The following is a 72,089-nucleotide window of genomic DNA, read 5'->3' as shown; positions in this document are numbered from 1 at the left end:
CAACTTTATTATCTTTTTATCTCGTTACTTGCAATACTATAAAGACAAACCTTTGTAGATAGGTAGCAGTAGTTGATGAGAAGTCTGGCATGTCCGTCCTTGCGCATTTATGAATTGGAAAGTGGCCTATATCAGGTCCAACTAGCTCGTTGCTATACCTGTATCGGTCCTCTGATAGTATACCTCGAAGGGTGATGAAGTCCTTGGCTAATTGACTAGCTGGTATCGTCATCAAGTAGTTTTTCTTGAATCTTTTAGGTTCTAAGAAGGTTCAAACATTTAAACGTGACATAGATATCATAATGCAGTAGACTGTTTGAAGAATTGAGTTCTTATAAATTGATTAAATTCGAAAAGATGCTTCTCCCTAAGCCCTCATGGACCATTGAAGACTTAGACCCAGAGGTGCCGTGGTCGAGTGGTTAAGTCGCCGGACTGTCGATCACAAGGACCGCGGTTCGAGACCCACCACGGCACTAATATCCTTTGACAAGACATTGATCTACATTTGCCACACTCAACCCAGGTGATGTAAATGGGTACCTGACAGGAATTCATTCCTTGAAATGCTAGAGCGCCGTAATGGCAGCACAGCTAAAGCCGGAGAAATAATCTCAAAGTTTGGAACCGCTTAGTGATTTTAATAACCGCTTAGTGATTGTAATAAGCGCTTTATACAAACTGAGTATTGTTATTATTATTCGTCAGCGCGTAATTGTCATGACACTGTGAAAGACTGCCAAAAGAGCTGTATAACAATAGGGCTACATTTCAGATTTCAGACCTGCAGTCTATCATACGACCAGCATATAGACCGTTCCATAAACTGTGAAACGGCAATGTTAAAATCTGGCAGGGTGTGTTTATGGATAATAGATAGAGTGCTGCAATATTAACGAGTCCTAAGATAGGCAACGTCCATTGGGCCTTTCAAATACATCCATATAGAATGCCGGTCTCTGATCTAGGTACTAAAAAGTGGTCCAGTAGACGGTACCATATACCATGTACATGACCTGGAAAAGTTGATAAGTACAAGGTTTTTTGTTGATTTGTGTTCTAGATTATCCATGTGTTCAGGCTTCCTGGATTAAGATTAGCAACATTATTACATATTGCACATATATGCTAATTAGGCTAATTATACTACATATACATGGAATATCTTCTCGTGAATTAATGATTAGTCTTTCAAAAGTGATTTACAATGTTGCGTTGCACCATTTTTAGGCTTTATAGATAAACAATGACAATGAAGTCCATATATAGTACATATGCTAATTATGCTATTTAAGACAATTGCATTACTTGTCATAACTGGTGTCATAAATAAATTCCTCGTCATAAAAAACCCTCGAAAAGTCGTATTATCCATTGTTCCAGGCTTCCTGGATTGAGATTTTAGCAACATTATTACATATTGCACATAATTGTGCTAATTAGATGATTATGTTAATATGGCTATTAAAAAAGTTGCCCAAGGTTGCCAAGCTGGCAACCAAGCTGAATTTACTTCAATACCCATCTAGAACACAAATCAACAACAACAACTGTTACAGGACTATTATAGGCAAAGCTGTTATCGTTTGTTATAAGAGGAAGAGATAACAGTTTCCTGAGGCCTTGACATTTAGACTAATGCACTACTTTGCTCATTGATATCATCATCATCCTGCTGTTCTTCTTCTTCTCCTTCGTTTTGTTCTTCATCTTCAACATCATCATCATCATCATTATCATAAGCATCTACATTGTCTTCCTCATCACCATCATCGTCATCATCATCATCACCATCACCATCATCGTCATCATCGTCATCATCTTCATCATCATAATTACCACTATCACCGCCACCACCATCATCACCACCATCATCACCACCATCACCATCATCGTCATCATCTTCATCATCATCACCACTATCACCGCTACCACCACCATCGTCATCATCTTCATCATCATCACCATCACCATCATCGTCATCATCTTCATCATCATAATCACCACTATCACCGCCACCACCATCATCATCACCATCACCATCATCGTCATTATCTTCATCATCATAATCACCACTATCACCGCCACCACCATCATCACCACCATCACCATCATCGTCATCATCATCATCACCATCACCATCATCACCATCATCGTCATCATCTTCATCATCATAATAAAAACTATCACCGCCACCACCATCATCATCACCATCACCATCATCGTCATCATCATCATCGTCATCACCATCATCGTAACAACCACACAGATCGTACGTCTTACCGTTTCCTAACTGCCATATGACACGGTAACCGTGGTTGGCGTTGAAGTCCAGGAGTTCCTTAGCGTTAGTCGGGTCCCATGAATCGCCTTTCCTGACGGCCACGTTCAGAGTAAAGGCAAGGTCTACTCCACACTTCCTGGTAAATTCATTCAAACCCTTCCACTGTTCACCTGGAAAGCATGGAAGGGGGTATTCCCAATCATATTATTTATTGTCACGAGAATTTTTTTCTTCTTCTTCTCCAAACCCCATAATACCCCATACTTATACAATTGACAGCAAATAAATCCATTTAAAGATGGTCTTTGAGAAAAAGCTATGTAAATTTGTAAAAACATGCCCATACAATCAAGCAATGACATTGTTGTGTTGTTGGTTTAGTTTTAAGGCGTGTATCATTCAGTTGTGAATATCTACGCAAAGTGACGAAGTGTCGATCGCTAGCCTTTTTACGAACTCTTGTGACTTTTTATCTCGTATTAAATAGTGTCAGTTCGAGGCGGGAGCTTTCGTTGATTTGCCTCAAGTTTTGCAGAAAAAATGTAGGGTAAGCTGGACCCACCACTTTGTCGATATTAAAGAGGGGTGTATTTTATAGACGTTAATTCGACTTTTCGTAAAAAGGGGGGCAATTTTTCACGACAGTTAGTGACACGATGGAACGAAATAAGCCTCACTATATTCATCCTTTCCTATATGTACTTTAAAGAAACACTACAAACAAACAAACAAAACCGAATAATTTCAAAAGATACCTTAGCTTGGTTATAAAGTCCATGCACCACTTAACCTGGATTTCTATGAGATGTCGCTCTTTTATCACACTGGTTTTTGTCATATTCGCCCAGATTTAAAGAATGTACAGAAAGTTTCCAAAATGAAGAAAAAAACAAGTTTCCATAAAACAGTCTTCAGGTGCATTGGCTTTTAATTACTATAAAACATATCTCATCGCCATAAATACATTTTTTTTTAAATTAACCATGATAAGAAGAGACAACATATTGCTTGATAAAGCGATTGGTGAAAAGTGGAACAACTGGAATTTTGCACACAAATTGAAACAGGAAGGTTTGCAATGATGCATGACGCTAAACATATCAGTGAAATAGCTTAACTATCCTCATCATAAAAATTTGACATGTGTATACTACCCAAATGCCCACCTACTGTCATACCACTTGACGTATAAGATTGCCTGCGATTAGAAGTAGCATTTTTCTCCCGTAAGTTATCTCCTTGTGGATTGGGGCTTTACGAATCGTTGCCTGAGAGATCAAAGGCCATGTATAATCGAGTATAATAAGGTGAAACACATCGTCAACTCAGAGTCATAAGGGCGTTAAACGGCAAGTCTACCCTGATCTTAAGTTGGTCAGTGAAAGTTTGAGCAAAACCGATTAAAAGTAAGAACATTTTTAAATTGTTGAAGGTGCAATCAATCGAACACAGATTGGAAACTTTGTGACGTATCTTGCGAGCTTCCTCCAGTTGCCTTGTACAGACAATTTCATAAAGTTTCATTTTTTCTTTATTTATGACGGAATAGATTTGTCTCATACATGGGTAGTATAAAACACATTTGCAATAATTATAGGGTGAATGTACGATTAAAAATTTCCTTAAGGGAAATGAAATGCATGACGTACGGGAGCGACACATGGGCAATGAAATCACCCAGTGTACAGCGAATGGAGAAAGCTTAGATGAGGATGGTGAGGTGGATGCGCAGGGTATCACTTCACAAGAGAGATAGAAGAATACAGTCCTCCTTCAATCAATGGGATTGATGGGGTGGTACAGGTTATGAGGATGAATAGACTTAGATGGTTTGGACTTGTGGCAAGAAGAGAGGCAACACACTGGCTCCAGAGGGTTCTAAACTTTCCGGTCACCGGAAGAAGACCCCGCGGGAGACCCAGGAAGACTTGGAGGGAAACTATAGAAGAAGATGCCAAAACATCGGGTATCAGTCATATGGATCCCACAGACAGGAAAGCTTGGAAAGCAGCCATTAAGGAAATGAAATGTCCAACCCCTCAAAGTGGGACAAATGGACATTAAACGCTGATGATGAAAATATAGATTTTGTGAAGATCGCAAGATACGTCACCGAGTTGCTAATTTATGTTTCATTGATTGCATCTGATTGCATCTTCCAAAACGCATAAATTTCTTATTTCTCATCGGCTGTTGCTCGAACTTTCACTGACCTGTTACTCTCATTTTCTGCGTCTATTAAAACCAAATGAATATCAAGGTAGGCTTCCCTGTAACTCTTTATAAAGTGATTTTAGTTTATGCTGTTCCCGGCCCCCCCCCCCCCCCCCCCCCCCACTGAGGTTTCGAAATGACCGCATGCGTGTTGCCAAAATGTCCGGTAAAGGGGTACTTTTCGTGCGACAAAGTCCGGCCCGAGAAATGTAAACAAAAGGGGGTGTATTTGACTTTCACCCGGAGATTTCTCTAAACAGGGGGTGTTTTCCTCTCATCTCTTTGTAATTAAAAAAGGGGGTTATAAAATATCTTGAAGTTGAACATAGAAAAATATTGATGAAATCCCGCGATCAGATTTCAGAAATTCCTGCTAGTTTTGAAAGCTTATTCAGGATTGTTTCATTATGAAAAGTAAAATCATTGATTCCCATTCACTCCCGTCCGCGCATATTTTTTTTTACACAACTGTTTAGCCATTTTTGCGAAAAAATTCCAAGAAGTGCTCTGGTGAAAGAGTCTAGGTCGTCAGCGCACTATATAATGTGCAAGCAAAGATGATAGAAGGGGAAAACAAGGATAGTGGAGAGGATATGGAGAAGGAAAAACAAGGAAATACATAAGGAAAGAGAAGAGGATAAGTCAAAGGAAGAACATACAAATAATGTTTGAAGAGCCAAGAGGATCATCATCTAGACTAAGGAAAAACATGGAAATACATAAAGAAGGATTAAGGGATCATCTATCAGATTAAAACAAAGAAATAGATGACGAAGGAGAAAAGGATAGATTGAAGGGGAAACAACGAAATACATAAAACAAAAGAATAGAGGTTAGAATAAAGGAGAACAAAAGAAATACATAACGAAGGAGAACTGGGGGATAGATTGAAGGAAAAACAAAGAAATGTATAACGAAGGAGAAAAAGGATAGATTGAAGAAAAAAAAGAAATTCATGACAAAAGAGAAGAGGATAGATAGAAGGAGAGCACAGAAATATATAATGAAAGAGAAGAGAGGTTAGATTTAACCCGAAATAACGAGTATGTACACATACTACTCCAGCAATCCAACAAAACTGCCAAGGGTAATGCTAGACTCTGTCTCTAGTCGTTTGCACAGTATATTTGACTGAAGTGGCTAAACAGTTGTGAAAAAAGGCGCATATTTTTTTTACACAACTGTTTAGCCACTTCAGTCAAATATACTGTGCAAACGACTAGAGACAGAGTCTAGCATTACCCTTGGCAGTTTTGTTGGATTGCTGGAGTAGTATGCGGGCTTTTCACGGGCTTTTCCTGCCTTGGAGACCCCCCTAAATCCGGAGCACTGCTCAATGTAACCCCCTAAATCCGGAACACTGCTCAATGTACCCCCCCCCCCTAAATCCGGAACACTGCATGATGCCGTTCTGCCTGTCAACAGACGGCACGGAAGTATGGTGGCCCTGAAGGGACATCGCGAATAGACTAAATCGTGAAAAATATGCGATAAAATTCACGATATCGTCAATTTTATCGCATATTTTTCACGAAGAAATTCACGAAATTGACGATTTCGTGAACTTTATCGTGAACTTTTCACGATGAAATTGACGATATCGTGAATTTTATCGTGAAAAGTTCACGATATAAAGTTCACGATATCGTCAATTTTATCGTGTACTCTATCGTGTACTCTATCGTGTACTCTCCTGACGGGCGCTTCGTAAACAAAACCAGCCCTAGCTGGGGGAGACAGAAAGAAGGAAAAAAGGGAAAGGGAAAGAGAAGATAAAAGGAAAGAAAGAATAATAAGAAGAAAAGAGGGAAACGGGGGGGGGGGCGAAGGGCTCTTGCCTCCTCCTCACTCCCCCCCCCCCCTCCCCGCCAAAAAATAAATCAGAGAGAGAGAGAGAAGGGAAAGGGAAAGGGAAAGAGAAGATAAAAGGAAAGAAAGAAGAGGAAGAAGAAGAAAAGAGGAAAACGGGGGAAGGGCGAAGGACTCTTGCCCCCCCCCTCCCCCCCCCCGCCAAAAAATAAATCAGAGAGAGAGAGAGAAGGGAAAGGGAAAGGGAAAGAGAAGATAAAAGGAAAGAAAGAAGAGGAAGAAGAAGAAAAGAGGGAAACGGGGGCAAAGGGCTTTTGCCTCGTCCCCCCGCCCCCGCCAAAAAATAAATAAGAGAGAGAGAGAAGGAAAGGGAAAGAGAAGAAAGAAAGAGAAAAACGAAAAAAAAAAGGGAGAATAGGAAAGAAAGGAAAAGAAAGAAAAGAAAGGAGGCAAGAGCCCTTCGCCCCTGTTTCCCTCTTTTCTTATTCTTTTTCCTCTTCTTTCTTTCCTTTTTATATTTTCTTTCCCTCTCCCTTCTCTTTCCCTTTATGGCGGGAGGGGGAGGGGGAGGTAAGAGCCTTTCGCCCTTCCCCCGTTTCCCTCTTTCCGTCTTCTTCTTCTTTCTTTCCTTTTATATTTTCTTTCCCTTTCCCTTTCCCTTCTCTCTATCTCTCTCTCTCTCTCTCCTATTTATTTGTTGGCGCGGGAGGGGGGGGGAGGAGGCAAGAGCCCCTCTTTTTTTCTTATTCTTCTTCCTTTCCTTTTTTATTCTCTTTCCCTTTCCCTTCTCTCTCTCTCTCTCTCTCTTATTTATTTTTTGGGGCGGGGGATGCAAGAGCCCTTCGCCCCCGTTTCCCTGTTTTCTTCTTCTTCTTCCTCTTCTTTCTTTCCTTTTATCTTCTCTTTCCCTTTCCCTTTCCCTTCTCTCTCTATCTCTTATTTATTTTTTTGGCGGGGGGTGGGGAGGGAGGAGGCAAGAGCCCTTCGCCCTTCCCCCGTTTCCCTCTTTCCTTCTTCCTCTTCTTTCTTTCCTTTTATATTTTCTTTCCCTTTCCCTTTCCCTTCTCTCTCTCCTTATTTATTTTTTGGCGGGTGGGGGGGGGGGGAGTGAGGAGGAGGCAAGAGCCCTTCGTCCCCCCCCCCCCGTTTCCCTCTTTTCTTCTTCTTATTCTTTCTTTCCTTTTATCTTCTCTTTCCCTTTCCCTTTTTTCCTTCTCTCTGTCTCCCCCAGCTAGGGCTGGTTTTGTTTACGAAGCGCCCGTCAGGAGAGTACACGATAGAGTACACGATAGAGTACACGATAAAATTGACGATATCGTGAACTTTATATCGTGAACTTTTCACGATAAAATTCACGATATCGTCAATTTCATCGTGAAAAGTTCACGATAAAGTTCACGATATCGTCAATTTCGTGAATTTCTTCGTGAAAAATATGCGATAAAATTGACGATATCGTGAATTTTATCGCATATTTTTCACGATTTAGTCTATTCGCGATGTCCCTTCAGGGCCACCATACGGAAGCGACTAAGATCTATAATCCCACCTGTGATAAAATGATCCACATCGAACGAGGGGATGGGGATGGCGTTGGTAGAACCATTGACCATGAATAACACCTCGTCTCCCGATCTTCCTCCTACACGTAATACAGCAGGAGAGAGTCCACGCATCAATGTTTGGAGGAGGACCGAGCTGTAACCATGGTAATAATGGACGTCAAGGCCGTGTTCACAAACATAATTATGTAGGAAACATTAAAAAATCTAGATTTTGATTACATTGTAGGCTTATTCAATATTCATTTTTTGTTCAAAACCGGTAATCGCCCTGTGTAACAAGGAAAATTCAGTTCATTCATTATACTGGGGCGGCGATCCAGGGAGCGCGGGGGGGGGGGGGGGGGGGGGCGGACACATTTCCACTCCCCCACGTAATTTTCGAAAATGAAAATTAATATGAGAAAGAAAAATGAAAGATGCTTAACAAAAAAAGGTGAAGGCTAAAATACCCCATTTAGGCTGTGAAATGATACAAAATGGAAAGTTTTCTCGCCCGGTCGTTTCGCTCCCTCGCCATAGCATATCTATACATTTACTTTATCATACGATAGCATATCTGTTAACAGTAGATTCTAAATATACAGAGCTTCGTTTGCTTGAATGCAACGTTTACGCTACAAAACCATAGGGAGGGGGAGGGGAGGGGGAGGGGAGACCGATAAGGGGGCGTATATCCTAAAGAACCTTCTCTCCTCAGTTAAGTCGCGTTCCCGAACCATTGATCTAACACTCTTGAACACCGGTCGTGCATCGTGGATTTTCGGAGACATGACGTCCCCTCCCGAAATATTCAGGGGGGGATTTTGACGAAGAATAAATGTTAAATTTAGATATATATTTATATGGACTTGGTAAATTATTAGTTGCAAGATAGACTTACTTTGGATCAAAAGCCACAGGAGGTGGAAAGGCCACTTCTTTTGCGCTGAAACCGGTAGAGAGGTATCGACGGTCAACCGTGTGCATCACTTTATTAGTTTCGATTGAAACCGAGAACGATAACGTCGTGTTTGAACTGGCTGGTGCGCTGTATCAGTCAATGAAAAAACAAACAAACAGACACAAACTCAGAGGCAGTAGGTCTTATTTCATCTCAAGAGAAAAAACAGGTAAAAACACGTACCTTCATTTGGAGAGGGCCCTCCCCAGAGGGTTGCTCAAGGGGGTGGGGGGGTTGCGATTTTTAAATTTTCGCGGGCAAAAAAATAAATTAGTGCTCACTAATGCGAATTCGATTTTTAACATCAAGAATTACCATAGCTTTACAACAGAAAATCATTTTTGTGATATCAAGAATTAAACGGCTTGCCATTGACACGCATGATCAGTGGACGTTCAACGCCTTTCTCGTCCATCTAAAAGTTCCTAATGAGGGGTGTTGGTCACGAAGGTGAATGTTACAGGCTATGCATGCTGCTGGCATAGCAGACTTTCCATATTGGACCAGGCAAGGACCAGGCAAGGACCAGGCAAGGACCAGGCAAGGCCCGGGCAGTACAGGCCGTGGTAGAGCGGCCTCATCAGCCCTCACCTAATCTTGTCTCATTCTTTTGACATCAACATTAAGTTATAGAAATGATATTGGTTATTGTTTGAAGTGCAAATGCACAGAAAATCATTATCATTTATTTTATGACTGTGAGTACTCAAAAATATTTTGGAACAAGGTCTTAATTTTTCTCAAAAAAAAGAGAGGTATTGTTTGATAATGAAAACATTGAATACAGTGATATACTTGTAGGCAAGCAATGTGATTATATAAATTCAAAATATGTAGTTTTCAAAAATCTATTAATTAATTTAGCTTCTTATGTTTTATATACGCAAAAAAGAAAAGGTAATTTTACAAACATATTTGACATTTATTTAAAGGAAATTTTATGGAGGGCAAATGTTGAAAAGGATCATCTCTGGAAAAAAATGTTGACTATGTTAAACAAAAAAGTATAATTAATTTTGTGATAAAAGTATAATTCATGTGTTTTTCTTTGTAATCGAGATAATTTTGTGTCTCTTATGTACGTATTATTATTCAATTAATAAATGATGGAAAAAAAAAGAAAAATAAATATATATAAAAGATAATGCTGAGGATGAGAGTGTATATCAGACATATCGAAAATAAGGTAAAAAAAATAAGCTATAAAATACAATGGCGTACATCACCATGTAGCCACAACAACAACAATAACGGTGGTAGAATTTCATTACTTACACGAACAAATACATGGCGTACATTTGCATAAAATATCTCTCTGTCACTCATATCACGGGGGGGGGGGGGGGGCACCGTTTTCTCTATTAAATACGCAGAACGTGTAATATATTATTTTTAAAAAGGTCTTCCTTTTACGTACCTGGCCGCCATCCTTCTCTTTTCTCCTTTTTTCTCTTACTTTATTATGCTATTTCGTTGGAGGCACATGTCCCGAGCCTCCTATTGTTATCCATTGCATCTAAGATATATAATTGTTGTATAAAAGGCAATTTAAAGTCTGCATCTTAATCAAGTGCTTTCTGAAAATCTGATAATATTTGTAGAATACCCGGAAGCTTCTGGCGACGCGATAAACATTACAAGGAAACATCCAAACGATACTAAAACCTATAGTTATAGAAATTACGTGTAAGGCGAGCTATACCTACACATTGATAACAAATGTTATTGAAATCTGATATTGCTTTAAGTAAAGTTAATGTCAAAAGTCAAAATGAGCAATGTAACTAATGAGATAAAATAAACGATTATAGTCAACCATAATTATTTTTTAGGCGAAAGCAAAACTCGATTATACGCTATCCATAATCATTTATCATAATAAACCACACTGTGTAATTAGTAAAGGCATCGATTATATTCTTGTATCATTTGTAATTTCTCTATAAACGAGAACTTTGCAACTCTCCAGCATGTTAAAGGTTTGCTAGATAAAAAATCTTGTAAAATGAAAAATGTCTAACTCCATTAAGTAATCTAGTCTCGTTTATATACAGCTTGCTACCAAATAAATATCGTTGGAAATGAGGACTATCAAATTTTCGTAAAACTTCATCAAATTTAAACGACTCATTTCTTGTACCTTGATCCACCCAGGGACTTGTTAGTTGACCTAAGAAACCCGATACAATACTATTTTATTCTGTTACATTCTATGCCATCAATCAACATGAAGAGTATCATTCCAATAGGAGCTAAATCCACTTTGGGTACTTCTGAGTAAATCGCCTTTTTTTATATCTCCACTTTCCCTTTAGTCATGTACCTTAATATTGATATATATGTTAAAGCTTATCTGCCGTAGTTTACAGGAGGGATTAGACTGCCCTGCAAGGTCACTGGACAGGTGGTTATCTCATCAACTCAGCTCTCAGTTAACATAAGAAAAAGAGGATCATGGGGGACCAATGGTCACCGATTAGGCATTGTTTGTTATATAGAGGGCGCAAGTAGTGCAGTGGGCCTTTAAATGTGTCACCCTGGATCAATAATATATGATAAGAAAAAAACTACCAGTTTTTCCTGATTTTTACCAAATTTTTAGATTTTTTTTCTCGTGGATTTAGCTCCTTTTGGAATGAAACATAATATTGTACCTGAATTTTTAAAGATTTTCCCAATAAAGCCCCTTAAATTTATTCAAATAGCAAACCTTTTCCTTTTTAATAATGAAAGAGAAATCACAAATAAAAAAAAACCTTTTGAAAAGAAAGTAAACAACATATCACAGTTTCATTCCAAAAGGAGCTAAATCCATATTTCATTCTAAAAGGAGCTAAATCCACAAAATATGGATTTAGCTCCTTTTGGAATCAAGCTCTTCATATCGACACAATAGACCGGTTCACTAACATATTCAAAGGTATGGATGTTTCTTTCCTGGGGACCTAGTGACGAGGTATTCCAGTAACCTGTTGGTAATGAATGGACTGCAATACTCGGAATCCAGTCTGCATATATATGGAAGCATGCAATTCTATTAAATCTGGGGAAAATTACATACCATTGTCTATTCTAGAATATTAGCTTAGTCTGACATGTCTGACATAGCAACTTATATGTTGCTATTGTTTGTGGCATTGTAACAGGTGGTCAACTTTGGCAAAGTTCATGCCACTTTCTCAAGTTAGCTCATTGATGACTGACAGATGATGTCACAAGGGGAATGAGATCTGGGAGGTTTTTGGAGTGGAGCTGTATAGCAAGTTTGAAAAACAAATATTTCAAAAAATATTTCAAAATCTATGAAACAAATTCAGAAGTTTATATATCAAAATATGAGATGTATGCAGGACTGCACACCAACAGGAATACACTTGTATTTCGATGTCACATGCCCTTTAAGGAAGGGGGCGGTTGGTAAAATGAGTACAACTCGATACTTACTCTTCTCGTTGATTAGAGATGACATTGTTTCCGCCCACCCTGTTGTAGATTGGTTGAGGGTTCACATCATTGTCAATAATAGTATTCACTAACTCTAGGAAATTAGTAGATTTCCCTGTCGAACTGCATAGGAGTCCCAGTCCAAGACACAAGACGCGTACTAAAGCTGCCAGGGGTGCCATGTTGCTCTCACATGGACACAGTCAGTATGAGCAAGGAGTTATAAGGCTTATAAGGCTGAATGATACCGTAATACCAGTTTGGAATTAACAACACCGAGTGCACAAGCACAAAAACTATCTCGAACTACTGACTGTATAGCGGGTCGTTCACGTACACAATGAGGATAATGGTGTAGGTTAGGTAATCTGAAAAGTACTAAAGCTTATCACAAAATTATAGCAGGAGTTTGCCGTAATCCTATACACCTCTTCCTGATGGGGGGGGGGGGGGGGGTGGGGTGGCTGGAGCCCCCCCCCCCACCCCCATCTAAGCGGCGGCCTTACCAATGGCCGTGAACTTTTGCAATTAGCTCGAGAATGCAACTACATCGTTATTTTTTATGTCAATCTCTAATATTTCATTTGATATTATGATAATTATATGGAAATTAAATGTATAAGCATGAGAGCCCTTGCTGTATGCCACGCTACGCCAAACTACACCTGCAGCCGCCGAAAACATGTTCAAGTAATTTTAAATTTCATTTGGTTTAACCTTTACAAATTATAAATTTATGCAGAGAGTTTGAAAAAGTCATGGCACCTAATCTAGCTATAACACGAGGAGGCGGGTATACGGAATACCATCCGAACAAAAATCTCTGACAGGCAAAAAGGGGCTGGTCACCGAGACACCCTGATCCGGCCCTGCTTCAACGTAGGTTTCACGCACTTCTAAATCTTCTCTTTGTCCCAGTATACGATACCTCTTAAATCAAATTATTATTGTATACTCCTAAACCCCCTTTTCTTAGATTAATATAAATCTTTTCAGGTTGGATCGCCGTGTACAATTTTAATGATATGTATTATGATTATGACGTACGGTGTGATGTGGAGATTGCAAAGCTGAAAATATCTCTCATAGAATCAGACCTTGTGTAGGGCAGAGACACACACAGCCACCAACTTAAAGACCCTGTAGGAAGTGAAAATGAAATTATATATCAAAATCGGACGAGTGACAGCCCCGCCCCTCCCCCACTCAGTGTTATTTAGGGTACGCATATGCGTGTTACCAGCTGGCCAAACTAGTTACCCTTTCAGCATAAGTCCGATGTGTAAAGTCAATACAGGTAGACCTTTTTCTTTTGTTACGAGCCGGAGATTTTGGGAACACGCATGCGGTCCCTCCGTTCCCGGAGTGGGGGGGGGGGGGGAGGGTGACAGCTCTCTGAAAACTCAAAATATAAAGCTTTGAAAATCGGGAGTTCTCGACCTAAAACTAGCTATCAAATAGGCCATTTTCGTAATGTAACCAAATTTAATGCATAAGTCTTTGTGAAGTGCCTCAATACAAATTATTTCATTCACCTGATAAGAATAATAGTATTTCAATAGTCAGAATGCAAACTGCATATATCATATGTTGCTAGGTAGGTCAAGCCAAAATGTTTGTCCTACCTGGCAACAAGGTTTGAATGCGCTTTTATGCAATACTGAAAGGGGAAATCTTTTGAATTCCTTTATATTTGTATTCATAATTCATTCAGCTTTCCATTGATAACAAGTTGTATTTTCATCGGATAGGGTCTTTAACATGATCAGGACTGTGTTTTTGTGTTCATCTCACCTGGGAAACAAAATGTAATGGTCTAGCTAGCTTGGCTACGATCAAAATTATGTTGGAATTTTCAGATCTTTGAATTAAGTTTAGTTTGAATACAATTTTGCCCATACGATGAGATACATCTCTGCAATGTCCATAGCGCTTGATAATCATGAAAAGTCCCTATGTATGAGCGCAGCCCTATCATTTATTCTCAGGCGCGGATCCAAGGGTGGGGGGGGGGGCGACGGGCCTAGGCTCCCTCCCTGGCTGGATCAGCCACTGGTTATACTACAGCTGTCACGGGTTTCCGTTTTTCCGTCCCTCTGCCTGCTCTCTTACCGGTGACCTACAGAAAGGTTTCCTGTATAAACTGTGCGATTGTTGATAGTGTACCAGAAACGGAACCTCATTTCCTCTATGAAGGAAGAGGTAGAGAAGAGAAGAGAAGAAAGAGAGAATGAGAGACACAGACAGACAGGCAGAGAAGGAAAGAGAGAGAGAGAGAAGGAAGACAGAAACAAAGACAGAAGTGAGACGGTGATACAGTGAGGTAGAGAGAAAGGAGAGAGAGAGAGAGAGAGAGAGAGAGACGGAAAGAGTGAGAAAGATAGACATAAACAGAGACAGAAGTGTGATTATCATAGTAAGACAGAGAGAGTGGATACACAGAGGGAGAGAGAGAGGTAAAGAGAGAGACAGAAAGAGTGAGAGAGATAGACATACACAGAGACTGAGTGAGGCAGTGAGACGGAGGGAGGGAGAGACGGAGACAGAGATTCAGTTCAGGTATTGCAGGAGCATGAGGTAAGAGACCTCCCCCCCCCCCCCGATCTCTCTCTCTCTCTCTCTCTCTCTCTCTCTCGTTCACTTCTCAGTTTTTCTCTTCCTTTCTCCCCCCCCCCCTCCCCTCTTTCTCTCTCTCTGGCTTTATCTCTTCCACTTCGTCTCGATTCCTTTTGCTTCCTTTCTATTCACATATCCTACCACTCTGTCATTTAAACAAAAAACTGTTAGAGACTTTTCAAAGTCCAGACCGCGTTCCTCATCCGGAACTCGGGGCATGTCACAATACGGACCGCCCTAGACGCGTCATTTTTTTTCTGCGGCACAGATTGGGGCTTTTTGAAAAAAAGAGGTCTTGATTTAACCCTAACCCTAACCCTAAACTTTCCCATAGGCTCAACACGCACCTAACCCCAATCTGTGCCGCCGAAAAAAATAACGCGCTCGGGACAGAGTCCCCAATTTCCTTTTTTGTATATCAAATACGGAATTTGTAAAGTGTCATGGAATTTTAAAAAGATTTTTTTTTAAATCAAGAAAAATTATTTAGCTTTAAAAACGGTGCCAGATCCAGGTGAGAGCCGAATCGGCCGCGCCCTTAAAAATAGGGGGAGGGAGAGCGACAGAAGAAAAAAGGGAGACCTCCCAAAAAAAGGTAAAAGAGAAGAAGAGAGGAAAAGGAGAGAGAGAGAGAGAGAGAGAGAGAGAGAGAGAGAGAGAGAGAGAGAGAGAGAGAAGGAAAAAAGAAGAAATATAATATTGGAAATAACAATCGGTACTCTGAGTAACGGGTCGGCAACGTATTGGATATAGGAAGAAAACCAAAGCCCACCGACGGAAGAAAAATAAGAAAAGAAAGAGAAAATAATGAAAAAAAGAAGAAGATAGAGCTTGGAGAAAAAGGAGAGAGAGGCAGAGACAGAGATACAGACAGAAAAAAGAACATGACGCTATTTACATATACAGATTTAATTTCAGATGAGTTGGCGAAGAGAGGTTATTTCTAAAATGAAATGAAAGGGGCTATGTGACTTTTTAAGAGGAAATACAAATTTCTATCGCTCGTGATGGCCATTTTGAATTTTCTCAATTTTTAAAAATTCAAGAACTTTCTGGGGCTTCACCCTAGAATACCAGCAAAGGTTCTGCCCCTTGACCCATCCGTAAAGATAAAAGTGGTGCCCAAGACAACCTTCGATTGTATATAATTGACTTTAGGAGAGAATGAGTGTTTTTTTTCATGTAGTTTATTGGCTTTCTACCAACCTTAAAATTGAATGGTCAAGCTTTCGTCCACTGCGGACCTTTGCCATGCACCTAATTTCTTGCTTTTTGCTGCCTCGTGATCACTCGAATGAAGATACATGTAGATGACAATTAATAGTTTGTGAAGGATACGTTCTTTTTCATCCAGATGATTTCTTTCATTTTTCTTGACCAGAATTGCGTTTCTAACTCCGGGCATCATCCCATTGATTGGTGCGCGTTGCGTATTCTGCTACTGATGAATGGTATGGATTACTCAATCTGAAGACTTGTTTACGTTCTTTAAAAATAAGACACACTCGAGAACGGCTTGGGGGCTCTGCCCCTGGACCCTACCAAGAAGGGCTAGCGTGTATGCACGATTGCAGTGCGCCTCGCGGTCACGTTGTCCCCCCTCCCCCTTGAAAAATCTTGGATCCGCCGCTTATAAATGTATCTTTATACGCCTTTCCCCTCGATCGCATAAATGAGTTGATAATCTTGTTCTGGGCAACAAGTCGTATGACGTTGGTTTCCCTAGCAATGCATCCAATCTTGAAAGTTTAAAAAAATTCCAATAAATTCCAGGTAATGTCATGTTCTTTTACATGAAACTCTTTGTTCACGAGTGGAAGCACTGGGACCTGTGCCAGTGCTTAATATAGTGCTGATATAATGATAATAATAATGATAAACAAATCATAGGCTCCTACATGGAATATGGTAAGTATCACAGTAAAACAAATTAATTGTAGTAATAATACAACATTTTATTTGATTTTTGCGTTAGTAAATTACTTTTACATTCATTCAAATCGATCGATAAATATATATATTATATCGACAGTCAAATCAAACGCAGCTATTCACTTTTTTCGAAGGTGATCACCGAAAATCTGATTATATCCCAACAAGTTAAAGCCGCTCGAAAGTGTTGGGAGCCTCCAAAATTTGATGGCAGCTTTTCACTTAAATTGTTTCAAAATGTTAAAGAGAACGTCATTTAAGACACATTTCTGCAATAATATTATCATGTCACAGTCCCATCGTTCAGACTAATTATGTCCTCAGCTTTTTGCGTAGTATCACTACTTTAATTGCATGAATTATAGACCTACATACTGTATCTATAAATAATTGCTTGGTTAGACATTACATTTGTACGTTTTAACTATCAGTGTAAATATTGATTGATAATTAACAGAATATTTTCTTATTCACCGCCGAAAATAAATAGTATCTTTCTTTTTCGAATATTCATCTAAATTATTCTCAATTTTCTTCGAATTCTCCTTGTTCTATGAAGCTTACATAGACTGTTCTTGATTCATTTATATTTGTTAGAAAGTTGTCCTTTTTTGTTTACAGATCACTAACATAGTTATATATGCCATATTTATACAGTTCACACACATTGTTATTCTGATAAAGTAAAGATTGTCATGTCATCACGTGGAATGTTATGTAACAGAATAAAAACAAATATCCACATGATAATAATAGCACGAGCACACACGTGTTACACACACACAAAATGATTATATATATATATATAATTGTTCACAAGGTTGTATACAAACTGATTGTCGCACATTTTGTTCTTCGGTCTATTTGGCAAAGAGGCACTGGCATTTTTTTTCTACTCTATTATACTCCCCTTCCCTCTTTAAATTTGCCATAGATGAAAGATACAAATAATTAAAAAGACAGAAAGAGAAAAATAACATTGAAAGACAAAATACATGTATCATTAATATGAATAGGGTGGATTCACATTTAACGGTGCACCCACCGCTACGACTTTCAACCAGTGCAGGACAGCAAAACACTGACCACCGATCGAAATTACCAAAGTATTTCGAACTATGTAAATTCATTCAATGATGTTGATTTTTCTAGCACCAGGGAACATTTGTACACATTGCAGAATAGGCCATCTAATCTCATTTGCTAATAATAACGATTAGAAAAAATACCCCTGGCCAAAACGGTTAAAGGTAAAGACCAGTTATGGTCATGCGATTGCATTGTGAAAGAAACGTTGTCGAATCGATCGGAAAAGGTTGATCATCTAGCATCTAGCATCTGCAAGGTTCTGGAATCATCAAAATGATAAGAAATTTGGCCCATTCTTCGTAAAGTTACAAGCACTATACACAGAAAGATGTATATGGGACTACCCTATATCTCTCAAGGACCATGAGAGAAACAAATTTACCAAATATATGAATTAGTAGGCGGTTTCCCGGCAAATTTTTTATCATCATGTATTAGTCAAAACATATTCTTTCACATGATTGGTAATGAGAGCTTCCATTTCATTTTTTGAAATTGGGGCGTTTCCAATACTGGTCTTTACCTTTAAGTTGGGCCATAAAGTGGCCAACGTGATGCATCGCGTGGAATGGAATAAACACTGGTGCCGCTAGATGGCGCTGTGGATTGTGTGCATTTAGCATATTTGACTACTACAACAAAATCGTCACTTTATGATCTTCATATTTTTGGATACTTTGGCGCCCTCAATGATCATTGTCGGAATTTGCTTTTTCCTTTCTATCTGCAGTAACCTGGCCAAATACACAGAATCAGTTAGACTTTACAACAATTTTGGTGATTATGTTACTTTCATTAAAGGCAGAAGATGACACTCGTATGAACAAAAATACTGCCCTATTCTATCAAAATAAATGATCACTCCAAATAAACGTGTTTTTATGAACTTACAGGCACAAAGACGTGTTGGAGGGGGAACTGAATATCAAAGGGCGCCTTGTTTATCAACAAGGATACATTCTCGGATTAAAAGTGGCAGGTGTACAAATTATTCATTTTTAAGTACATGTATAAAGTAATGAGGCAATATTTTTAGTAAGACACATTGCGGCAATCTCTTATCGGCTACAATTTTTACCATCCTGTAAAATATAATGGTAAATGACAAAACAATCAACATTTTCGGTGGAAAAAAAGATTAATTTGAACAAGAACGAACCCCTCCCCATGTTCGTCTTTTTTTCTGTCTGTCTGTCGGTCTGTCTGGATCAAGAACTATAGCTCAAAATCCCATCCTATTGTCATTAAAAAGACAAATATTCTTATGTGTGTGAAGATTCGTCAGAAGGCACAGTGATTTATTTTGATAGGAGAAATCCCTTTTTAAAATTTAAATCTGAGATAAGACTTTACTTTCATGACTTTATGCACGCAGATCAGGGCGTGCTTGCAATCTACATTTGCTGTCAATTAAAGGGATAGTTGAAACATGATAATTGCACCAACATGATCAAAATATGTAATTTATGCTCATTTTCCTTCAGTTTGGTAATTGCTAGATCAACGATGCGCCATATTGCTATAGCGCATGCGCATATCTGTGCACACGACAGAAAATGCTTAACCTTCGTCCAATACTAAAACCCTGATTTGTTTCAACTAAATCTTGGTGCTTGATACCTGTACAATTTCAACTGGTACGTCACATTTTCAGGAAAATGGCCGCGCCCATGTCATGCTAAAAGGCATAACATCATGTCAAGAACATCTTCATTTATATATCTCTTGTATATTTTCGTAAGGAATATTGTACATCAAAGGTCACGATCTCATTTTCCAGAAAACCTACACTTATTCTTTTGGGTGAGGTTTCCTTTACGCTACCTCAACCTGCCTTCAAAATCTTGTATTCTATACTGTACATCGATGCAATTCACTAAAGCATATCGGCCTCCGCCCAGAAGACTTTTATGGGCATTTACCATGTCTATGATTTGCTATGCATACGACCTGTACATACAATTCCTTAGAATTCAATGTAAGTTTTTCCGTTTCCAGGATCACCATTAAAAGGGATATTTGAGTTCTGTTTTCAGACCGCAAATGCCTTCAAAGTGCATGGTTATTGCTCTTATTCTTATCTATGACATCTCTAGTGACCTTTTATAACCTAAAATTGCTATGAAGGTAATTTTAGACCCCAAAATGTGTGAAATTTAGCCAATACGATCATACTAATTCAGTTCCACTTTCCCAAAAATAAGCTGACCGTTAATTAATGATTTAATTAAAATAACAATACATGAGCCGGCTGGTTGTGCATAATAACCAACACGAAAATGCCAACAAAAAAAGCCAACATCGGCATTGGCTGAAATACGACGTAAAAGGCGCTATTTTGTTTTTTTGCAACAACTTTTTTCAAATTATCTAATATTTGTGTTGGTACACAAGTATTAAAACTTGTTATATTTATGGATATTTCAGCCATCTCTGAACCGATTTTGATCAAACAAAGATGATTTTGTCATTTCAATTGTAAGTTCTTTTAAATTTGACACTCGGTTTTTCATTATCTCACAGAAAAATGTTTTGTGTAGCGCCCTCTGCAACAGAACTCAACTACCCCTTTAAGCTTATTGGAAAAAACAAAACTTATCTAATATTTTCTTTGTTTACATTCTTCGAGGATTATTCAGTACTCACTGTCATAGAAAAACTCTTACATCGACCAAAAATTTACACAAACATGGTATTCCGCTAAATTCTGAAAGACATTTTTTGCATAGATTTTATGTGAATGTTATACACTTTTCATGATTAATATCACGGGTATTATCTGAACGAGTGAACGACCGTGTTAGATTATCCACAGGAAGTTGAAAGATGCATACTCTGTATTCTCATGGACAGTAATACAGGAAGACCAGATAATAATATAGGACAGAAAGTGACCCATTAAAGGTAACCAGAGTGCAGGGTAACCTGAAAGATGCACACTCTGCCCTCCGATGGACAGTAATAAAAATAATAGAGGAAGATCAGGTAAGATTCATCCAGGAAAGTCTCAGGTGAACACTGGGTGACTTTACAGACGTTTCTCAGAGTATGGGATAGCTTGGAAGATGAACGCACTTTCTTTCGGTGGACAGGGATAGAGGAAGACCAGGTAAGAACCACCCAGGATAGTCTCGGGTGAACACATAGATCGTATAGAGGCGACTCTGAGTACAGAATAGCTTGACAGGTAAACATCCTCTACAAGACAGTAGCGGACGAACGCCAGCTGAACATGGGACGGGATGGATTCATTCCTGACTGACTGCAGTCCACCCAGAGCGACTCCAGAGTCTGGATCAGATACTTCTACTCGTTCTTGTGGACCTTCATGTGTCTCGTTAGATTGCCACTCTGCGAAAACCTGAGGAGACATATTTTACATTGGTAGGGTTTTTCCCCACTGTGGATGCGAAGATGTTTCGTCAAGGTGGAGCTATCAGCGAAGGCTTTCCTGCAGTAAGCACACCGGTAGGGGCGCTCTCCAGAATGTGTACGCATGTGCGTAGTGACCGATGAACTCTGCAAAGACAAAGGAAAGTACAGCAACTTTGATTGATGTATTTATTTCTCTTCGGTCTTTTCCCAAATTTATTTTACACACGGATTAAAACATAATAAATAAATAATATGACTGATACTTGATCAGTAACATAAAATAAATGCATTATTAAATATTAATAACTTAAAAGAATCATAAAGAAAGATTGCCATATACTTTATACAGATGATAACATTTAAAGCATTTTCGATTTCATAATTGAATGTAGCGTAAGCTAACAGGTTGATATAATTGTTTATTTTTTAATTTAATTCATGAAGCATAAAACATTCAGTTGATAAGAAATAGATACATGTATACCTTGACAGGTGAACACATGAAGGCTGATAAGAACCGGGAACTTATCCCAAAATCTCAAATGTTAGCATTTTCGAATATGTTTGAATCGAAATGATGAACTGAAGTCTAACTTATGTCCTACTTATGTTTTGTAGCAGACATTCTTTTGAATACACTTAACTTCAAATGTGTATCTCGTTGTAAATAGACGTTCATTACTTCCAAGGGAATGATAATTCGTTCAGTTGTTAACTATCAACCATGAATTAGCTTATCTCACCATGCCAGGCGCGTACGCAGGATTTTTTCAAGGGGGGGGGGGGGGTTTTAACATTTATAAATCGGGCCCAAAATTTCGCAACGACTCAGCCAGCCGCTGAATAAGCGGGGGGGGGGGGGGGTGGGTAAGAGGACACATTTTTTTTTTTTTTGGTCTCGAAATTTGAAAATTTGACATTTTGCTCCGTTGGGGGGGGGGGGGGGTATGGTCAGCTTTTTTAGGTCAACCATGGGAATTTCCTCCCCCCCCCCCCAAAAGGGGGGGGGAGGGTTTTAGGGAAATTTAGGGGGGTTTACACACAAAAAATTACCAAAGGGGGGTTTAACCCCTAACCCCCCCCCCCCCCCCCCCCCCCCCCCCCCCTGTGTACGCGCCTGCACCATGCCACTAAATTCTCTTGATCAAATATACACTTTTCGCGGTTTTGATTACCATATCTTATTACTAGCTGTGATAATAATACATCGGTAAAATATTCTTTTAATTTAAACTATGGAAGGGGACTCCGAGATCTAGATGAAGAAACGAGTCAATATCGTGGACTAAACCCAAACATTGATTATATCAACTAATATATGTGTAGGCTACTAGTCACTGAACATGGAGGCGAACACGTTCAAGAAATCTTAAGGGTGATTTCAATCATCTATATATTGCAATATCTATAGAAAACGTGTTCGGACGATTATGTCATTATCATGGTCGAACATTTCAATAGGTGACATACAGGGCTATTGAAATAGCTCTAGGTAGATTTCTTGAAATGTTAGCGACCGTGTTACTGGTATCAAAGGCCAAGTCCACTCCAAAAATAACTTTCTTTCAATAGAAGCAGAACAATCAGACAAACCAATCAAAAAAAAGTTTGAGCAAAATCGGATAACTGATAAGAAAGTTATGGATTTTTATATTTTTTCATACTTTTTAACAAATTCATAACTTTCTTATTAGTTATCCCATTTTACTCAAATTTCTGTTGCTCTGTTTCTCTTGTTGTTTTGTATCTATTAAAAGCAAATTATTTTTGAAGTGCACTTAGTCTTTAAGTGTGCTATCAACTATACATAGCTGTGTCTCACCTGAGAGAATTGTCGGTTACAGATGAGGCATCTGAATGGTTTTTCACCTGAATGTGTTCTCATATGAGCCGTTAAGTTTGCTGTTTGAGAGAAAGACTTCTGGCAGGTTGGACAGTGATAAGGTTTCTCACCCGAATGGGTTCGCATGTGTGTCTTCAGCGTGCTTGGCCTTGCGTAAGACTTACCGCATATGTTGCATTGGTTACTACCTGCAAATAATATGATTCAAATATAATAGCGGTTAGTGATTGTTATAGGTTATACATGACATACAAAGACTTTCGAAAAATCAAGTTAAAGGTAAAGACCAGTATTGGAAACGCCCCAATTTCAAAAAGTGAAATGGAAGCTCTCATTACCAATCATGTGAAAGAATATGTTTTGACATGATGAAAAAAAATTTGCCGGGAAACCGCCTACTAATTCATATATTTGGTAAATTTGTTTCTCTCATGGTCTGTGAGAGATATAGGGTAGTCCCATATACATATTTCTGTGTATAGTGCTTGTAACTTTACGAAGAATGGGCCAAATTTCTTATCATTTTGATGATTCCAGAATCTTGCAGATGCTAAATGCTAGATGATCAACCTTTTCTGATCGATTCCACAACGTTTCTTTCACAATGCAATCGCATGACCATAACTGGTCTTTACCTTTAAGGTAAACACTATTTCAATATGTTATTGTACATCCCATACTGATCATGTTGGGATTGCGTAATACGTCGTTGTAATGTGCGTTATTTCAATAGAAGATGGGTATGGCTATCACAATTGCCTAAATATTTCGTCTTCGAAATCATTCACGGTATATATTTTGTAGAATAAATAAAGATTTAGATAGTATTTTTGTCATGTTTATGTTATGGCGAAATGTTTTCCTACAAAGAAGGCAATAAACCGGTGGTTCAGGGCCTCGGATAGGCCGAGGGTCTTTGAAACAGAAGTGCTCGGTTCAAATCACTGTCATTGCTCCAGGACATGTAAATGAATCATTAATCATCATATCCCACTATTTAATTCCCTAAAACATTATACCATTCAAATGAATTGCAAGAAAAAAATTAGGGATGGAAGAAAAAAAAAGGAAAAATTACCGCCCCCCCCCCCCCAAAAAAAACACAGAGAAAAGAGAAATGCATCAATGTCACATTACTCGGGTGAATGCAACATGCATTCAGTAATCTATTTCTTCTACTTACTTTTCTTGTGTTCGCTCTTATTTTTGTTGGATCTGACTTGGACCATCCTCCCACAGAAGTAGAGAGGTGGAGGAGGCGGTGGTGGAGGGACGCTGGGCTGTGATGCATGGTGATGGTGGTTTGTGCGCCATGCGGGCGGGGTGGGCGTGTACGGCAGGGAGAAACGGCTCTCATCGGCCGAAGAGCGCAGCTTGGAGGCGTAGTCTTCATAGGTAGCCCCGCCCACTGAAGTAGGCGTGGATGCTGTGGAGACGAAGGGTGAGACTTGTTGATGGTTGGGGTGGACCGTGGGGTGGTTGGTGTGGTGACCGGGACTGTGGGCGGACTGAGATCGTGCAGCCGCTGCCGAGGAAGAGTTGAGGAAGTTCGGCTGATGATGAGGGAGGACATCGGAACATGGAAGGATACCTGATGTACCATTCTATTATGATGTAGGAAGAATGGGGAGATTGAGAGAGAGAGAGAGAGAGAGAGAGAGAGAGCTCATTATTATTATTATTATTTTTTTATATCGTCATGGAATATTTTATCCTTCATATTTTTGTTGTATCAAATGAATTATTGGTGTGCAGTGTCATTGAAATTTCATAGTAAATACAGTCCACACTATAAGGTAAAATCATAGACGATTCATACACAAATCATAAGTGAAACGGAAAGAAGTATTTAAAAAAAATTATTTACAGGAACGGGTATGGTATTTTTCCCGATACATTTCTTACATTATATTCATACTATTTATGTAATCTAACCATATTATAAGCGTTTTGAAAACGAAAAAGTCATACATTATTTGTAAAAGTCAATTTGAAGTTTCAATATTTCAATATATCGCGGATAGTTGGAAGGAGGAACCAGAAATTCAACCATTTTGCACCATCCATTCAAGAAAGAAATACATGCTTAATGCGAGGATTACTGGAGGTGGTAATAAAAAATGAAAACGCTTTAATGAGACTTACCAGAGTGGGAGACTTCTGCCATGAGCCACCATAGCCTTGCTGATCTGAGCCTTGGACACCATAGCCTTCACGCAATAAATCTGATTTAAAACAGCAAGAAAATAATTGAAAATTTAAAAGCCCAAATAATCCTTGAAAAAAAGTTGGGTATGGAACTAAAGAAAAATAATAATGATAGTGATAATAATAACGGCTATTTAATTCTTTAACCAGCGTGGATAGAAATTGTAGAATGTCACGCACTTTAGAGTTTACAGTAGGCCTTCATTTTATATACACTACACGTGTGACTAAAGTCGACTGTAGCAATCCTTTGCTGTTCCTTTTGTCTACCAAAACCAGAAAATGGCATCTTGATTTTCATCACCTCAAAATCGCGTGTTTGGGACTTTCTTTTTAATTCTTTGATTTAGATTTCAACATAATTTTGTATGCAAGAAGTCTCAGGGCATAACACATTTTGAAGGGGGTGGTCGAACGAAAATTTCATTTGGAAGCAAAAACGTCACACAATCTATGAAATTTTCAACCAAAATATATGGATTTTTGAATGTGATTATTTTACCCCACCATTTTATCTTATCCAACCCTCTAGCGTCATCCAGAATATTTATCTTGCTAAATACTGTCTCATAATTTTATGTTCATGATGGTTGAGCATTTGCAACTTCCCTTTTGTCAGGATACGCTATTTTCGTGAAAGAGCTTTTTGGATTTAAAATGCAGTTTTGTCATCTCAATGTTTTGTATTCGTCAAAATGCCAGTTGTTGCGAAAGGGCCTAGTAACTGATCTAGTATCTGGCATACATAAAACAAATCACTTCGTGATTAAAAATGAAGAATTCCGGCTTGTTCTCGTAATAAAATCAAGTAAGTACGATTAAAAAAACATGACTTTTTAGACGTCAAAATGTCGAATTATATATATATATATAGTGGGATATCTTAGACCGAGTCTAGAATAATTTTGATTTTATTAACTTAATGACTAGATTGACTCTGCTCCATATCACAAAGTTAAATTCAATATGATCACGTAACCTATAATTAATGATATTAAAGGCTTACTCAGAGTGGAATAAATAAACAAATTACCAATGCAACTAAAGGAATAATATTTTATGATGATTGATAATGACAACACAGATATGTAAATTGAATAAATCAATTTTCAAAATATATTTTCATCTTGTTTAGTCCTGTCAAGGTAACTCTAAGAATAATATAATAACCATTAAATGGTGTGCGAAATATTTGTCATATATATACATATATATCAAATGCAACCTTGTGGGGAGACTTATTAAGTTTGTACTTTTCTATTACTATTCCATTGTTAAATTACCAATAATTTCAAAATGCAAAACGGTCGATAGCTGAAGCGCATCGTAATTACTTGGACAATTACCAATCCAAAGATAGATCATAAAGAAACTTATCGTGGGCATAAAAGGATAAACAGCATGGACGTTAAAGTTTGCTGTTTACTCGGTATTTTTTCTCTTTTTCATTCTGTAGAAAGCAAAACGGTGACCCCCAGAATCTTTAAATGCTCAGTTGTTATTGGTAACTTTGATTTATCACATGGTGCAATGTGCTCAGTTTCGCGCTTAGTATATACGATACATGTAACATACTTTCACGTAAAAAATTATTCATATCATAAACGTATTTTGTCACTTAGTTTATTTTATGCACTATTATTTGAGAAAAAAGGTCAATAAATGATTCGGAATCTAAATAAGTGTAATCGTAATGTTAAAACAAAAATCTTGTTAATGTAATACAAGTACAGCACTATTTAATGGAGAGAGCTCGGAGTACGAAATCTGTTCGAATTCAATATATGAAAAGTTTAAAGTGCAGTCTAACCTATGAAATAACTTCAATTGTATGAAAGCAGAAAAATAAGAGAAACAGAATGGCGAAAGTTTGAGAATTTATCGGACCGATAAGAAAGTGCGACTTTCAAATTGGCGATTTTGTCACTTGGTAGCCACGGACGACGCTCTCGTTTCTTCAGTGTACAAAAAATAACTTTAATTTCTGTTTTCTCCTTAGAGCTTTCTTTCTTCGTTTATACACAAATATATCATGTAGAGCATATTATCATAGGGCTTCTAACAATAAAAGACTCTCCTGAGTCATGCATTTTGAGAAATTGTCAGTTTAGTAAGTTCGTGTGTTGGAACAAATGGGAGAGTTGTCTGCCAATACATCACCATGTGACATTACCGTTTCGGCTTAGAATGAATTTCTTTCAAACATCATGAACAATAAAAATATGCTAATAAAACATACATTTTTTTATTTTAATGATGTCATGAATATATGCTTATTGATGGTACTTTTGTCTGATTCATTCAGACTATCAGATGTTGGACACCGGCACTCTAATACCAAGTAGAGATGTAATCTTATCTTCTTTTTGAGAGAGAGGGAATCGAATTTTTGCCAGACTACATTTACATTTATAGACCAATATGAATTTATGATTTATTGTGTTAAAAATGTTAATATACTCTTAAAACAATTGCTTGATGACAGAAAGAAATGCAAGAAAATAAATGTTATATTGAAAGGAACTGACGAATACCTGAATAGGGTAGAACAGCTCCGTGATGGCTTGGATTGTCGACTGGTTGAGGGGGTTGATGATGATAGTGATGATGGATGTTGGATACCCCACTCAGAGGATAATCACTAAGCGGTTTCCTTGGTAACATAACAGGTGAATGAAGTGTGGTCATGTGATTCGTCTGAGGTCTCGTGAAATCACTTTCAGGATAAAGTGGAAGGTTTCTATTCGGAAAGAAGAAGATAAATTCACTTTAATAAAGTTCTTCAAACGAGGACAGAGCATACAAACACAAAATATCATTATTTTCAAGACAGTCGGTATATATTATCAATGTAGCAAAGGTATTAACGACAAAAGGTTTATTAGAGACTCAAAGGTCAAAGTTCGTTAAATTAAAACTTGTATGGCTCTATCACAAACAAATCCCTTTAAAAAAAGTTAATGAAGATAAAGTTTGTAATTCGTTCGTAATGTATTGTAATGTTATCTTTTTCTTCAGCTGATATTACAAGCCCTAATATCTTCTAGTTAATTTCGTTTATAAATTAAGCAACCCTTTACGATAATATTTCATTCTTTTTTCATTATTTCGTATCATAAGGTATTGATAATTCAGAATCTTTAATGTCATGTTAGGTATTAGGGCTAGTTGTCGGGCCCCTTATTCATTACAGTCATAATACCTAAGTCAGAAACACAGTTAAGATGAAAACCACACCAATAATGAAAGGGATTTTTAATAATGCATATGTCTGTACACGACGGTCTAAAGTACTTATTTTGTGTACGTTAATATGCTCTACATCAATCCTTTTCATATTTCACTGAGCTGAAGATGATTAAAAATGTGAGAATGACTGAAAAAAGGGTGAAAGGGCTTACATTATTCATGCAAATCAAGCCAACTTTCGTTAAACGGTAGATAATTGGCATAATTTTAAACAGATCATTAAGAATATATAATTATGTAATTAAAGGCAAAGTTGAAAACATCGTCGTCAGCTTCAAAAGTACATAATACAAAGACTGCATCATCACCATGGAATTTTACAAACTTGACATTCGAAATGTTGGAAAATAAAGCCGTTGCACCCTCGTTAGCATGGAAAGTAATCGTGGGAAAGAGAACGATTTTTTTTCTTTAGTTGTACGGGCACCCCAAAACTGTGAGAACCTGTACTTCACTTTGTCATCTATTTGTTTATTCCATTTAATTATTTATTTATTTATGTATTTTATAATTTATATATTTCAATATTCATTGATTTTATTTCTATAATAAATTATTCATTCAATCATTCATCCATTTATTCATCTATTTATTTATTGGCTTAGTTATTTATTAATTTCATTTCATTTTAAGAATAAAGATATTTTGCTTGTCAGAGAAATCTGGAGTACAACGATGCGTCCCCTCCCTTGGTTTATAGCGATTAACGCCCATAGTTTGTTGGTTAGAACTTTTGTATTTCTTTCTTTTCGGAAGAACGCTATAACGTAACAAAATAATATAAATTGATTTTTTAATTGTCTCAATCTTGATGATTCAAAGGTGAAACCTTCTGTGTGTTCAATAGAAATCATGTTATAGAGCAGTTGCATTGGTAGTTAGAAAAGAAGTTATTTGTATCTGAAGGTCTATGTAATCGTGCCCAGTAGCTAGACACTGAAGGTTGATCAACCTTTCATTATTGATATTCTCTCCAGATAGAAAGAATTGCGAAGATAACACCAACATCTCAGGAGTGTCACTGATATCTTGCAATAAATGAGCAGAAATTAAACATTAATCATCACTCCATGAAAAAATAACCACCCGAAAACTAACAATTATGAAAAGAAGGTTAACATCACGTTTCAGAATTGAATTAATTATTGTATCATACCAATATTTCCTTCATTTATTTCTATTTATTGAGTTGATATTCGTTAGGTGCGATATTTAAATATGCCGATGAGCTATCCCGAAAAAATAACAAATATTAAAATACATCACCTATATACTATATGGGTATTGTATTTGAATGTATGATATTTTTTCGGGATAGCTCATTAGATAGAAGATGCAATAACATATACATATAGTGCATATAGTGCAAAAGGAAAGAAGAAATAACCATGGGAGATACGAAAAGTTTGGACTTTGAGCAATAAATGGCAATTGTTTTCAAAACCAGCGTTCTTCAAGCAGGATACCATCGCTACCACCCTACGAGTGAGCGTCTAGCCAAGCCAGCGAAGGACAATTTTAACTTGTTACTTGAGACAACCCTGCGACCAAGGAGAGTTTCGATGTGTCTCCTCTGACGGCCGCTTACTATTAAAAGACCCCTCCATTCGCCAGCTCCTAGTGACGTCTAAACTACCGTCTCTTGTGCAATTTACAGGATCCAAACCTTGCCAGAGGCCCCGATGTCAGGTTATTTTCGATGCCAATATGTAACAGGGACCCAATCCTACCTGGAAGGTCACTGGTAACTTCATTTGCATTACCAAGGGCTGTACCTTCACGATACACAATTATCATCCATTGCACCAAGTGCCCGGATCAACAACTCTATACGTCGATTAGCCGACAGGGTAACCGAACCTCTACGTCCTATCAAGATCAAGACGGCTGGCCTCACCATGGCACAGCACTTGAACAGGATCGCCCACAACACTTAGGGTGCGTTTAATCGACACTTTTTCACCCTAGAATCACGGTTTCTAAAGACGTTTAGTTTAAAACGCAATGCGTTCAAGCGATTTTTTCGTCGGTCGTAAAAATAAACGTGTTTGAAAACACAAACATGAAACGCTGAAAAAGATGCGTTTTGTATCATGATTCAAAAGAATCACGGTCGCTAAAATTCGATTGAACGGACGGAGTTCTCAATCATGATTGTATGACGAAGCCTCTTCCGGTTTGGGAAAAACCGCGCGCCCGCTTTGCATGCAATTTGCGTTCACTATACCATCGTGGCCTGTTCCGTTATGTTATTCCTTGTTTTTCCTTCTATTATTTTCTCTTTCTGTCTTTCCTTATGTTATTCTTTGTTTCTTCCTTCTATTCTTATGTTATTCTTTGTTTTTTTTTCCTTCTATCACCTTTTCTTATGTTATTCTTTGTTTTTATCATTCTATCATTTGCTCTTTCTGTCTTTCCTTATGTTATTCTTTGTTTCTTCCTTCTATCACCTTTTCTTATGTAATTCTTTGTTTTAAGCATTCTATCAATTTCTCTTTCTGTCTTTCCTTATGTTATTCTTTGTTTCTTCCTTCTATCGTCTTCTCTTATGTTATTCTTTGTTTTTATAATTCTATCACTTTCTCTTATGTTATTCTTTGTTTTAATCATTCTGTTACTTTCTCTTTCTATCTTTCCTTATGTTATTCTTTGGTTCTTCCTTCTTTCACCTTCTCTTATGTTATTCTTTGTTTTAATCATTCTATCACTTTCTCTTTCTGTTCTTCCTTATGTCATTCTTTGTTCCTTCCTTTTTTCACATTCTCTTTCTGTCTTTCCTTATGTTATTCTATGTTTCTTCCTTCTATTTTTATGTTATTCGTTGTTTTTTCCTTCTATTACCTTTTCTTTTGTTATTCTTTGTTTCTTCCTTCTATTCTTATCTTATGCTTTGTTTTTTCCTTCTATCACCTTTTATGTAATTCTTTGTTTTTATCATTCTATCATTTGCTCTTTCTGTCTTTACTTATGTTATTCTTTGTTTCTTCCTTCTATACTTATGTTATCCTTTGTTTTTTCCTTCTATCACCTTTTCTTATGTAATTCTTTGTTTTAAGCATTCTATCAATTTCTCTTTCTGTCTTTCCTTATGTTATTCCTTGATTCTTCCTTCTTTCACCTTCTCTTATGTTATTCTTTGTTTTAATCATTCTTTCACTTTCTCTTTCTGTTCTTCCTTATGTCATTCTTTGTTCCTTCCTTTTTTCACATTCTCTTTCTGTCTTTCCTTATGTTATTCTTTGTTTCTTCCTTCTATTTTTATGTTATTCTTTGTTTTTTCCTTCTATTACCTTCTCTTTTGTTATTCTTTGTTTCTTCCTTCTATTCTTATCTTATGCTTTGTTTTTTCCTTCTATCACCTTTTATGTAATTCTTTGTTTTAAGCATTCTATCACTCTCTCTTTCTGTCTTTCCTTATGTTATTCTTCGATTCTTCCTTCTTTCACCTTCTCTTATGTTATTCTTTGTTTTTATAATTCTATCACTTTCTCTTATGTTATTCTTTGTTTTAATCATTTTGTTACTTTCTCTTTCTATCTTTCCTTATGTTATTCCTTGATTCTTCCTTCTTTCACCTTCTCTTATGTTATTCTTTGTTTTAATCATTCTATCACTTTCTCTTTCTGTTCTTCCTTATGTCATTCTTTGTTCCTTCCTTTTTTCACATTCTCTTTCTGTCTTTCCTTATGTTATTCTTTGTTTCTTCCTTCTATTTTTATGTTATTCTTTGTTTTTTCCTTCTATTACCTTCTCTTTTGTTATTCTTTGTTTCTTCCTTCTATTCTTATCTTATGCTTTGTTTTTTCCTTCTATCACCTTTTATGTAATTCTTTGTTTTAAGCATTCTATCACTCTCTCTTTCTGTCTTTCCTTATGTTATTCTTCGATTCTTCCTTCTTTCACCTTCTCTTATGTTATTCTTTGTTTTAATCATTCTATCGACTTTATCTTTCTGTCTTTCCTTATGTTATTCTTTGTTTCTTCCTTCTATCACCTTCTCATTCTTTGTCTTATTATTGCGATCTATGCTCAAAACAGCAGTCGACAGTCGGCCGTAAACAATTCCAGAAAGCGCGCGCCGAAGTTCCTGGGCCATACTGCGCAGTGTGATGCGCAGTGGTTTGGCTCGCAATGAGCTAGAATCAGCGTTGATGAAAAATCGCTTGAACGCAAACCGCAGTGACCTTGCTTTTTGTAACGGCGTTTTGAATTGTGATTCATGTTTGTGATTCTAGCTTCGAAAATTCGATTGAACGCACCCTTAGTGACTTCCAAGTGAGCGTCCTCATGGATGCTTTCCGATCAGATGCGACAAGGAAGGAAAGAGAGGAACGTTCGACTGTCTCCAATCTCTTTGGAAGAAATGTTCCTTTCCATTTATTTCACATCGTACGAATTTTGTCTTTCTTTGTCTTTTTCTCCCTTTCTTTCTATCAGTTCCCTTTTCTCTCTTCTCTTTGTTTCTTCTTTCTTTCTCTTTTTCCCCTTCACTTTTCTATATCACTTTCTCTCTCACTATTCCTCTCTTCTTTCTAACTCGCACTCCTTTTCTTTCGTTTTCTATCTCCTTTCCGCCTATTTCTAGTCCTTTTCTTCGTTTTGTCATATTTTTGTGACAGACATCCTCTTTGATGATATTTGCTCTAAGATTTGATTGGTCAAAAATATATTATATAAGTTTTTTTTAGAGGAGGGAGATGTTAGTTTTACAGTTTAGGTTAAGGATGGAGGTTGGTCCAAGGTCAAGGAGAATAATTCCACTAGTGCTGGAATAATAGCCATGAAGCCTTTTGTCGTCCGATAGTACAGCAATCTTCTTTCTTAATTTCTTTTTTTGACAACTTTAGGATTGCTGTTAGAAACTAATGTTAATTGAAGGACTTACAACTCTTTTTTTTTCTCGCTTTTTCGGGAGGGATGTAGAATATTTTACCCTAATTTGCAATTTAGAAAACCTACAAGTAAGGACACATTTTTGTCCTTGGGGTACATGAGGACTATAGTATATAGTCGACAGTCTTTTCGACAAGTATGATGTGACGCCCCGATCATGCCTAGCTATGAGTATTGGGTTAGGGATGTACCGATGTAAGCAGAACTGTGTACCATATATATTACACTTGTCCGAATTTCTAGAGATTGAAGTTTATGCTGGTTTACATATTCATATTATTCTCTTTTATCCTTCTGCTATAATCGCATTAATTTCTAATTAATGTCCCATATTTTCATATTCAATCCCTTTTAATACGTAAGGCAGACAAAGTATAATATTCCTGGAAATTGTGTGTTTGACAGCAGCAATTGATTGATTAATCCAACCTTTTTTTTCAGGGAGAGAGAGAGAATTTGTTCTTCACTTTGCATGTCGAGCGGGATTTTTATAATAACATAATAACTCCCCAATGACATTTCATAAATAGAGAGGCTTTATTTTCATTCATATATTCAACCGAGACGTGATAATAGAGAATGCAATTATTATTCAGACATCGAAAATGATCTATGATGTTCGGAATTTTTGTCTTTGAATGAGGACAAAAATTTCAATCTCGATCTTATCCCCGCCACAGCTGCTTTTGTTACGAGTGTTTTCACGCTAATAAGGGCCCTGATGATAGTATATTTTTTTCTCCCGTTAATCTATCCACTTTCAGAAAATTGAAAAGATTTTGTTAAGTTCCAATCCACCCCTTTACCTGTACAAGGACTTTTGCGCGAGAATTCTCTTATATTGTCTTTCCTTAACAAATACACAAACGATTCAGAAGCGGCTTGACATGTTTACGAAGAGTTTGCTTCATTTTACGGCTACAAACCAAACATAAAAACAGCCCCAGGCAATAACATTACACACAGCCGACAGTATGTTAGGAGACAGAAAGAGAGAAAGAGAGAGAACACTGATATAATCATTGGAGCAGAGAAAATATTAATTCTTCCGAACAAATCCCTGCCTATTGTGCAAAAACAAATTATTTTGTAGAACAGAAATAGAGAAAAGGGGAGGTGAATGGTGGCAAAGACGAGATGAAAAGAGAAGCGTTAGCGAGCAGAAGAAACAGAATCGGCATTTAAGTTAATTGTATACAGTATATGTCGGCTATTCACTGAGCGAGGTTTGGGAAGGATAAATTATCCCAGATTGCAGCGGGAGGGGTGAAAGGAATGAAATAGAGGGAGTGAGATTTGGGATGAGGGGCATTGATGAGGAATCGGTGGGTGCATTGGTGCCCGAGGCGTGAAGCCCTGTTAAGGAGCTCAGTCCTGGTCTTAATCCTTAAACAATGTATCTACCAGACCCTCCGACTCCAAGCCTTCCTTTGTACCCCCACCGAAAAGGAGATGGGGTAGAGCAAAGCTCAAGGGACTGGTTTTAAACCGACTATCTTGAGCGTCTTCTTCATGTAGATAATCAGAGACAATGGCGGGCTTCTGTTGTTACTTTCTAAGCACTCCGATGAGACTCCGTTATAAGGGTGTCCGCTTCTCCCGCCTTTCAATCTTTATCCGTCCTTACTTTAACCATACTTTAACTTTCTTTCGCCTTGCCTGTCTTTTTCGAAATCCACCAGTCTCCTGCGTACCTCAATTTCCTTTTTGTCTTCACCAACTCCCTGCTTCCTAGACCACTATATTAATAACCCAACACTTTTTTTTTTTACATGTTCCAAATCTCAAAAATACCCATTTCGAATTTACCTAAAACTTGAGATGAAATCTGGGGCGCTCATTGATCTGCAAGAACCCATGAAACTGAAAAACAATCCTGACTTTGAAACCCTTGGAGTGGACTCTCTGGCAGGCTTCGTGTAATCTGTGCCAAAAAGTTGATGTAATTTAGACGGTAAGAGAAAATAAATAAATCAGGGCTTCCTATTACCCCATTCCTATAATATCGGAAGTATCATTAATGTGTTTGATGTGTTTGTTTTTGTACTGCTTCTAATGATTTATCTGTTTAACTCCCTTAAGTGCCATCGAGATGCAATTCATGAAACTGTCTGGAGGAAGTGGTTCCATGACAGGGGGGTAATTTTAAGACTAATGAGTTTCTGTCGGAAAAAATCTTCTTAGATTGGAAATAAATAAATATCATTGAAACATAATGTGTCGGCGGTGATTACAGACCTGATTATTTTATTTCAGACATTTTCAGAACTTAAAAGGATGCATTCCATTCTAATTATAACGAAGGATAAAAAGACAATGAGGCAAAAATGAGGACTATTTTTGTTAAAGAACTAAGAGAACGGGAAAAATCCAGATTCTAAAACCAGGAACCTAAAGATTTGATTTGATTTACATGAGTCCTCTCCACCGTCCTTTTCCATCGATGCTATCACTTCATTCTCCCTCTCCCCCTCCCTCTCCCCCTCCCTCTCTCTCTCTCTTTTCTCCTCTATCTTGATCCAGGCCTATCTTACTATATATATATCTCTCTGTCCATGTCTCTTCTCTTTCTAAATGTCTAAATGAATGTTTTAATAGTGTTTTTCTTCAGAAGGCAGTCATCCACGACTTGCAATCGGCTTAATTGGGATTGTAAGAAATATATTCTAAACATTCTGTTCTGTTTTGATCCATGGTAACTGGTGATACATGAAACGTTTTGGTAAGCAGATGCATATATTATGACGATCATGTTATATAACAATTTCTTCATGGGCATCACAAGGACAATTCCAGTGAAGGGGCGGAGAGCCTGATCACAAAAAAAGGAAATAATGCCACGTTTTCCATTAAGGAATAAGAAATATTACTTTTTTAGTTCCTTCAAGGTTTGAGGGAAGAAAAAAAAATCATCAGGCAAACCGAGATGACTCCTCTGATCTCGGAGCTTATGGCATGGTTACAGCAGTATTAGGAACATTCTGTGCCACAAACTTGCTCATTACAAGAAAATAGAATTTCTTAGCCATAAAAAAAACAATGATATTTTGTATAAATTAAAATAAAAGGTTCTCCTATTTGAAGAATTAAGATATAAAATAGAAACAAATCTGAATACTTGTTAACCGTTTTAATTGATTAATCACTTTTTTGCGAGGAGATATCTCCAATTTACAAAACAGACAAATCTAGATTTTTCATAAAATCTCTCAATAGCTTGAAAATGCGATTATCCTACCTGAAATTCATGAAATTATATTCCCCGTGCAAACATTCAAAGTAAAATATGAGGGATTGTAAAGATGTTGCTTTTACAAGGAACCAAAAGAAAAAGTGAAAAATCTAAATGTTGTAGATCAAAGTAGCGCGACTTCATTGTAACCACTCAACTGTCGTATTTTTGACGGAATTTCCCAACCTATATTGCATTTACTTAAAAAACTAATCGTGCAACTACACATGAGACTACAAACCTACATCATTTTCATAAGGGGGGGGGGGTATACTCTATGTTTAGCAATTAAGATATTTGCGGTGTGCGTTTAAATATGTAAAAATCAATCGTGTTTAAAAGGCGCTTCTGGGCGTGCATATTTTTAGAATTTTTAATCTTAGCGATTTAGCACGAGAATTTATTATACCTTTAAAAGGTTTCTCATTATAGATCACATTACTGCTTTTCTACAAAATCCGGAAAAAACATTTTCGCATTCTTTGAGACCGCTTCAAAGTAAATTGCTAAGCACAGTCTAATAGTCTTACAGGAGTGGCTTACATTGGAGAGCTTAAAATCTCTTTTTGTACAAGGTTTGATGTTGTTTTTTGGGTTCCTTTTAAATCGTTCTTTTTAAAACCATGTCTCAGTTATCATGATTTTGTTGTTGTTATCTTTTAACTAAAGAGGCATTCAAGTATATATGAATCTACTCCTTCTTCGTATTTTAATTGACGACACGTGTGGTATGCATGGTGTCTTTGGATGTGCAATGCTGAAATACTTTCAATCTATCTTTTAATTTGTGTTTTATACTCGTTTAAAAGAGAACTGTTGCTGAGCTAGCGCCATGACCATCCCTGGACGGTGTGTGCGCTCAATAAGTTTACACTATTATTATTATTATTACTTACTTACGATACGCAGTATCAGACGGACATAGGCTAAGGCTATTCGAATTGAGCATATAAGAATTGTATCTGTGGGTAAAGGGTTCACATTAAAGAAAAGATAAGGGAGAGGAATGGAGAGGGGGTATTTTTTTACGCAAAGGAGATGATAGCAACGAGGGTAAGAAAAAAAATAGTAAGGTGGAAAATATAAGAGATGAGAGATTGACATGGATAAATAAATTATCTTGCCCATTTACGTGATATTTTGTAAGATATAGAAGGAAAAAAAAGAAAGGAAACATTTTTCCATCCATGGGAGTGATGGGTCTCTAGAGGGGTAGGGAAATTGTTTGATGACCCATTCCAAATTTTGGTCGCATTAAACAGTCTTTAATTCGTTATTACTGGTGGTCAGCGCTCGATACTTTTTGTTTTCCTTTTATGTGTGTTATTCTGTTCTGTTTCTATTTCTCTCTTTTATTATTCCCCCATCCCCCACCTTCGTCAGTACCAGTTTGCACATATTCACGCCAGACGTTAGGGCCCGCTTAATGAATACCAGCTGTCGGTCCGTCTGACAAAAGTCCAGAATTTGCCGATTTTGTTTTTCGCCAGGTGAAAAATGATCTATTCCTATACATCCCCATGCATACTCCAGATCCGCCTTTTGTTCACTTGCCGGTTGTGAGTTTTTCTTCTGCTGTTTATATGACAAATATTACTTATCAATTAAGTCAATATATATTAAATAAGCCGTTCCACTGATTAATAATTCCATTGGCGGTGTGTTGTTAATCAGACTTAATAATTGTTGAATGCGATTTCTTAACTTTAAATGTTCAGCTTTAAACTTGCTGTAATGTACTATTTTTTTGAGGTTCTTATCCAAATAGAAATGAAATAATGGTGGGATACTTGCATCGGGAAATTTTCGATGTCAAATATATCAGGACCCAAATCGTAACGACATGCGTATTTCATACAATAACGTTAAAATATTTTGTCCAGGCGAACAATCATACATGTACGCAAAATGGGAAATAAAACATCAGTCAGATGACTAGGGCTTCTTTTCTGTCCCCTAAATAAGATGTCATTTTTCCGGGAATTTCATTTCCATTTATAATGATACATTTAGTATAAAAATCGACTCAAGAATGAGACAGAATGAACACAAACGAATACAGGGAAATTGCGATTGCAAGCAATACCGACTTTTGTGAAAACTGCTAGAACTTCAAATACCCATATCTTTCGGGTGATTTCATATTTCAGAGAAAATGAATTCCATTTCTGGCATTGCAAAAGATAGATTTAGAATGAATTAAGGAATCATAAAGAAAGAAACAAAGGAATACAAGGGCATTAAGCAACACCGAGTTCTGTGAAAACCGCTAGTACTTCGAAAGCCACGGAAAGAAATCAATGGTGACCCCAAAACCACAAGGTTTGGACGGTCAAATCTGGACATAACGCTTGACCACGGCACTGGTCAGCAAACAGTAGGTCATAATTCCTATTGCATTTTTTTTTGTTATTGAACTTTTATAACACCACAATAACGCAGTATGCAATGAGTATTGTGGTGATATCTTTTCATATACTATAGGTACATCGGCTTGGCTGAGGTGCTAGATAGACTATGTATTTCAGAAGCTGGTGCTTTCTTTTCACCATGCAGTTAGATTTTGTTTCTTCCACATTTTCTCTTGGTTCATTATCCCCCTTTTTTCATATTGTCCAGATAAGCAACCACCTTCTCTTTACTTCATAAAGCTATAATAAGTCAGATGAGAAGCATTATAAAATAATTTGTACTAGAACTATGAATCTTAATTGGAAGACTTGAGTATATGCTTCTATATGGTCAATGAGAATTATTACGTTTACATTTTCATATGTCTTCAAATCAATATAGAATCATGGCTAATAAACTTGAGTAAAATTACCTTTTTAACCTGATTGCCAAATTTGCATCATAGAGATGTATAAATTATAGATCTTTCATAATCCACTATTATTCCTTTTAAAAACCAACAAAATTAAATATGATAATGATCAGATCTTGATGGGTCGTGTTTAGCTACGACCTGGGCCCCGTCTTACGAAGAGTTACGATTGATCCAAAACAATCGCAAGTCCTCCAATCAATCGCAAGTTTGCAGTCTCCTATCTCTTATGTACATAGTTGCGATTGATATCAATCGCAAATAAGTTGCCATTGATATCAACTCTTTGTAAGACGGGGCCCAGTTCTTACCAAATAATGTTGTCTGCCTATCATCGGTATAAACATTACATTCTTTAATTTTTTTCTCAGGACAGCGGGGGAGTAAACACAAATTAAACTGGTGTCATTCGAAATTCTAAGAACTTGAAGTTTTGTATAAAAAAGATATTATCATTGCTATTTGCCTTTACATGTGCCCCTGAGGGGGGAAGTAAACTGAATATTATTTTAAGTTTAATAATCATAACTTTAATTATCATAAGTGTGTTAAGTTTAGGTAAAATAATGTTCTTTTACCTTGTAGAGTAATCTATACATTATACATGCAAAGTCTCGAAATCATAGAAAATATTTTCATTTTCTTCGGTTTTCATTTCTTTTTTCTTCTTCTCTTTTTGTATCTGTCGTGTTTATATCAAAATATATCTAATCTAGACAGGTCTATATATAAGCATGATATTTGTCACTCAATATAGATATTAAAAAGCCCCAAAGATCACTAAACCGTGTTAAGCTCTTTCATGACACGCTCTATTATGTATCATTCTACGTAATAAATCAAATTTTATAAAATGCATATTTTTAATGATTTGAATAGTAAACAAATTATTGCACCCGCATAGATCATTCATAGTTATGTAGTTCTCGTAGAGTATGACACTGTATAATTTGGATGTAATTACCATGTTAGGTTTATTTATGTAAGGTTTACTCCTCTGTAGATTTTGTTCTCATATCTGCCAATACAATACAGCATGTTTTTTTTCTTCATATAATAAACTAACATTTTGAAAAGCGAAATCTTCAACACTCAATCTCCTTCGAAAATATTGCCTCAAAAAACAAAATTCAACAAAATTCGGAAAGTTATGGAGTACTCTCAAATTATCATTATCATTACTCTTTCTATCTTGGACGCAATCCCTTCTCTCCCTCCCCTCCTCTCTCTCTCTCACTTTCTCTCTCTCTCTCTCTCTCTGTCTGTCTGTCTCAATCTCTCTCTCCTTTTCTATGTATGGCATACCGCAATAATTGCACCCTAGTCACGCCTCTGACTATTTTCTATGCGCCTCTGGTCAACTCATCTATCTCTGTCAGGGAAATTAGCTGATCATTAGTCATTCCCGTCTCTCTGTACAAGATACTTCAAGATTCACTTCAGACTTTGAGTTCATTTTATACTTCTGATTTTACAATTTGTCTACGTAATACATATTTCAAGTCGCCCATTCCCTCTCTCTCCCTTGCCAAACACACCCATACACACACCCACACTTTCTCTTCCGCTGTAATATATAAGCTGTCTTTCTCGAAACCCTCAATTAATAGCATCCCAATCAGCATCCCTCTTGCTTACCTCAAAGCATATACATCTTTCTGACCATCAGAGTTATATATTTAAAAAAATAAAGACCACGTATAGGTTTTAATTTAATGAAATAGTTGAAAGTGACCGTGTCTTCGTTTCAATATCTACGCTAACCTACCAATCACAATCTCTCTCTCTCTCTCTAACTCTCTTTTCTCCCTCCTTCCCTCTCATTAACACCCTTGCTACAAAACTCACAACCCTATAAATACCAATTGTTCAATGGCTTCTGTTTTTACACAGCTTCATCTACTCTCTAATCAGTTGTCATTCTAAACACACCCTGCAAATAGAAACCCTATACCTGTATTTCAGCAAACTACACCTACACATAATGCATAGAGCAAATACAAATTTAAGGGGAACTGTGAGACAGTTTGTCCCCATTTCAAAGTTTACCCCTCGAATCCGGTCTGAAAAAATAAATGATTCAGGTAAAAACTGACTGGCTTGAAATTATAACTCATTTTAAACATGATTTTCCTCCTACTTATTCTACTGTACTACTTTACAATGCTCTAACTCAGACTAGACTTCTTTTTAACAATATACACATATAGAATAAACGCATTTTGAAAGCAGAAAATTACTCAAAATGTGTTAAGTAATACAATAAATTCATAACATTTTGAATATAATTTCTAAATATAACATTTCCCATGTTAACAGAACTCACTAGGCGCCTGGAAATCACTTGGTCCTTTAAGTGCAATTATTATTATGCTGAAATGAAAAGTATTACGTTCCCTTGTTAGAAATGCGTTAGAAAGTAAAAGTTGTCTAACTATTGCAGTGTGCTAAAGACTTTAAAAAAAATTATGAATTATGTATTTTACGACACTCTTGTTTGTCAATTCGCCTAATTTCTACAATCTAGCGTTATCAAGCAATGAAAATTATATGAATAACATTTTATCAGCTGAATTTATAAAGACATGCACTTTTTCCATTTTCTTTTTGATAATAGAACGGCAGCACCATCAGCATAGTAAGTCGTATCTCTTTCCCTGACATTGCAACGCTTAGATTTACATGTTTTCGATGAAATCATCAAACACAAGTGGTCCAACCATTCTCATAAAACAAAAATTACATGATATTACAATATCAATGTCTGGTGATCCCATGATAATAATAAGTACGATTTCGTTGAGACAATTTACATGATTTGGTACCTGACAAAACACAACTTCAAGCGAAGAGCATTTGACACATTTGATCGACAATAATTCAAAAGTTAATTTCTGACCAAAGTGATCTCTTTGCTTTGTTAACTGGTACGGAATTATCAAGGCGTAAATTACATTTGTAGATATTTTTTTTTTCTCAGCTCAAGCGGTTTTTCTTCACTTGATAACAGCTCACTTTCACTTTTTGACAAAAAGAGGATTTTTAGCTTTTTGACAACTCAAGACCCCACATCTGTGTGTATCAGTGATTGATTTCAGAATACAAGAATCAAATTGCGCCCTGATATGAAAAATTCCCTTTTCTGGCATCTTGAATTATTTATGAGAATGTGTAGAAAAGGACGATGTGGAGAGGTAGTGGAATTCAAAGTCTTGACTTCTATCTTAGAACTGTGACAAGCTAACCCAAAGTTTGAAAATATATATATTTGAAGAAGCGTCCCATGCACATTACAATCTCCAGATTATTTAATATCATTATTATTATTATTGTTATTTGTTATTATAATTATTATCTTCGTCATTAATTTTTATTATTATCATTATTATTGTTATTGTTTTATCTTATTATTATTATTTTCATTATCATCATAGTTATTATCATTTGCTTTTTTATTATTACCATTATAGTTATTGTCATTATTATCATTTTTTGTTATTATTATTACCATAACTTTAGCATCGAGTATAATGATGCACCTTATCATAATTTTGTCTCCGTTAAATTGCGGTTATTTCAGCATGTCATCGTTTTTGCATTCAACTTTGGGAAGTTTAGGCTCTCTATACTAAATGTTTTAATTAATTTAAAGGGTAAAAGTAAAACCTCACTATAGACATAGGTAAAGATTATATTTGAATGATGACATTATTGCAATCAATTTACAAGTGTCATTGTCGAATTATTATATTTACTTCAAGTAAATTAATATAGGCTATATTACTTTAGGTAAACATATATTATGTTGCTCTCAATACATGAATTATAGGGTGATGACTTTACTCTCATTGACATGGTTTATATTAACTTCTTTAAGGTTATTTCAACTTTTTCTAAAATGTTCTTGCAAGGTAGTTCAAAGAAGATTGTTTATTATGTGATAACTTACTTAAAGTCATGTGTTTTTTTTAACGCTTTACGATTTTCAAATTTTGAAGATTTACCTTAGGCCAATTCTTATAATGAAAAAAAACCTCATACACACAAATTACTTTTATTTTCATACTTAATTGAAAAAATCGTTCTAAAGAGATCTAGTACTATGTGAAATATTATAATTTTTTTGAAAAAGTCAATTAGATTTCAATAACTCTTAAACTCCATTATTTGGCATCATAGAAAAAATATTCTTAAACAAATACTTTGAGAGCAGGGTAATATTTGTTTCCAAATATCAAGCAATATGCTACTAATCATGCTGATGTTTATTTAATTTCATTCCATATCTTTGATATCAATAAAAGAGGATTAAAGTAAGTAAACAATATTAATGGTCGTAATAATACCTATGATTGCAACAATAGTACTTTTAAAAATCACTTAATCATACACAAAACATATATTTGGTAATTGTGCAAATAGGCCTAGACGAAGAAATAAAGCTAATGTAACTAATAACACTAACTTCCGTTTAAAACCTACATTGTAATCTTTATTTTTGGTACTACTAACTTTATTTTTAAAAAAGAAGAAAATGCATCGGCATCGTGATAACTACAACATTATCAAATTAGCTATGATGGAGTATTTCTCGTTGGTTTGCGATTATGTAATATTTAGTAAAGTCCATCAATTTCCTTTGGACAAAAGTGATTTGAATTCAATCATATTAATACTTTTTAAATTTTTCTAACTTATTCTTCAGTGATTGTTTGAAAACAAAAAAGGCTGAGAATTGTATACATTATATCAAAAAGAAATATGAGAAGAGAAGAGCCTTACTTCATAGGTTGTGGGCCGGTGTTGTAGGCGCTGAGGTGCACTGGGGTATGGTTGCTGTCGTAACCCGGTAAAGATGAGTGAGCTGGTAGAGAGTGGGACGGGATCAATGTTCGTTCCCCCGGTCCACAGGGAGGGCTACGTGGGCGATACGGTGAAGGCTCCAGCGGGCCCGAGCTAGAATAATACAGTTTCTCCATCATTTTAATTCACAAAGTCACAATTTTGGAGAGAGAGTCCAGGTGTGATGATGATCGGGATATACTTTAACAAAGGTTGCACACGACGTTGAGCGAGATATTATCAGCAAATACCTTAAATTAAAGATGACGGATTTTTAAACGGAATCCATTTCCGGCGTGATTTGTTACCATTGAACAAATAAGAAAATATCAGGTATGAATTAAACGGGTTTGATTATTCAAACGAAATTTGTATATAAGCGATTATTAAACAAAACTTTTTATTTTCAAAAACAAAAGTCACAGCTATGTCGCCAAGAATTAATATATATAATTATATTAAATAGATATATATTAAGATAGTTTGAAATAGGTGCCCAGCATGTAAAACCAAAAGTGTTCTGTTTTTCTCAAGAGTCGCTTGTTGTATTGTCCACCCGCTAACTACCATCTCTTTCCGTTATTTGTTGCTCTCTGCTTCTGTGCAGTCATCTCGAGAAAATCAGAGCCAGCTTCCAATCCGATATATACCGTTAGATTCAATTCGAACCCCCCACAAATGAGAGATAAGTCCGTGCATTGTAATACCCCTCGACGCGTAAATGAACAAGATCTATGTATTGATTGAGAAGAAAGACTGACCAGAAAGCTTAGACTGGTGGCGTTTATATCTTCCACTGGTCCCTGTTAATCCCCGGATTCAGGAACAGTTCTTTGAGAACATGCTGTTTGCTTTTCATTCACGGGCAAAGCGTCTGTATTCTTTGATGAATCCCAAACGCCCTTTGAAAGCGGTCTCCCCAAAAGAAAGAGGAAAGTAAAGAGGGATATTTAGAAGGGGATAGACATGTTGAAATAATCTACCTTGAGTATTTAGGAAGATTTGTTGCGTAGTGTGATGTGTATTAGGGCAATAATTAATTATGTCGTATGAAATAGGATGGTTTGTATTTTATTAATAAACGGTTATATCCATTTGTTCATAATGTGGAAGTTTGGAGAGAAGTATCTGTGTGAGTATACAATATACATGTATATATATTTGGATGTGTGTGTGGGGGGGGGGGAGGGACCCTGATTTTGTGCTCGAAAATTCAGGGTCAGGATCTTTGATTTCGTCAAGCTTTGATTTAAAGATAGCAACATCAATATTCGTTTTCAATACATGTACATAATGCGTCATTTTACCTGAGCTTTCCATGACTACAATTGGAATTAATTTACTTATGTGATGAATGAGTATGATGAAAAAAAATGCCTAGTAAACAGCAGGAAAAATAAATTAATGGTTTTTGTTGATTTATCTTAAAGTGTAGTATCATTACTTATGATCATTCATATCAAAATAAAGTTCGGACGAATAACATGTAACTAGTTGTTCAGAGTTATCCCCCATTAAATCGATTTGGAATTCGGGCGAGCTTCTACAAGCGATTGGATTAAAGGAACATATAACGTTCTAATCTTGCGAGATAATTTGTTTTTAAAGATGGGTAAAGTTGGTTCATAACCATGCTAACGAAGTGATGAGAACATAAGAATAATGCATGAACGTCTTTTTACACACAATTTATACCCCTTTACACTACTTTTTGCAGATGTTGTTCTAACAGTATAGATGAAAGCAATACATCCATAGTTGTGAATCCTTCTTATTTTAATCGGATTCAAACTACAAACTGCCAAATTACCAACTACCAACTAAGAAGGGACCAGTACATATTATTGTACAATGCACGCTACACAATCGCAGCTGCCAAAATATAAGGAGATTGCTAAAGGCGGGGAAAATTTACTCTAGAACTTAGGGTCCACTAAGGTCTGATATTCATAATTTTGTTGTTGATGGTTACACAGTCATGTTCATCAATTTTCGAATGACTTATAGCCCTTTACATAATATTTAAAAAAAAACTTATTACAAAGGGAATTAATTTAAACGTCATAATTCAGCGATAAATCTGAGGAAAACCTTCTAGTATATTAAGCCTTCCAATGCCGCATGCTGAAACTCTGGAAAAGATTTAAGGTTATAAACTGTTAGGGATTAAAAAGTCGTTAAGGTATTTAAAGTTGTTGTTTTCGTCGACATTTTCGTCATTGTTGTTGTTGTTGATGATGATGATGATGATGATGATGTTGTTGTTCTTGTTGTAGCTGTTGTTGTGGTAGTATTCTTTATTGGATTCATTCAATACATATACATCATACAATTTATTTCAAATTACAATACATAACATGAATGAATAAATATTATCGTAATAACCCCCTTCCCCTTCTTTTGATGAATTGTGAAGGATTTTCCTCATGACCATGTCTTGCGCTCAATAATTGTGCCAAAATAATAGACACGAACGGATTTGGAACAAAATGATGATTACACTTTGCAAAGTATTGTTTTAGACTGGTAAATGGATAACACCATTACAATTTTGTTTAATCCAAAATAAAAACAGGATGCAAGTCCTGTTGAAATAATTTTGATAAAAGCCACGGTGGTTTGTTCAACCTCATAAATCATCCGCATTGAGTAATGTCTGTTTTCCGAGACGCAATTAACCATATCGATATCAACAATGAATTTGATATTACCACAAAAATTCATGATAATCATTGAAGTGTGAGATATTCTCTGCCAAAGGTTGCTATCGTTCAGGTCAAATTCGAGACAGGGATCTATTCCAGGTCAGATGTCCCGTAAACAGATGTGATCCAGGGGAGTGTTTCACAAAGACTAAGATCGACTTTAAGTTGGACTTCACTATGACAGGCAATTCATGCCACTGGTTGCTCTCACCAAAGTTAAGTCCAACTTAAAGTCAATCTTAGTCTTTGTGAAACACCCCTGGAATTGTGAATGTATAGGTCTTATAATCACCGGAACATTGCCCCCTCTGCCAAACTGTTTTTTACAAAACAGTCGCTTTAATGACCAATATACAGATTCCAACTCATTATAAAAATAGGCCTATGTAAAATAGCTTGTGTCTCATTTTCAATAATGACATGTACAATTCCCTTAATTACACCAAGTGGCTTTACACACTTGATTTAATTTATACAGTAGGCTTGCGGTTGCACCATGTGAGAGAGGGGGGTTGGGGAGTCCTGAAAAGGTCCCTCGGTAATCTTTCTTTCTTGAGTGTGTGTAGTCCTGAAAGTTATTAATTAAAATCAATGTATACTTTAAACTTCGTCATGTTCATGGAGAAAACGGTTGATCTCACATCAATTTCGTTAATATGTGACTAAAGTATAATTCACGATGTGGTTTCTATTTTTATCTTACTTTTTAGCACACAGAATAAGGTGTAATTATTGATATATCAATAAGGACATGCATTGGTATGAAATTGGACCATTTTCTTTACATTCCTAAAGTTGTATTCTATCTCGGATTGATAAGAACAGTAAAACGGAACGCATTTTTTTTTTTCGATCGTCGGCGCAGATAGCATTAGGTCTTTGTATTTATTCGAAGATATTTTATCTTTATAGCGGCTCCCCACCCCCACCCGGGTGTATAAATGGGTAACAAGTACGATCTGTTTAAGTGCTTGTGGTTGGATAAGATTGTGACGAGTGACTGGAGTTGCCCCTTAATGAAGTAGAGAATGTCTACTGTCAAGCGGAATTGAAACTAAATCCAATGGTCTGGGGTAGTAATAATTAGTAAAGCGCATTTACCAGCTATTTGTAACCATGGAAACTGGTAAGGCTTTGCGAAATGAAACAAAACATGAACAAATATCAAGCCGACTATTAAACCTGCTGTTAATGTCAGTGTTACTTTAAACTTCTCTTGCAAGAATGTTCAACGTCACTAAATAGATAAAACGCAAAACAATTCCTTATTTGGCAGGTGTTTGGATGGTAAATATATATATATATATATTTATATTTCACATGCTAAGAATCTTGCTCTACGATTGGTCAAAAGTAAATCACGTGATGAAAGATAGTTCGCCCATCATCGATGGGAGAAGAAAAGTTCGGTGCACTGTGTAGATAGTCGTACTATCTACACAGTGCAACGCACTTTAATTGTGTACGCTGCGCATTGCTCTCCTCTTTAAGCGCTTTTAGTGTTTTAGTACGCGAACTTTGGTCACGCGCGAACTAAATGGTCACACCACCATACTGCATGCGCTGTACGTATCGTACACCGTTTGCTAGCTGTTAATTGATGACTTGTTGCTCTAAAATGACGAAAGAAGTGAAATGTTTCCGATGTGAAATATAAAGCAAATAATCACCTTTTGGTTTCAGGCGACGGCAAACTATCATTTCCTTGGCGATCTGAATGTATACGCTATCTTTCCTCAACCTCGCTTTGGAAAGATAGCTACATCCAGATCGCCTCGGAAGTGATAGTTTGTCCCATCACCTTCACCAACGGTAGTTATTTGCTTAATATACAAGCCGCCATACTTGTAGCGAGTCTAAATTGTCTATGGGTTGATGTGTGACGTGCCAGGGTATTCATCCGAGTCACTCGTCACGTGATCTAATGTAGATAGTAAGCCATTCACACATGGGCGTCGCTAAGGAGGTGTGGGATGCGACACCCCCACCTATCAGGAAAATTGTCGGTAAAATTGCGCTGCCGTCGGGGAAAATGTGAAAAGGGGGAGGGGAAAAATGAGTGGGAAAGTGAAAGAAAAGAAAGGATAGAGAAGAGAAGAAAGGAAAAGAAGGAAAAAAATAAGAGAAATTGAACAAAAGAAACGGGGGGTGAAAGAGAGGAGAAAGAGGGGAGGTAAGAGCCTAGCTGAGAGAGGAGAGATGGGAGTAAGAATGAGAGGGGTTGTCGGGTGGAGTCGTCTCGTCGAGGGAGCAAGTAAGATACGCATAGATAATTGTGTTGCTGTGTCGGGTCAGTTGTGTCTGGATTCTTACCCGATCCTCGTGTATATCAATGCAGACGTTTGAACTCGGTTTGTCCGGTCGTGCCGCCTTTATAGATCAAGATAGTTATGTAAAGTTCCTTAATTAAATTAAATTACATTAAGTTTTTCCATCGCCCGATTGCTGCGATGGCCGTCTCATTAACAAGGGCCAGGTCTTCAATTTTGCAACCCGTTCCGCCGCTCTGCAAGATGTGGTCCATCGTCTGAGTCTCTTCGCAGTCGCAGAACTCGGTGAGATGTTTATAATGTGAGATGTACCCTGTATATAATGTCGGTCGGTCATTAGATGTAGCAAAGAATGAAAAGACTTTCAGTGTCTTGAAGTTCGTTAAGAACGTATATAGATCAACAATGGGCGACAGCAAACTAGATGATCTCATGATCTTAAGTTGTGAAAGGTCCTTACTGATGGCTTAAATCTGAGAGATGCAGAGGCGCTAATTACACATAATACAACTGTATAGAGAAATTTCACTGACAGATGGGATTATCATTTGAGTCATTTCTTGTTATCAAAGTCTTTTCCTAGGGTTTAGTCTCCCTTGAATATTTCTGGATATTTCTGGTTCTGGTCTTTCATGGCGCAATCATGAATATGAAACTGTATCAGAACTATGTGATTTTCAAGTGAATATCAAAGAGACAAGAATCTCACATATAACAGCAAACAGAGGGTGTAGTAAAATATGTATGTTCTCTCCGTCCCAAGTTGTTTTGGGGGACACTGACTATAAACTGATGAATGTATTATGTTTCGTTGTAATGTACAGTTTACCAATCTACCTGTTTTCTGCTTTGACTTCAAATTTGAATAATCATGTTTTGAGTATGACAGTAACAAATCTAAAGGCCAAAGCGTGTAACCGATGTACACTGTTGGTCATAAAGGTGGAAGAGCTTTTCTCCTTCTGTCTCTCTGTATCTCACACACTCTCACTCTTTCACATCGATTCTCCCGACCCAATATATTACTTCTTTAACGTTTCCCACCTACTCTAGGGGATTACAACCCATGCTCTCTTTTCTTGTTTCTTTTTCCGGACACACTTTAAAAAACCACAAGCTAATATCAATAGGAGAAGTGCATGGAAACCGTATGTGTCTATTTGCTCAAAACAAATCTCATTTTACAACAATGGGTACCTCCATACATAGAACTGTGGATAGTTTGGGAAATACTTATATAGCTCGTTCATTATGTACCGTTAGTATTGTATCAAAATAGGTTTAACTTCGTCCGTCTCTGGTTATATATATATATATATATATATATATATATATATATATATATATACTACTTTATTTGCCTTATTAACACCTTTTTTCGGTCAAGTTTATCACCTATTTCCACTTCACTTTTGTGCTAAATCATGGAACACAAACAAGTGAAATTGTTATCAGTTGCTATTTTAGGATTCGTTCATTCAGTTATATGAAAGTCTATTTAAATCATTTCATCGCTCATTCTGATCCCATGCTAACATATCAATTTGAACAAGTTAAAATCTGCAAATATGAAATATATAATATGATTATTGGATATTTAAGTTTATGAATTTTCAAGAAGAATGAAAAGGAGCGAAAATAATGGGAAAAGCTATGGTCGTTTTTTAAACTAATAATTATCTACAACACGACCCCCCAAGCTATTAAAGGCATCAGATTCTGCATGTTTATTGATATGTGCGAACAATTGGAAATGGCATATTAATAACGTAATCCGCACATGAGTTCACTACTTGCATTGAAATTTCACTTATTTCTTAAAAGTCTGTACGATTTTGTTCCACATTTATTTCTTTAAAGCCTGCGATGGTTACGCGTCATTATCTGACACGCCTTGACATTACAGAACTTACCCTAAACGTGGTCAATATAATATGATAACGATACCCACTGCACTACGTATAGCTACTTGCGCCCTCTATATAGCTAACAATGCCTTATCGGTGCCTGTTGCTCCCCATGATCCCCTTTTTCTTATGTTAATTGAGAGCTGATTTGACGAGATAACCACCTGTCAGTAATCTTGCAGGGAGGTCTAATCCCTCTGGCCAAACTAGTGCAGACGGGCTTTAAAGGTGGAATCCATGCTGATAATCATGGTTTTAATGAAGGCAGAAAAAAGAGAAATAAAGTAGTGAAAGTTTGAGCAATATCCGATTTTTTTTTTTAAAGGAATTTTTGATTTTTTTTGTTGAAGTTGTCACCAGTGAGACACAAATTGGCATCACTGTATACGTATCTTGCGAGCTTCCTTCCAATTAGTTCTGTACATAAACTTTCATAAACTTAGCAGTTATTGATGATGACGGAATAGATTTGTTCATATAGGGGTTGTATTCAAAACATATTTGTAGTATTATATTTACGAGTAAAGTACGGATGAACATTTTCAGAAAATGTGAAGAAAAAAATAGTACATGCCAAATGGGAGGGGAGCTCACAAGATACGTCACAGAGTTGCCAATTTGTCTTTGATCGATCGCACCTTCAAAAATTCACCGTCTTATTTTCAATTGGTATATTGCTCAAACTTTCACTGACCTTCTTGTCTCATTGTTCTGCTTCTATTAAAACCAAATTAATACCAGGCTTGACTCCCCTTTAATGAGAGAAAAAGAGATACACCAAATGCATCTGATGCTAGATGACATCAAATCAGTCCTCAGCTTTTAAACACTGACAAGATTATTTATTCTAACGGAGGACCTTCCAGGCTAACCTGACTTTTTCCTTTCATAAGTTGCGGATAACTTTAAATAGCCTTGTTTTTTTTGCTGCAAGACAGGCCCTTCTTTACGAACCTTATACATATTCATATAATGATGTTGATTATGCGCGTGCGCATGAGCAGAACGAGAAGGTGAGGGGTAGGGGGAAGACTAAATTCAGACAAGGATTAAGAGTCAAGAACGGTACAACGAGTCGTCTTCTTTCTCTATCAATTAAATGAAACGTCATAGCTTCTGTGCTTCGCGCGGGAGGGGCAAAACAGGAATTAAGAGTCGGGAACGGTGCAACGAATCGTCTTCTTTCTCTAATAATTTAATGAAATGTCAAAGTTTCTTCGCTTTGCGCGGGGGGGGGGGGCGAAATTAATTCAGACAAGGTTTTAGAGTAATAATTTAAGGAAGCGTCAAAGCTTCCGCACTTCGCGCGGGCGGGAAGAACTCAATTTAGACAAGGATTAAGAGTAAAGATCGGTACAATGAATCGTCTTCTTTCTCTAATAATTTAATAAAACGTCAAAACTTCCGCGCTTTGCGCGGGTGGGGGACACTGATTTCAGACAAGGATTACTGACAGTCGAGAACCATACAACGAATCGTCTTCTTAACCTACTAAATTAATGAAACGACAAAGCGTCCGCGCCTCCCGCGGGAGGGGAAGAAAAAGATCTAGCGACGCCCCTGGCTACAGGGTGCAAATACTCTTTACCTTTGGACTAAAACTAGGCGTCATAGTCACGTGGGCCATGATCACAATACGGCAGAAACCGCACAATCTTACAAATCTTACAAATATGTAAACATACAAACAGTCAAAACAAAACAAAACAACACAATACAGACCAAGTGCAACAGCAGTGACTGAATCAATTACTAAATACTGACAGCGCTGACTGACAACAAACTCGACTGTCCTTTCATGAATGAATAGTGGTGTGAACAACCCAGGGACATGTAAACGTCCCTCATAATGCTTACATAGAGGGCGCAATCTTAATACCACGTACATGCCAGATCGAGTAAGATTGTGCTTTGACAAGTTAGTAACTTCGTAATAAGAAGCTCGATACAATATTTTAAAGAATTTTTTGACCCGACTTAATCCCCCTTTTGCCGATTCACTATATACCACGTGCTGTATAAAGTTTCGGACTATTCTCGACTAAGAATAACCTTCATCGACTGCGCATATGCCTTATGAAATCTGATTAGATATGTGACGAATGATAATTCTAAAGAGGGAAAACAAGTACTGCACAGTAGTTTCCTGATATACAAAGGGCTAATATCAATCATCCGATACCCCGTGTTTTAATTGGTTTTAATGAAAATCTAAAATTTTGAAAATGGGTAATCTCATTAAACAAATATTTTCACTGGTTTCTCTTCTTTGTCAAAGAAGATGATGGAAAGCTCTTTGAAAGACAATCTCCAACGAGATAGATATAAAGATGATTGTTTTCAGATGTCATGTTTACTTGATGAACGAATTTTCCGTAATAATGACGAAACTAATAATAATATCGATCGCTGAATTGCCGATTATTATATGCTTACCGACCCCTAACCAAGTCAGTTTTATTAAGTCAGGCGAGGCTGGGGGCTAGGCTCAATTATTTAGTCTATTTGTTTAAGTGTCAAAATAGAGTCTGAGAATACAAACTTACGTTGATCGTGTAATGTGCATATCTTCCACTCGCATTGGTTTATTCTCCTTTTATTTCAATCCTGTATTCTGCGGATGTTCTGATAGATTTCATTTAATTTTCTTTCTCCCTTTTGTATCGAAACGAAATTAAACACAACTTCATTACAGGGACCATTGACGTGCTGGGTTTTATTTCATTAAGACATAATTCATTTCGTTGGTGTTCATATTGAATGGCTTAATTGATTTTCCTTTCCGTTACATGAACCCGCTGGGTGCATTCCCCCCCCCCCCCCCTCCCCCAAACAAACAAAAATTGTTCTTATCGGGGCGCTTTCACTCACTGTAAATGTATCTTCCTCCAATGGATAATGTCTTTCTTTACAACATAATCTTTCATTGCTGGTGTTCTATTCATCAGTCGTTATGTCTCCACGATCTATTCAGAAATCATCTTAAAGCCGGATTTGGCGATCCATGTATGCTTTATATGTTAACCACGCCTTTAATCCACCAATAATTCTCTTTCTCTCTTTGTCTCTCTCTCTCTCTCTCTCTCTCTCAATCTCTCTCTTCCCCTCTCTCTCTCTCTCTCTTTGTCCCTTTCTTTCTCTGTGTGTGTGTGTGTGTGTGTGTGTGTGTGTCCCTCTATCTGTCCCCCTTTCTCTCCCCTCTATCTCCCTTTCTATAAGCTCTCTCTCTCTCTCTCTCTCTCTCTCTCCCTCTCTCGCATTCTTACTGTCTCAATTTCTCTTTCCTTTTCCCTCCCTTTCTCTTTCTCATCCACTCTCTCCTTCTCTCTGTCTTTCTCTCTCTCTCTCCCTCCCTCTGTATATCCCTTTCTCTCTTCAGTCTCTCGCTCCTCCCTCTATCTCTGTCTCCCTTTATATATTAAAGCTCTTTGAATATATGTCTGTCTGTATTTCTCTCTCTCTCTCTCTCTCTCTCTCTCTCTCTCTACCCCTTTCTCTCTTCAGCCTCTCTCTCCCTTCATCTGTCTCATTCTTTCTCTCCGCCTTGCTCACATGTCACCTCCCCCTTTCTTTCCTTCTCTCTCTCCCTCTCTCTCTCTCTCTATCCGCCTATCTCAAAAGTCAAACCTTCTCTCCCCCCCCCCTCTCTCTCCCTGTCTGTCTGGTTCTTGCTCGTGAATCTCATCCAAATTCGCTGATTGGAGTTGTGGAGTTCAACTCATTAAACACGTGGTCAGCTTGAAACAAAGATATTGCTGTGTAAGACAGTCATCCATTTATTGCCCATTCAATCATTCATTACTTTAATATTATTGTTGTTATATATCATTGCATATAAAAGAACCACACAAAAGTAAACGCACTTTTTATATTTCTTTCTTTTCTAACATTACAAACTTTTTATTAACGATATGTAAACATTTCCCTTTGTTATTGGTAAAGTTTTCCTCTACTTTCCCCAGCTTCCTCCCAATCAACGCCATTGAAGAGCCCAATTTTTAGAATAAATTGTCTGCTCAGTCATGCTTGCAAGATTCCCGACCAAGCAGTCATTCCCAGCAGATTAATAGCTTTCCTAAGCAACCAACGCAGGATACAATTTTATTATCAATACAAAAATAGAGACAGAACATTATTATTACAAAGCCCTGTCTACACCAATATCTCGCCATTTTATGCCTTAAAAAAAGATGTTGTATTGCCCTTTGAGACCGACCCAAAATTTTTGAAATCTACGGTCGGCTTTAAAAAATAAAAACAAATACCGTTTTTTAGAGAAACAAAATATCAAAGCATTCATAACTGAGAAGAAAAAAAGATTTAAAAAAAAAAGATTTCCGCCCGACCGACCCATGTTTTGGCACTTAAAGGGCAACACAACATCTTTTTTTTTAGGCCTCATACAAAGATCATCAACGGTGGGCCTGTTCTATATTTTGTGTAAGGCGTTTGTTCTAATGCTCGTAATAACATTGGAATCTTGCTTTGACCAAGTAAAAATGACCTTTTACAAGTTGTATAAAATTGACGTGGGCATATTCGTTGAATTCTGTTCATCGCTCATATACAAAGAGGATAAAATAATATATTTATTTACAATTTCGTTGCAAATATTTACACTGTACATTATCACACACAAATGTACCACTTCCAAAATAAAGAATGCATTATCTTTGTAATGTCATCAATAAAACAATAAAACGAAAAAATCTACACTTTTCATCTAATTAAAAGAGCCTGTAAAAACAGAAGTGGATACGAAAGACTTCGGGGTTTCGATTAAAATCATGACAATGAATTCCTAACTAACAGAGTCAATACATTTCAGTGAAAATCATTTTTACAGTCATAGTTGTGCTGGCAAATATTTGAAACAACATACATACATGTATAATTCTAACAGAAAATATAGTTAAAATAAGTCTAATGGCAAACTTAATTGTTCATTTCTGACGGGGCAGACAAATGTACTGAGGTTGTACACCTGGCGGTCATGGTCTGTATTATGGTTAGAGGGCTTGATGGGAAACACAAATCACGCAAAACACGCGGGAAATGTTTTTTCTTGATTTGGGATACTGAGTTTTACCTCGGGCGATCACAAATTCTAAATCAGCCAAGTTTGGATGACCCAAAAGCGATTCTAGTATAACTAAATGTCGAGCCATGTCTAGGGGAAATTTTGCTCAAATTTAAACTACATTTAAACTATCATGAACACCTCTTTTGGCAGGCGACTAACTAGGTTTTGAAGCATATGAGGGAGCCAGCTCCTTGGTTTAGTTTTCTTCATCGGTGTTATTGAATACATTGTACCACATGAGCTCCTGAAAGCGTCCCAATTGGTTAACATCGCATGTCGTCACAACCTTTCGAAATTTCGCTTCTTCCGCGGCGATGGACGGACATCTTGAGGAATAGACGAACAGCAAAGTAGCAGCCCTGACTTCAGTTTCTCTTCCGTACGAGGCCAAGCAAAATCACTGATGACGTCATCAGTGCGTGAAGAAGTTTAGATCCTGACAAAGAACCGTCAGTTCGGTAAATAAAACACTGATTCAGGGCTAGCCTAATTATTGTTCGAATATTTTTCGAATGTTTTGTATTTTTGTGTTCCTGTATTATCTACGATGAAGTGAAGTACGCCAGCAACGTTGACACAAGGAGAGCAATAAGGCTGATCTTAGCTACACATGCTGTTGAAACAAAAGAAAAATAAGAGAAATATTGCATTACTCATAAAAAAACAACTGTTGTTATACGTACATGTATGAATGAAATAAATAATTGTAACATTAATCTAAGAATAGGAGAGAACTACAATAAACTGATATGAGACATTTTCTAGATACATGAACTCGCAGAGAGACGACAGTTTCGAGGAACTTATAGTTAACTGATTACAAGTTCTACAATGCATTCTTAATATACTAACAGTGAAGATGTATCAATGAAAATGAAGTTGGAAACGATGCCATTACTGTAATGTGTTACAATTATTATACATTTTTGTGAAATACCATTTTTGTTGTCTTCACCGACACCATAATCATACTCTTTCGTAACTTATTTCCCCCGTCCCCTCCTCTGAATGATTTTAAGAATTGTGTCTTTTCTCACCTGAACATTCCAGCGTTCCAGTGTACCCATCTACAACATCACCAAACGATAGACAGTAGTAGTTATTGGTCGTGCTGTCGTCGGTGAAAGATGCCCCTGACGCTTTGGAAATCTGTACACAGACGTATCCAGTAGTGTCATACATGTAGGTTGAGCAGTCTGCGGAGGGGATGTTGATCATGGTGTGGACGTTCTCGATCACGATGGTCTCTCCGGCTGTGATCCCGGCGTCGAGGTTGGTGGCCGATGTCAGGAGAGGGGTGACGTCCATGGTTTCTGCTCCGCTCGCCGTCGGGTCGGCGTTGTCGCTCACAGTGATGAGGATATCGTAAAGGTCTGAGCTACCAGCTGCGATGTCGGTGCCTCCTACGTTCTTGATTGTGACGTTGTAAGTGACAATGTTGTCCACATCCAGAGTGAATTCAGAGAAATCGTTTGTGATTACAAGACCAAATGCTTGGATGTCTGTTGAGAAACAATAAGTAATAAAAAATAAAAAAAAGTTGAAAAAAATACACGTTGAGTTGATACGTGTTTTATAATATCTTTCAGAATATTCGTGTTAAGCCATTTTGACATTTATATGATTAACATTCTTCGTATTTCCATGCAGAACATTATTGTGATTATTCTCGCACAGTTTATTTCCAATTTGAATGCCGGAATTCGCAGATAATGTTTTTATGAAAAAAAATCAAATATTCGCAGACAATTATTTTTCAATCGTTCGCAGATGTGTAGATACATATTTTTAAACATTTGCATGTGAACAATAGAAGATTGTGTTGTTGTTATAGAAGAACCTACCCGATGGTTCATCGGCATCAGTCACGACTTCGGTAATGACTTCTGTGACATCGGTGAACATGGATTCAGTTCCTGAACCTGAACTATCTCCAGAGCCTTCATCGCTATCAGAGCAACATCCTGAAATTTAAAATAAGGGGGATCGTTAAGGTTATCGTCGTATCTTATGACTTCAGGAGAAGATAATTCACAAAATTACAGTCAAACCTATCTCAGTGGCCACCTCTATAGAAAGGTCCTGTTTCCATTGGTTGGCCTTTATAGACAGGTTTCACTGTACATAGACTACTACAGGAAAATGCGAATCAATTGTCTTCACGGTTATTGTAACGAGGGTGAGTACTGTGATATCAAGTAATGGACACAATGAAGCAGATCGAGTATTTGCAGAAAATGAAAGTGTGAACACCAATTCATGGAGCGGAAGAAAAAGCCTTGGATTTTTCGATGACTTCACAATTCCGATTGCGCCGACTTGGTTGAAAAAGATTTCATTAACGGAGGTCTTAAGACAACACACCATTTGTGAATATTGATTATTGTGCGGATTAATTAAGATCTCGGTGACGCAGTGTCCAGTGAGTTTGCTCGTGAACAGAGAAGACTGGTGTTTAAAATACAAACTCGTAGAATTTACTCGATGTAATGATAAGAATTGCAAACATTACCGATGATTTGTAGAGTTTTGGAAGAGAATTTTGTGTTTACTTACCTGATGTGAATAAACAGACGAGTGCGACAAAGAGGAACGTCAGATTGGTAAGGTTGGCCATCTAGAAATTGGAAGAAAAAATGATAGAAAGTCTACATTAATTTGTGTTTCTAAGTAGATGATTTCTCGGACTGTAAAGCGAGATACTTCATAAATCGCAATTCATTTTGCGACCAAGAGTGTTTGGACTAAGATAAAGGTAATCAACACGTGCAATCACGTTATATCATTTCATTTGTACTCGTTATGAAAGCTTTCTACGCTGTATGTTATCTTTATATCACCGTACATCTGACATTACGATCTTTTTCAAGTATCGCCGTCACGCAACCTAGCAACCAATTACACAAACTCTTTTTTTGTTCTCCTTTCTATTCTTCTCTTCATCAGACAGTTTTGATAGTCGTGGGCGGTGTTACGTAACAAGGCCATTGCTACGGGTTTTTCTTTTAATACTTGGTGAAAAGAGGGCATAGATATTGATTAGATGTGTTCATACGTTAAGATCAAACAAGTGAGCGTCGTCGCGCCGAGTGAATTCACTGAAAAGCGAGATTAATAAGCCTTAAGAGTTTATCACGATCGGGATAGAGAATTTCATTAGCTTCTGACTGAAATGATGTAACTACAAATATAGGGCGGACGAGAACATTGAGATAAGCGAAACGAATATGCCCATACTGAACGATTTTTAATTTTTTTTTAAAGTTAATGTTTAATCACTGTTCACGTATAAGCATCATGCTTAGGTTACAATGGTTACAATAGTAAAACTTAAACCTTCGTGAATATACCAACAAACGTTTACAACATTTTATATCTTACATGTGTAACGAAACGGTTTCGAAAATTAAAAAGGAATCCTCGTACTGGCTTGAAAACAAAAATTATTGCGAATAATCAAAGTTTTATCTTCACTGTTCGTGAAGTACAATCACCAGCATCTGGTTGTCGCGTACGTTGGGTTAGGGTCAAACGCCAAACGCGCCTAAATATTGAAGTGTGCTTCGGCTACAAGGTTATTAATATCTAATGAGTTCAATTTGGTTTTGAATATTTTCACATGTTAAAACTCTATATATCAACGAAATCCGAACTTAGATGGAGAAAACAAATAGCAAAGAAAGATTGAGTCGAGGCAGATAGTCCGGAGCTTTCTGGAGATGCGTGTTTAGCGCTCGACGATATAAGCGCAAACATTCGTCAATCCATGATTTTCTTTTACGGTTTCGATATAAAACTGTTGAGACATCATCATTCTTTATAATAATAAGCTTGGTTTACAAAATAGAATAACGAACTGATTATGCTGGTAAACAGCATAACGCTGAAATATATGTTTCAGCGCATACACACTTAATTGTCGTTGATTAATCAGAATAGCGTATCGACTTAACGCACCGTTTTGTATCTAATGAAACTAATGTATAGTTCAGATTATTATCAGCCGAAAACGAAAATAAATTGCAGTAAAGTCGACTTTAAGGGAAGAAAATGCCTCGCTGTTATGAAATAATTTAAGCATATCATAATATGCTTTCATTAAACAATCATACAAAAGTAATGTGATTGAAAATTAAAGCAGTAAAGATAAAGTGTTGAAATATTCTACTGTTATACAACAATTAGTTAATGAAAACGAAATTGAAAATTAGAAAACACATCAGATTATATGGAGTTGTATAAGTATGTATCATAATTCGATTTCGTTAAGTTGTACCTAAGTTTTACCACGTGTACCTTTCCCGCCATACGATGAAAGTCGAGCAAAAGGTACAAGAGTAGGTCTATATACATGAAAATGATATTTAAAAAAGAAAGAATTGCTTTCGACAACTTACTTTTGAGATTTCGTTTCCTGGTGACTTGTTTTCCGATGAATAAAAATAAATTGTTCCTTAATTTTTTCGGCTTGGAAGTAAGCGTCAAAATAAAATCCTGCTGCCGCCGCGTAGAGTTGATCAGACAATGTTCCTGTCTCCGACTGGTCTTTCTTTTTCGGGCGTCTTCGCTCTCGGTGTCTGATTGTTTGGCACAATCCGGTTCGTTGCTAAGTAATCACTTAGCAACCACGGCAATATTGCCGCAATCGCTTAGGTGACTCTATAACGTAACGAAGGACGCTCACAACATGGAGGCATGAAAGTGTTACGCTTCATTTGCATCAGAAAGGGAGATGAGTTAACAACAATTAATGTCCGGATAATGGAGCAACTCTGCTCCAAGACGCAAACTTTCAATGTGATGGCGATTCGTGTTGAAACCAAATATAACGTTTCATCGTCTGAGGTTTCAAAACCATGCTCTGATCTAGAGTAGATATTAACCGCCTCAACCCGGTCGCCAGCACACTCAGGCACTGATTTATCGAACCAGAAGGTTTTACAATAAACCTCATAAAATATTCATAAGAATATTGAATATGACCACAAATCTGGCACCCATGGTCGATATCTTGGACACCCCTACCAAAGGGAAGAAATCGACCGGTCCTTTCATTTGGATGGGAGAGCTTATTCTGCGTAATCCCCTTTGTAAAGAATCTTGTTTTATTGTACTCCGTAGGAGGAAGGGACCAACGCAAGGGCCTGCACAATAGCTCTATATAATTACGATGGGAGAAAACTTCAATAAGAATGCATGTAGTAAAATGTGTCTTAGGAGCGTTCGTTCACGGGTTCCTAAGAAGGGAGACATTACAAATTGTACTGTTTATGATATCAAATGATCATTAAAATAGCAATTCAGCCCAAATCCCTTCAATTGCTAAATTGCACTACACTACACTATTTCTCGGGCTCCAACCTGTTTATGCTTTCCTTTTTCATTTTTTCTCTCTCTATCTTTCCTTCTCTTTCTTTCCCCGTCTTTTACATAAATTTTATTTTCAATACCATCTACCCCTTTTTTAGTTTCTTTCAATATATTCCACTTTCTGCCATTCTTCATTATGAATTTAGCAAATAAGAAGAATATGATATTCTTCTTATTCGCTAAATCATTCTAAATCAATTGACGTGGATGGTTTGTCATTACATACGCAATTTCACTTTGACTATTAAAACATTCCCCTGTTCGTTATACCTGCTTTTTTGCTGTTAACCGTTATCATTATGTCATATGGTTTACCATTTTTTACGTTTCAAACATTTTATAATTTCTTTTATATTTATTCTCCATTACTTCGATTTGCCACTTTTGGTTTCTTTCCTTAAACAATTCTATTCCTGTCCTCTCACCGTCAATCGGTATTTTGATATTATTTTGTTACATAAAAGATCTGATGATAATTTCTGGAACTAAATTTTTCAAATTTATCGTCAATTTATTTAATTTGTTTTTGTTTACAACGTTTCATGAAGTATTTACATCATATTATGAAAAAAGGTTTTACAATGGTAAAGCTAAGTTTTATTTTTGTTTTCGACTTTGACGGGAGGGGGAAACGTGCTTCTTTTTTCAATGCCTTAAGACAAATTTGATGTGATTTGAAATAATAATAATAATGATAATCTGGATTTATATAGTGCTTAATACGGAATGCCGACTCTAAGCCTTTACAGATATTATTATCTGAAGTCCATATGTTCCTATTATCTAAATATTTACCTATTTGGGGACATTCACGATTAAAATAATATATATTTCATTATTAAATTAAAAAAGAAAGATATCGAATAGTGTTAACAAATACATAAAAATTGATCTTACTCCCCTACTGTTTCGTTATAATCTATGCTAGTGCAGATTTTTTAAATGAACATCAGTCATGTTGATAAAGCTATAACGTTTTCCTGTGTATAAATCTTGTGGCCGACTTATGTAGACAATGCTTTTTCGTATTATACAGAAAGAGTTTTAAGAATTTTATAACGGGAGGGGATAGGGACCTAGAACTCAGATGAACAATAAATTAAGTACCCACATGTGAAAGTAAAACAAAATTAAAAACACAACACGACCTAACGGGACAGAAAGAAAGGGCAAGTCAATATTATAGCATGCACCATGTCAACAAGTGCGTCATATACCCTCTCCCTATCTCGCATTGGTGTATCAAATTGAGCCATATTGTTGGATTTCTGTTTTATGCCATGTATATCAATGTTCCACTCGTAACCATAGGATGATACAGAGACAAAGCACCCTTGCCTCCCCGCCCTACACCGTAAGTAGCATTAAGATAGCCCTCAAGGATAGCCCGACAGACAGGCGAATTACGCTTTTGTTGGTCCTTTTTTGTTGATCTTGTTGCCATGTAAATAAAGGTAAGTACTGAACAAAGAACCAGACCCAACCAAAGGCAAGAAATCGTCTGGCCAAAATCCGTAATCTTTCAGGTATATTCAGGAGGGGGGGGGGGGGGGGACTAAAATGTTGCTGATGATGGAATGTCAAGTACGATGGATTAAAGAACTAGTCGTAACAATGGATCCTAGTTCTGGGACTTAGATCTAGGCTGTAGCTTTTAATCCTATTAAGATGATTAGTGATGGACATATTGCAAAACACGTCCTTTGAGATTGTGGCTATTATAACCAAACTCTGGGTCGACCAGGCGCGGATCCAGGGAGGGGCCGAGCGTGCCTTGGCACCCCCCCCCCCCGCAAAAAAAAAAGAGAAGAAAGGAAAAGAAGGGAAAGGGAAAAGGAGAAAAAGGGAAAGAAAGAAGAGGAAGAAGAAAAGAAAAAGGGGAAGAAGGAGATCGGGGGGGGGGGGGCCGAAAGGGCCTTGCCTCCCAGGCTGTTAACACCCCCCCCCCCCCAATCAAAACAAATAAGAGAGAAGGAAGGAAAGGGAAAGAAAAAAAGGAAAAGAGGAGATACTGGCGTACTGATAGGGGGGGGGGGGGGGGCTTGAGAGAAGTCAAATCCAAACGTGGTTTATATCTAATCCCAGAACGGTGGATTACAAATAATGCTGAAATGACATAATTTCCGAAATTTTTCCCCACTTTTTAGTAAATTATACGTTTGTATGTGTTTCAGGGCTCAAATTATTTTTTTGTCCACGGGGGCTCTTCCCCCGAAAAAAGAGCCCCCGTGAGCCTTCTCACGGGGGCTCTTTTTTATACAAATATCCATTTAATTGGTACCTATGATACTCTTCAATTATTTGCTATTTCATCATTATCATTTCAATCAGCATTTTCCCTCTTACAAATTTACAAGCTACATAGCTGTTACTGGTCTGTGTATATAATATACGCATACAACACTGATCTTTATGATGTCTTTAACGTGACATATCTTCTTCTCCCCTTGCAAACGAAAAAGAAAACATGGTCATTAAAAGGGATTAAGCGACAAATAATGATTGTGATTCAAATTGATGCGAATATTCGTTTGAATAAGCACTGCTATTCACCCGAAACTTCTTTGTATAAACATAATAATACATAATACACTTCTCCTAATCTCAAAGTGATCTTACAGCACAGTGGCAGAATTGCATGGCTTAGATTTGTAAAAGTCGTTTTTACAAAGAAGATTCTGGTGAAAAGCATTGCTTATTCAAAAAAATCCTTGCATCAATTTGAATCACAATGATTATTTGTCGCATGGTCCTTTTATTAAATAACCTTGTTTTCTGTTTTTTTGCAGAGGGAGAAGAAGCTATGTCACGTTAAGAAATCATAAAGATCAGTTGTATTATGCGTATATACATATGATACCAGAACAAAATTAATGTTGATTATCAGAATGTCATTTTGGAATACCTCTATACAAATACCACATTGTCTTTAGTCCGTATCAGTATTAGTATGATCCAATATAAGGCTATTATTCTTTATTTAATTCAGTATAATGCTTTTCCTCAAAAATAGTTTTGCTATTTTTTTAGGGTCGAGACGCTAAGAAATGGTTTCAAATGTACATTACACGAACCCAGAACCATTGCAAAATGATGGTGGTTCTCTCTCTCTCTCTCTCTCTCTCTCTTTCTTTATTTTAATTATGCATTATCAACTACATATAAAGCAGCAACCAAAAACTTAGGGTCATCTGAGAAAGGTGAAAGTAAGAGTTAAAAAGAAAGTCATGCTAAAACGGCGCTTCACTTCCCACCGCCCCCTGAAAAAAATAAAATAGATTAGTAGTCCTCCTCTCCAGAATCCACCTCCCCCCCCCCCCGCTTTAATATAGGATTTCCCGGCCAAATTCGCGAGTTTGTCATTCGAATTAATTTGTCTTGCGTTCAAATTCGACGGTTTTAGTGCAGTCAGGTATATCTCGGGTTTATATTCCCTTTTCTAGTTTTCAAATCTATGGAATTTTCGTTAGAATCTACGTATGTTTCATTCAAATTAACGAACATTGTGCTTCTTTCGCTATTTGGTCATTCAATTTGGCGCAACACAATTTTCTGACAACGCGACGATGTACTTCTAGCATTCTAATTCATTTGTAGCATTCAAATTAGCACTTTGTGCACTTAAATTGATGGTCATTATACATTTCTCGTTTATTACACACTTTTTATAGCTCATTCTTTTTCTTTCAAGATTGTTTTTTCATGTGTATTTCATCATATTTCATTTTCTTCCATTTATATACTTATACTTATTAGATCTATCTAATATTCATCAGCATTTAAGTTTGATTATTAAGAAGAAAAAACGACTTGTATCTACGGACCTGATGGTCTCAGTATATTTGTAAACGTTCATGTAAGGAAGTTGTTTGTCTTATGTTTCATCATAAATTTATCACTTAGATCTAGGCTGTAGCTTTTAATCCTATTAAGATGATTAGTGATGGACATATTGCAAAACACGTCCTTTGAGATTGTGGCTATTATAACCAAACTATGGGTCGACCAGGCGCGGATCCAGGGAGGGGCCGAGCGTGCCTTGGCACCCCCCCCCCCCGCAAAAAAAAAAGAGAAGAAAGGAAAAGAAGGGAAAGGGAAAAGGAGAAAAAGGGAAAGAAAGAAGAGGAAGAAGAAAAGAAAAAGGGGAAGAAGGAGATCGGGGGGGGGGGCCGAAAGGGCCTTGCCTCCCAGGCTGTTAACACCCCCCCCCCCAATCAAAACAAATAAGAGAGAAGGAAGGAAAGGGAAAGAAAAAAAAGGAAAAGAGGAGATACTGGCGTACTGATAGGGGGGGGGGGGGGCTTGAGAGAAGTCAAATCCAAACGTGGTTTATATCTAATCCCAGAACGGTGGATTACAAATAATGCTGAAATGACATAATTTCCGAAATTTTTCCCCACTTTTTAGTAAATTATACGTTTGTATGTGTTTCAGGGCTCAAATTATTTTTTTGTCCACGGGGGCTCTTCCCCCGAAAAAAGAGCCCCCGTGAGCCTTCTCACGGGGGCTCTTTTTTATACAAATATCCATTTAATTGGTACCTATGATACTCTTCAATTATTTGCTATTTCATCATTATCATTTCAATCAGCATTTTCCCTCTTACAAATTTACAAGCTACATAGCTGTTACTGGTCTGTGTATATAATATACGCATACAACACTGATCTTTATGATGTCTTTAACGTGACATATCTTCTTCTCCCCTTGCAAACGAAAAAGAAAACATGGTCATTAAAAGGGATTAAGCGACAAATAATGATTGTGATTCAAATTGATGCGAATATTCGTTTGAATAAGCACTGCTATTCACCCGAAACTTCTTTGTATAAACATAATAATACATAATACACTTCTCCTAATCTCAAAGTGATCTTACAGCACAGTGGCAGAATTGCATGGCTTAGATTTGTAAAAGTCGTTTTTACAAAGAAGATTCTGGTGAAAAGCATTGCTTATTCAAAAAAATCCTTGCATCAATTTGAATCACAATGATTATTTGTCGCATGGTCCTTTTATTAAATAACCTTGTTTTCTGTTTTTTTGCAGAGGGAGAAGAAGCTATGTCACGTTAAGAAATCATAAAGATCAGTTGTATTATGCGTATATACATATGATACCAGAACAAAATTAATGTTGATTATCAGAATGTCATTTTGGAATACCTCTATACAAATACCACATTGTCTTTAGTCCGTATCAGTATTAGTATGATCCAATATAAGGCTATTATTCTTTATTTAATTCAGTATAATGCTTTTCCTCAAAAATAGTTTTGCTATTTTTTTAGGGTCGAGACGCTAAGAAATGGTTTCAAATGTACATTACACGAACCCAGAACCATTGCAAAATGATGGTGGTTTTCTCTCTCTCTCTCTCTCTCTCTTTCTTTATTTTAATTATGCATTATCAACTACATATAAAGCAGCAACCAAAAACTTAGGGTCATCTGAGAAAGGTGAAAGTAAGAGTTAAAAAGAAAGTCATGCTAAAACGGCGCTTCACTTCCCACCGCCCCCTGAAAAAAATAAAATAGATTAGTAGTCCTCCTCTCCAGAATCCACCTCCCCCCCCCCCCCCCGCTTTAATATAGGATTTCCCGGCCAAATTCGCGAGTTTGTCATTCGAATTAATTTGTCTTGCGTTCAAATTCGACGGTTTTAGTGCAGTCAGGTATATCTCGGGTTTATATTCCCTTTTCTAGTTTTCAAATCTATGGAATTTTCGTTAGAATCTACGTATGTTTCATTCAAATTAACGAACATTGTGCTTCTTTCGCTATTTGGTCATTCAATTTGGCGCAACACAATTTTCTGACAACGCGACGATGTACTTCTAGCATTCTAATTCATTTGTAGCATTCAAATTAGCACTTTGTGCACTTAAATTGATGGTCATTATACATTTCTCGTTTATTACACACTTTTTATAGCTCATTCTTTTTCTTTCAAGATTGTTTTTTCATGTGTATTTCATCATATTTCATTTTCTTCCATTTATATACTTATACTTATTAGATCTATCTAATATTCATCAGCATTTAAGTTTGATTATTAAGAAGAAAAAACGACTTGTATCTACGGACCTGATGGTCTCAGTATATTTGTAAACGTTCATGTAAGGAAGTTGTTTGTCTTATGTTTCATCATAAATTTATCACTTAGATCTAGGCTGTAGCTTTTAATCCTATTAAGATGATTAGTGATGGACATATTGCAAAACACGTCCTTTGAGATTGTGGCTATTATAACCAAACTCTGGGTCGACCAGGCGCGGATCCAGGGAGGGGCCGAGCGTGCCTTGGCACCCCCCCCCCCCCCGCAAAAAAAAAGAGAAGAAAGGAAAAGAAGGGAAAGGGAAAAGGAGAAAAAGGGAAAGAAAGAAGAGGAAGAAGAAAAGAAAAAGGGGAAGAAGGAGATCGGGGGGGGGGCCGAAAGGGCCTTGACTCCCAGGCTTTTAACACCCCCCCCCCCAATCAAAACAAATAAGAGAGAAGGAAGGAAAGGGAAAGAAAAAAAAGGAAAAGAGGAGATACTGGCGTACTGATAGGGGGGGGGGGGCTTGAGAGAAGTCAAATCCAAACGTGGTTTATATCTAATCCCAGAACGGTGGATTACAAATAATGCTGAAATGACATAATTTCCGAAATTTTTCCCCACTTTTTAGTAAATTATACGTTTGTATATGTTTCAGGGCTCAAATTATTTTTTTGTCCACGGGGGCTCTTCCCCCGAAAAAAGAGCCCCCGTGAGCCTTCTCACGGGGGCTCTTTTTTATACAAATATCCATTTAATTGGTACCTATGATACTCTTCAATTATTTGCTATTTCATCATTATCATTTCAATCAGCATTTTCCCTCTTACAAATTTACAAGCTACATAGCTGTTACTGGTCTGTGTATATAATATACGCATACAACACTGATCTTTATGATGTCTTTAACGTGACATATCTTCTTCTCCCCTTGCAAACGAAAAAGAAAACATGGTCATTAAAAGGGATTAAGCGACAAATAATGATTGTGATTCAAATTGATGCGAATATTCGTTTGAATAAGCACTGCTATTCACCCGAAACTTCTTTGTATAAACATAATAATACATAATACACTTCTCCTAATCTCAAAGTGATCTTACAGCACAGTGGCAGAATTGCATGGCTTAGATTTGTAAAAGTCGTTTTTACAAAGAAGATTCTGGTGAAAAGCATTGCTTATTCAAAAAAATCCTTGCATCAATTTGAATCACAATGATTATTTGTCGCATGGTCCTTTTATTAAATAACCTTGTTTTCTGTTTTTTTGCAGAGGGAGAAGAAGCTATGTCACGTTAAGAAATCATAAAGATCAGTTGTATTATGCGTATATACATATGATACCAGAACAAAATTAATGTTGATTATCAGAATGTCATTTTGGAATACCTCTATACAAATACCACATTGTCTTTAGTCCGTATCAGTATTAGTATGATCCAATATAAGGCTATTATTCTTTATTTAATTCAGTATAATGCTTTTCCTCAAAAATAGTTTTGCTATTTTTTTAGGGTCGAGACGCTAAGAAATGGTTTCAAATGTACATTACACGAACCCAGAACCATTGCAAAATGATGGTGGTTTTCTCTCTCTCTCTCTCTCTCTCTTTCTTTATTTTAATTATGCATTATCAACTACATATAAAGCAGCAACCAAAAACTTAGGGTCATCTGAGAAAGGTGAAAGTAAGAGTTAAAAAGAAAGTCATGCTAAAACGGCGCTTCACTTCCCACCGCCCCCTGAACAAAATAAAATAGATTAGTAGTCCTCCTCTCCAGAATCCACCTCCCCCCCCCCCCGCTTTAATATAGGATTTCCCGGCCAAATTCGCGAGTTTGTCATTCGAATTAATTTGTCTTGCGTTCAAATTCGACGGTTTTAGTGCAGTCAGGTATATCTCGGGTTTATATTCCCTTTTCTAGTTTTCAAATCTATGGAATTTTCGTTAGAATCTACGTATGTTTCATTCAAATTAACGAACATTGTGCTTCTTTCGCTATTTGGTCATTCAATTTGGCGCAACACGATTTTCTGACAACGCGACGATGTACTTCTAGCATTCTAATTCATGTGCACTTAAATTGATGGTCATTATACATTTCTCGTTTATTACACACTTTTTATAGCTCATTCTTTTTCTTTCAAGATTGTTTTTTCATGTGTATTTCATCATATTTCATTTTCTTCCATTTATATACTTATACTTATTAGATCTATCTAATATTCATCAGCATTTAAGTTTGATTATTAAGAAGAAAAAACGACTTGTATCTACGGACCTGATGGTCTCAGTATATTTGTAAACGTTCATGTAAGGAAGTTGTTTGTCTTATGTTTCATCATAAATTTATCATAATTTCATCATAATTTCATCATGGAAGAAGGGTACAATATTGTGACTGGGGTGGGGACTAGAGTCAACAATTTGAACATGATTCATTATTTAGCCATGTCTTTAGCCATCGATCTGCTGGCGGGCAAGTAAGCTATGAAACTATTTAAGAAAAACAGAGGGGTGTGCTGGGTATAAGAGACGATGTGAATTACTTTTGTAAAATTCCGAGTCTGTAGCAAAAAGGGGCGATTGAGGGTACCCCCACCTTTCCCGGGTATATGAACATGTCCGTGCACAAATGCCATATTCCTTGATTTCACCCCTTCTTTACTTTATGTCTGATTACATCCATCTGCATTGTCCTGAAAATAAATAAATGGATTAACAGCTTAGAACCCAATGACAAATCATGCATTTTAACTGCATTATTTAAAAACTGTAAAAGTTTGTTGCAATTCTTCCCCCTAACATTCCTAACTTGAATAAAAATATTACGAATACGAATGACAGGTGTTAATTTGAATGATAAAATTACGCTTCGACAAGTGAATATTAATTTGAATGCTAGTTAAGCAGTTTCTAAATTGAATGACAGATCTATGAAACCCTTCCACCAAAATCCTAAATTAAATACAAAAGCTGGAAAATTGAATGATAATTGGCATAGCAAAGCCGATCTGCGCTAACTTAAATGCAGAGTAAATGAATTCGAAAGACAAACACGCGAATTTAGCCGGGAAATCCTACACATTTTCACTTGGCAGCCCAAGGGGGCCGGGGGTGGGAGGAGGGGGTTAAACCCCCTACCCCCCCCCCCCCCTGCCGTAGATCTGCCCATGTTACCATATCATTCCACGACATTTTGGTCTTCCTCTTCTCCTCAAAAGGGACTTTTAGATTTGCGTGGACGTGGACGTGTTACGTCCTTTTAAGGCACTGGCAATCACATGTGACGTCCTTTTAAGCACTGGCAGTGCCTTAAAAGGAGGTCACACGTTGCAGTCCACGTTCTCATCGTGCAAATCTAAAAGTCCCTAATATTGATTTACTGGTCGAGGTTCATTATTTGCTGACAACGAAAAACTTCTCCAGACCATGACCATGTTTCTGCCCTTGCCCGATCGCCTCCAGCTCCAGCAGACATGGCGCGGCAGCGTGCACACGCACCGCTACTAACGGCGCAGTAGGCCTATAACCACTGCTGACGGCGGCACTGCACTGCGAGCTGAATCGGTAATAATAGGCCTACTCATAAAACGAGAAATCTTGCACGCTAATCTTAGTTCCATTTCATTGGTTTAAGGTTTGAAAATTGAAACTCAATATTGTGTTAAAGTTATAACAGAAAAGATTATCTTTATTTTATAATTCCACCGGGGCAATTTTTAATTTTGCAATCGCCCCCGTGAGCAACCTGACGGGGGCGATTTTGTAGCTCACGGGGGCGAATCGCCCACCGCCCCGTGTATTTTGAGCGCTGATGTGTTTGTTGGAAAATGAAAAATTTCTAAATTTACAGCCAGGCCAAAAATATGATTCTTGAGATTCCTACATGTCAGGGCCCGAGGTACGGCGGGGATCGAGACCCTCGAGCCCCCCCCCCCCCACTTTTCTTGAAAAAGTATATTAAAGAGAAATAAAATAGAATGAGAGCAAGAAAGTGAGAATAGTTAACTGCCAGTGTTAACAAAATAATGAGGCATCAAAATATGCTCATCTGACCGTGATTAAATGCCTAAAACCCTTAATCTTCCCCCTTGCCCCCTGGATTCCATCTAGGGCCCTACAGCGGGCCCTTAGATGACCATCTGACGGTAATTTAATGCCTAAAACCCCTGATTTTTGGACCTGGACCCCACGCCAAATAGTGACCTGCCAGTGTCGCAAAATAATAAGGTATACAAAAAAATATGCTCATCTGACCTTAATTAAACGCCTAAAACCCCTGAGCTTCCGGGGCCTGCTTCGCCGCCTCGACCCCACCAGGGGCCCTACGGCGGGCCCCTGAATGCTTATCTGACC

At 37.1% G+C, this 72,089-nt stretch overlaps 3 protein-coding genes across 3 annotated transcripts in view; all 3 read right to left on the bottom strand.

The window, feature by feature from the left end:
• The window catches only part of LOC586860 (heparanase), a 22,890-nt gene extending 10,289 nt beyond the window's left edge, over positions 1–12,601 (bottom strand). The window contains exons 1-5 of the mRNA XM_030985669.1: positions 12,257–12,601; positions 8,753–8,899; positions 7,857–8,005; positions 2,284–2,454; positions 51–261 (exon numbers count right to left, since the gene is read on the bottom strand). Of these exons, the coding sequence (XP_030841529.1) occupies positions 51–261; positions 2,284–2,454; positions 7,857–8,005; positions 8,753–8,899; positions 12,257–12,438 (860 nt within the window). The 5' untranslated portion in view covers positions 12,439–12,601. The remainder of the gene's footprint in view (positions 1–50; positions 262–2,283; positions 2,455–7,856; positions 8,006–8,752; positions 8,900–12,256) is intronic.
• An 8,241-nt stretch (positions 12,602–20,842) lies between these two features.
• On the bottom strand, positions 20,843–45,114 carry LOC585766 (protein glass). Its single transcript, XM_785578.5, has 6 exons — positions 44,300–45,114; positions 27,854–28,059; positions 25,257–25,336; positions 24,295–24,715; positions 23,091–23,299; positions 20,843–21,412 (listed from the first exon to the last, which is right to left on the bottom strand). The coding sequence occupies exons 1-6, from the start codon at positions 44,497–44,499 to the stop codon at positions 21,200–21,202; spliced, it is 1,329 nt and encodes a 442-aa protein (XP_790671.4). The 5' UTR covers positions 44,500–45,114; the 3' UTR covers positions 20,843–21,199.
• Positions 45,115–54,993: 9,879 nt separating this feature from the next.
• LOC576138 lies at positions 54,994–60,954 on the bottom strand. Its single transcript, XM_794314.5, has 5 exons — positions 60,722–60,954; positions 58,881–58,941; positions 58,169–58,288; positions 57,362–57,826; positions 54,994–56,937 (listed from the first exon to the last, which is right to left on the bottom strand). The coding sequence occupies exons 2-5, from the start codon at positions 58,939–58,941 to the stop codon at positions 56,867–56,869; spliced, it is 717 nt and encodes a 238-aa protein (XP_799407.1). The 5' UTR covers positions 60,722–60,954; the 3' UTR covers positions 54,994–56,866.
• Positions 60,955–72,089: the final 11,135 nt, after the last annotated feature.

This window comes from Strongylocentrotus purpuratus, unplaced genomic scaffold (genome assembly GCF_000002235.5).
Source record: "Strongylocentrotus purpuratus isolate Spur 01 unplaced genomic scaffold, Spur_5.0 spur5_scaffold_15, whole genome shotgun sequence".
Taxonomy (NCBI): Eukaryota; Metazoa; Echinodermata; class Echinoidea; order Camarodonta; family Strongylocentrotidae; genus Strongylocentrotus; species Strongylocentrotus purpuratus.
This window is presented reverse-complemented; position numbering and strand designations above follow the sequence as displayed.

Bases quoted from the DNA above. Each gene is read 5' to 3' on its own strand.
- LOC585766 (XM_785578.5), bottom strand. From the start codon at position 44,499: ATGATGGAGAAACTGTATTATTCTAGCTCGGGCCCGCTGGAGCCTTCA. The intron at 25,337-27,853 runs GTATTCGTCAGT...GTTTTAAATCAG, and splicing joins AGCTGTTCTACCCTATTCAG to ATTTATTGCGTGAAGGCTAT. The intron at 21,413-23,090 runs GTGAGACACAGC...TTGTCTTTGCAG, and splicing joins GTAACCGACAATTCTCTCAG to AGTTCATCGGTCACTACGCA.
- LOC576138 (XM_794314.5), bottom strand. From the start codon at position 58,941: ATGGCCAACCTTACCAATCTGACGTTCCTCTTTGTCGCACTCGTCTGT. The intron at 58,289-58,880 runs GTAAGTAAACAC...TTTAAATTTCAG, and splicing joins CGTCTGTTTATTCACATCAG to GATGTTGCTCTGATAGCGAT. The intron at 57,827-58,168 runs GTAGGTTCTTCT...GTTTCTCAACAG, and splicing joins TGATGCCGATGAACCATCGG to ACATCCAAGCATTTGGTCTT.